This window comes from Anomaloglossus baeobatrachus, chromosome 7, assembly GCF_048569485.1.
Source record: "Anomaloglossus baeobatrachus isolate aAnoBae1 chromosome 7, aAnoBae1.hap1, whole genome shotgun sequence".
Classification (NCBI taxonomy): domain Eukaryota; kingdom Metazoa; phylum Chordata; class Amphibia; order Anura; family Aromobatidae; genus Anomaloglossus; species Anomaloglossus baeobatrachus.
In genome coordinates this window covers 44,707,914-44,780,002 of record NC_134359.1, presented here as the reverse complement: position 1 = coordinate 44,780,002, position 72,089 = coordinate 44,707,914, and positions in this window count along the sequence as shown.

The window sequence follows — 72,089 nt, the reverse complement described above, 5'->3', positions numbered from 1 at the left end:
ACTCGCACTGACAGTCGGCTTGTTTATTAGATGTCCTACCTCCCACACAATAAGCACCAACTAGCCGGTGAATGACCCCCCGCCGGGCCGCATTTGGTGGAAAGAAAATCCTCACTGCTTTATTGGATCCCGGGGGACTTGAAGAACAGAACAAGATATTGAGAAAAATAATCATGCTTTAACAAGGTAATGATGGAAGGTTAAGACTTCAAGGCTCAGTGATGTGTTGTAAATTATCACAGCGTCCTATTTCATCAATGATTGGGAAAATAGAACGGTGCCCTATAGCTGATTTCATTTTCAGGTCGTCTATAAGATTTTCTATCATTTTTTATTTTATATTGTTTGTTTATATTTGTGTTATTTTGAATTTACTTTGATTTTATATTGACCAATATTTCCGCTATAACAGTATTATTATTATTGCACTTAAAATAAAATAAGTCGTCATCCGTCTTTAATTTTCTTTTTTTCAGGTCAAAGGGTGCAGAAATGTTTGTGATACCCTGCTATAGACTTTTCATGCTTTATTTTTCACAACCGTTTGGCTAATGAGTACCAACGTGGTAGAACACAGACTCTGCCGCCATCTACATGCCATGGTCTTATGAACATATCCGTATTTACATAGAACTGATAATACAATTAAATGATGGAGGAATACAAATGTTTTGGTCTTAAAAATTTTGAATGAATCCAAACCCCCCCCCCAAAAAAAAGTATTATTATGAAGATATTCTTGCATAGAACCGGAAATGTACCATTTGGGAAAAGCATTGGATATCTTGTGGGTTCATATTACACATTTTTGAGTATATAGCTTATACAAGTTAGCATTTAATTTATGTTCACTTTATTTATTTTTTTTAAATGACAGCGAATGCAAAAAAAATATTTTTTACTTTAATCGATTCCTTTTATATTATTGTACTATTGCTCCGATTACAAAAATAACCAATAAGTATGTATGTATGTATATATATATATATATATATATATATATATATACACATATATGTGTATATATATATATATATATATATATATATACACACACACATATATATATATATATATATATATATATATATATATATATATATATATATATATATATAGTGGGTACGGAAAGTATTCAAGTATTCACACCCCTTTAAATTTTTCATTCTTTGCTTCATTACAGCCATTTGGTAAATTCAGAAAAGTTCATTTTTTTCTCATTAATGTACACTCTGCACCCCATCTTGTCAGAAAAAAAACAAATGTAGAAAATTTTGCAAATTTATTAAACAAGAAAAACTGAAATAACACATGGTCATAAGTATTCAGACCCTTTGCTCAGACACTCATATTTAAATCACATGCTCTCCATTTCCTTGTGATCCTCCTTGAGATGGTTCTACTCCTTCATTGGAGTCCAGCTGTATTTAATTAAATGATAGGACTTGATTTGGAAAGGTGCACACCTGTCTATATAAGACCTCACAGCTCACAGTGCATGTCAGACCAAATGCGAATTATGAGGTCAAAAGAACTGCCCAAGGAGCTCAGAGAGGAATTGTGGCAAGACATAGATCTGGCCAAGGTTACAAAAAGAATTTCTGCAGTACTCAAGGTTCCTAAGAGCACAGTGGCCTCCATAATCCTTAAATAGAAGAAGTTTGGGACCACCAGAACTCTTCCTAGACCTGGCTATCCAGCTAAACTGAGCAATCATGGGAGTCTTGGTGAGAGAGGTAAAGAAGAACCCCAAGATCACTGTGGTTGAGCTCCAGAGATGCAGTAGGGAGATGGGAGAAAGTTCCACAAAGTCAACTATCACTGCAGCCCTTCACCAGTCGGGCCTTTATGGCATAGTGGCCCGACGGAAGCCTTTCCTCAGTGCAAGACATATGAAAGCCCGCAAAGAGTTTGCAAAAAAACACATGAAGGACTCCCAGACTATGAGAAATTTTTATTTGGATTATTATGTGCATTCGATATCTGTTTTTCAGGCAGATTTCTGACAAACGTGAAGCAGTTAAGAGAAGGAAGATGTGAGTTCTTTTTTATTCTGCTCTATACACTTGAAATAATAGAGCAAAGACTTTGCTGCAAAAAATGTCGGTAAAGACGCCAATGAAGTCTCTCCAGGAAAAAGAGAACATACAATTTCCTTAAGTGGCTTCGCTTAGAAAAACTTGGCGGCATCGAAGACAGAACAAGGGTGTCATGTGTACATACCATAGGGGAGTTATTTTGCAAGAGTTCTTTTTGTTTCCTGAAGCAGTTTTGAAGTGTTCATGAGGCCTCCTTCACACATTCGTGTCTCCAGTATGTGTGACGTCAGTTTTCACAAGTAACGGAGACACGGACTTGTGTTGACCTATTAAAATCAATGGGCTTGATCACACATCCGTGTTTTCATATGGACCGTGTGTCCTTGTGGAGCACACACGTGTCCGGGTGCTCCACACAGCGACATGTCCCTTTTTCGCCTAAAGCACAAGTGGCAGACGGACCGCACACTGATGTGATCCGTGACATCAGTATGAGACGTACTGGAGAAAACATCTGTCCCTTAAAAAGAGAAAAAAAAATATATACTTACCTGTCTCCAGCTCTGCTGTTGCTTCCAGGTCCTGCTCATTATGCTCATCAACATTCACTGCCCTGACTGTGGACCAGGAAGTAACAGCAGCGCTGGACACGGGTAAGTATACAAGTTCATGCTGTCCGTATCTTATCCGGATGTCACATGGATAGCACTGCCCATTTTTGATTTTTAGACCTGAAGCAGAAGACAAACACTAGAAACACTGAACATATAATCAACAAGTTGATTTGAAAGACAAATAAATAAGAAGAGTATTTTAAGTCTCCAAACGATTTTTTTCAGGCACCTTTGGTAGCAAACATGCTCCAAAATACTCCTCAAAAAACATGAACATGGTCTACTAAACTTTGATAAAAAAAAAAAAAACAGCTCTTGTTATCTAAGCTTGGCTCTGAACTGTCACTATATGGAGATGAACCCCAAGAATTGTGAAGATGGAAAATATGTTAAAGGGTTTGTGCCAAGATTGTTTTCTGTGTGCTGTGCTTGGCTAACTCCTCTAATACCAATGAGTATGAAAGAAGTAAAGGATGGCACATGTCTGACCTCTACTCCAGTCACACGTGAGTACCCCGTTCTCGGAAATCAGTGGGGTTGAACCCAGAGCAATTTGGAACATGTAATTTCCGATCTTGTTGCAAACTTGTTAAAGGAGTCGTCCATAATTAGAAAAGCACTTTCGCCTGTGCCAATGATTTTTACATGGGGAGAGAGTTGATGCCAATGACGTTACTTCTACACCTACCTGCTGGGAAGTGCGCACGGTTGGCAGTTATCATGCATCTGCTTTAGTAGTGTAGCGCCCTTGAGCCATCAGGAGCTACAATATACTGCATCCTGTCAAAGATGCAGGGCCTACCCCCGGGAACCCAGAAGACTAGTGTCGGTAACACTAAAATATTCATACAATCCCTGTCCCCCCCCCCAAAAAAAAAACTGGTGACGGGCTAGGGTTGGATCCAATGGATGGCCACTTGGGGGTGGCACCGATCCAATCCACTAGATCACAAGCAGGGAGGAGGGGTCAGACAGTCTGTAAGTGGAAGTGAAAGGAGACGGATGTAACAGTTCTGACGGGAGAGTGTAGCAGTGACCTGTCAGGCTCAGGCGTGTGGTTGCTGAAGGAGTATGGTGGAATACGCTTGGAACAATAGTACCGGCGGGGGGCAGAGGTCAGGAAAATGCTCCAGGCAGACCTGATAAAATCTGCACGGTGAGGGGACCATCGAGGACCTCACCGACCTAAAAGTTCGGGGCACAGTAACGACGGGAGAACCTAGGAATGAGACAGAGATCTGGCCCAACATGGTTCAAGTTATCTGTCGTACGGACTAAGAGACAACCAGGAGGGGACCCCAAGACAGTCCAAGCCCTGGGGACCCACCAACCAGAGACAGGTGCAGGGGAAGAAATGCACCAGGTCACTACACTGGCACTGGAACTAAGGGGACCAGTGGTGAGGACCAGCCTCCATCGGGTTGCGAGCAACAACAACACTGTGAGTAAAATAACCAGTTACACTGCAATCCGTTGTGTAGCCTACTTTCTTTCCATGCCCCGTATTATCAACAAATACCAACATCTTTCCCCTGGGGCTGGCCCTACTTGCGGAGGGCCCAACATCCAGGCTGCCACTAACATCAGCCCCAGCAGCGAGAGACTGTGCAGCGGCGGCTCCATCTAAATAGCCACAACCCGCAAGTGGCGTCACGAGAAAAACTTTATTATCATTCCCATATACATAACCCCTCTTAAGCGACCCCCAGGGTCACGGAACCGGGCAACGGCCACCCAGTGAACTGTCCCAGTAAATATACTGCCCGGGACCGAGTACCCCAAAGCCCTGGGGTGCGTCAGTAGCACAGGTGCGCAATACTTGCTGATGGTGCACGTGTCCAGCAGATAAGTGTAAACGCAATATCATCTGCGCTGCTCACCTCTCGTTGTGAAAGTGATAACGACCGGATTTTTGGCACCCCCCCTATACATTTTCTCAGGTTGGAACTTGGGCTATACATGCCTACTAAACAGATATTTTTGCCTCTGGATATTACCGGGTCTCTTAGTATCTTCCTATACTTTCTCAATGCTGATGGAGCCCCCACCTTTGTTTTCCAACAAATCACCCATAATTGCTATTTAGTTCCGTAACGGTTCGTCAGTAAAATAACAGAGCAATTCCCCGAGACAATTACAGCCAATAATCACTTTTTGTTTGCTGTCAACAAAATTGTAATAGATTTGTAATAAGTTACCCTCATTAAAGACAGTTTAAAAATAGTGCGACGTACAATGATAAGTAAAAACAGCACATTTGGAAATAATGGAACAGCAATTTTCAATGAATTTGAAATCAAGATGGCTTTGCCTTAATAAACCTTTCTACATTGAAAGATCCTAAATTTACACTTTGCTCATTGTGCCGACTATCAAAAAACATTTCCCCTCCAAATTACTAAGCCTATATAGAGGTAGAACACCTCAGAGTGGTGAGAGTCAATCTGAGGCATGCCCAGAATATACAGTATATCACGAAAGTGAGTACACCCCTCTCATTTTTATAAATATTTTATTATATCTTTTCATGTGACAACACTAAAGTTCTGACCCTGAGATACAATGTACAGTGTCAGTGTGCAGCTTGTTTAACAGTGTAAATTTGGTGCCCTCTAAATAACTCAGCACACAGCCATTAATGTCTAAACCACTGGCAGCAAAATTGAGTACACCCCTAAGTAAAAATGGCCAAATACTGCCCAAAGTGTCAATATTTTGTGTAGCCTCCATTATTATCCAGCACTGCCTTAACTCTTTTGGACATGGAGGTCACTAAATCTTCACAGGAGCCAGTAGAATCCTCTTCCGTCCTCCATGACGACATCACGGAGCTGGTGGATGTTAGAGACCTTGCGCTCCTCCATCTTCTGTTTGAGGAGGCCCCACAGATGCTCCATAGGGTTTAGGTCTAGAAACGCTTGGCCAGTCCAGCAGCTTTACCCTCAGTTTCTTTAGCAAGACAGTGGTCATCTTGGAGGAGTTTGGAGTTGTTGAAATGGGTGAATATGAAGGGAGGGATCATGATCTGCTTCAGTATGTCACAGTACATGTTGGCATTCATGGTTCCCTCAATAAACTGTAGCTCCCCACGGCCGGCAGCACTCATGGAGCCCCAAACCATGACACTCCCACCACCATGCCTCATTGAGGGCAAGACACACTTGTTTTTTTCCTACTCATCGGGTTACCACCACACATACACTTGACACCATGTGAACCAAATAAGTTTATTTTGGTGTCAGCAGACCACAGGACTTGGTTCCAGTAATCCATGTCCTTAGTCTGCTTGTCTTCAGCAAACTATTTGCGGGCTTTCTTGTGCATCATCTTTAGAAGAGGCTTCCTTCTGGGACGACAGCCATTCAGACCAATGGGATACAGTGTGCGGTCCATGGTCTGAGCACTGACAGGCTGACCCCCCCACCCCTGTAACATGTGCAGCAATGCTGGCAGTACTCATACATTTATTTTGACAAGACAACCTCTGGATATGATGCTGAGCACGTGCACTCAACGTCTTTGGTCCCCCATGGTAAGGCCTATTCTGAGTGAATCCTGTCTTGTTAAACCGCTATATGGTCTTGGCTACCGTGCTGCAACTCAGTTTCAGGGTGGTGGTAATCTTCTTATAGCCTATACCATTTTTATGTAGAGCAACAATTCTTCATTTCAGATCCTCAGTGAATCTTTGCCATGAGGAGCCATGCTGAACTTCCATTGACCATTATAAGAGTGTGAGAGAGATAACACCAAATGTAACACACCTGCTCCCCATTCACACCTGAAACCTTGTAACACTAATGAGTCCCATGACACCGAAGAGAGAAAATGGCTAATTGGGCACAATTTGGTCATTTTTACTTAGAGGTGTACTTATGTTTATTGCCAGTGATTTAGACATTAATGGCCGTGTGTTAAGTTATTTAGAATGCACCAAATTTACACTGTTATACAAGCTGCGCACTGACACTGTACATTATATCACAGGGTCAGATCTTCAGAGTTGTCCCATGAAAAGATATGATAAAATATTTACAAAAATGTGAGGGGTGTACTCACTTTTGTGATATACTGTATCTGGTCCCCCTAAAGGTCTCCATACACATTAGACTAATGTCAGCCAAACTCCCCGATATCTAGTCTAATGTGTATGGGGCCCTCACCAGATGAATGTCATGAGAGATAAGGATCCAGCATGTCCAACTTTAGATGAGGATGTGGAGTGCCCTTGTAGCTGAGCGTTCCTCTGTATGGGAAAGTCATCCTACCTGAACGATCAGTTGAACCATTGTTCGGGTTACAGCTTTCTAAGGCCTGCTTCAGACATCAGTGATTCTGGGACGTATGTGCTCTTTTTTTATACGTACCAGAATCACGGACATACGCAGACCCATTATAATCAATGGGTCTGTGCACACATCAATGATTTTTCACGGAACATGTCTCCGTGCAGCGTACACACGTGTCCGTGATTTCCGCATGGAGACAAGTCAGTTTTTTTCTGGCATCACTGATGTCCCACGGACCACACTATGGTGTGATCTGTGAAACACATACAAGAAAAAACCAGCCAGAGACGACCCGGAAGTAGCTGCAGAGAGCGGTGGGCGGACGCTACAGAGCCGAGGAGTTGAGCACCATGGAGAGCAGGAATGTGACAGGTGAGTAATGTCCATGTGAAATCACGGAGTACGGATCACGTATCATGGATAGCACATGGACAACCACCGTGTGCCGTGAATCAGTACTCGTAACCAGTGATGAGCGGGCACTACCATGCTCAGGTGCTCGGTACTCGTAACTAGTAATGAGCGAACACTACCATGCTTGGGCCCAGTACTTGTAATTAGTAATGAGCTAGTACTACCATGCTCGGGTGCTCTGCACTCGTAACTAGTGATGAGTGGGCACTACCATGACCATGTTCGGATGCTCAGTACTAGTAACTAGTGATGAGCGGGCACTACCATGCTCGGGAGCTTGGTACTCGGAACTAGTGATGAGCGAGCACTACCATGCTCAGGTGCTCAGTACTCGTAACTAGTGATGAGCGGGCACTACCATGCTCTGGTGCTCAGTACTCGTAACTAGTGATGAGTGAGCACTACCATGCTCGGGTGCTCAGTACTCGTAACTAGTGATGAGTGAGCACTACCATGCTCCGGTGCTCAGTACTCGTAACTAGTGATGAGCGGGCACTACCATGCTCCGGTGCTCAGTACTCGTAACTAGTGATGAGCGGGCACTACCATGCTCTGGTGCTCAGTACTCGTAACTAGTGATGAGCGGGCACTACCATGCTCTGGTGCTCAGTACTGGTAACTAGTGATGAGTGAGCACTACCATGCTCTGGTGCTCAGTACTCGTAACTAGTGATGAGCGGGCACTACCATGCTCTGGTGCTCAGTACTGGTAACTAGTGATGAGTGAGCACTACCATGCTCGGGTGCTCAGTACTCGTAACTAGTGATGAGTGAGCACTACCATGCTCCGGTGCTCAGTACTCGTAACTAGTGATGAGCGAGCACTACCATGCTATGCTCGGGAGCTCGGTACTCGTAACTAGTGATGAGTGAGCACTACCATGCTCGAGTGCTCTGTACTCGTAACTAGTGATGAGCGGGTACTACCATGCTCGTGTGTTCAGTACTCGTAACAAGCAGTTGGATGTTTGGGACGGGTGCAACTCGGGTACGGAGTATAATGGAAGTCACTGTGAAACTCAAGCATTTTTCCTGAAGATTTCCTGAAAAAATGGTCAAGTCTCAATTCACCTCCATTACATTTGGGTACTACAGATAGCCACAATGAAATCGAGTGTAATGTGCTGGTTCCTAGGCACATGCCAGTACTAAGTTATTCCACCTTAATGCAATTTTTTAAATCAAAAAGGCATATAGAGTGACTTTAACCCTAACCCTAAGAAAATAAAGTTTATTGTGTTCATAAAAATAGAACTTTTTGTCTTCTTTCTTTTAAAAGAGTAGAATAGCCAATTCATTAAAGGGATTGTCGAGACTTGGGGTTTAAAGGGTGCTTTACACGCTGCGACATCGCTACCTATATATCGTAGGGGTCACGTCGTTAGTGACGCACATCCGGCGCCGGTAGCGACATCGCAGCGTGTGACACCTAGGAGTGACGATCATCGAGCATAGAAACGTGAAAAATCGTTGCTCGTTGACACGTCGTTCATATCCTTAATATCGCTGCTGCCACAGGTACGATGTCGTGTGTCGTTCCTGCGGCAGCACACATCGCTATGTGTGACACCGCAGGAACGAAGAACATCTCCTTACCTGCGTCCGCCGGCAATACGGAAGGAAGGAGGTGGGCGGGATGTTACGTCCCGCTCATATCCGCCCCTCCACTTCTATTGGCCGGCCGCTTAGTGACGCCGCGGTGACGTCGCTATGATGCCGAACGCACCTCCCCCTTGAGGGAGCGATTGTTCGGCGGTCACAGCGACGTCGCTGACAAGGTATGTGCATGTGATGCTGCTGCTGTAGCGATAATGTTCGCTATGGCAGCGATCACCAAATGTCGCACATACGACGGGGGCGGGTGATATCGCGCTCGACATTGCTAGCAATCGCTAGCGATGTCGCAGCGTGTAAAGCACCTTTAAGTCTCCAGTCATTCTATGTGACTTCAAACTTGTAAATGCTTACAGCGCACATGGTGCATGCTGTCAGGATTTTCCAGTGCCTGAACTGAGAACGGGTGGTCATGTGACCACAATTATGCAATTTGCATACTTTAAGGAACATTCCGACTACACTTGTTCGAAATCATTCAATTCACTTGTGTGTAAATCACATGCTAGCGGTCACTCACCCACCCACTCCCGCCACTCGAGAACCCTGCGCACTGTGAGGAGTCTCAAGTTTGCAGTCACATAGAGTGACTGCAGATTTAAGCACTAAGATTGGACAACCTTCTACAGTCCCACCTAGTCCCCAGCGATACGTGTTTTCTTAGAGCTGCTTGAAACTGCCATGAAAATGTCAAAAAGTCTTATCATTTTTGCTGAACCCAACAGAGTGAAGGTTTGATCATTTCTCCCCCATACAATTTTGGATGGCCTGAATTAATGCGTCGGTAAACGAGCACCGGTCAGCCTGTATATGGCCCGTGTAAATTACTAATTATACTAAACGCATCTTTATCTAGAAATTAGTGTAAAGATTTATATGTATATTTTTGATTGACTGAATTATTTTTAATTAAGTTAATTTAGTTAATGCCTTGATAAAATTCTGAACTTTTAGGTCAATTTTATGTAGAATTCCATAAAACTCTTAAAGGTTCACAAACTTTCTAGTGCCACTGTTAGCTGCTGGTGTGATTTATGTTTAGTGGCTATTAATTAGTAGACTTGGCCCCATCAAAAAAAACTGTCACATCGTACACATAGCGTACACTGGCTGCTAAATATAGAACCGAAAGATGCTGCATTAATTACCATCATTAACTCATTGTGAAGGTTCTAATTCCAGGACTCTGTTATGGACAAAATTTACGGAAATCAATGGTAAAATGCCTTTATTAAAGGAAAATCCCACTAAATATATATATATATATATATATATATATATATATATATATATATATATATATATATATACAGTGCCTACAAGTAGTATTCAACCCCCTGCAGATTTAGCAGGTTTGATAAGATGCAAATAAGTTAGAGCCTGCAAACTTCAAACAAAAGCAGGATTTATTAACAGATGCATAAATCTTACAAACCAACAAGTTATGTTGCTCAGTTAAATTTTAATAAATTTTCAACATAAAAGTGTGGGTCAATTATTATTCAACCCCTAGGTTTAATATTTTGTGGAATAACCCTTGTTTGCAATTACAGCTAATAATCGTCTTTTATAAGACCTGATCAGGCCGGCACAGGTCTCTGGAGTTATCTTGGCCCACTCCTCCATGCAGATCTTCTCCAAGTTATCTAGGTTCTTTGGGTGTCTCATGTGGACTTTAATCTTGAGCTCCTTCCACAAGTTTTCAATTGGGTTAAGGTCAGGAGACTGACTAGGCCACTGCAACACCTTGATTTTTTCCCTCTTGAACCAGGCCTTGGTTTTCTTGGCTGTGTGCTTTGGGTCATTGTCTTGTTGGAAGATGAAATGACGACCCATCTTAAGATCCTTGATGGAGGAGCGGAGGTTCTTGGCCAAAATCTCCAGGTAGGCCATGCTATCCATCTTCCCATGGATGCGGACCAGATGGCCAGGCCCCTTGGCTGAGAAACAGCCCCACAGCATGATGCTGCCACCACCATGCTTGACTGTAGGGATGGTATTCTTGGGGTCGTATGCAGTGCCATCCAGTCTCCAAACGTCACGTGTGTGGTTGGCACCAAAGATCTTGATCTTGGGCTCATCAGACCAGAGAACCTTGAACCAGTCTGTCTCAGAGTCCTCCAAGTGATCATGAGCAAACTGTAGACGAGCCTTGACATGACGCTTTGAAAGTAAAGGTACATTACGGGCTTGTCTGGAACGGAGACCATTGCGGTGGAGTACGTTACTTATGGTATTGACTGAAACCAATGTCCCCACTGCCATGAGATCTTCCCGGAGCTCCTTCCTTGTTGTCCTTGGGTTAGCCTTGACTCTTCGGACAAGCCTGGCCTCGGCACGGGTGGAAACTTTCAAAGGCTGTCCAGGCCGTGGAAGGCTAACAGTAGTTCCATAAGCCTTCCACTTCCGGATGATGCTCCCAACAGTGGAGACAGGTAGGCCCAACTCCTTGGAAAGGGTTTTGTACCCCTTGCCAGCCTTGTGACCCTCCACGATCTTGTCTCTGATGGCCTTGGAATGCTCCTTTGTTTTTCCCATGTTGACCAAGTATGAGTGCTGTTCACAAGTTTGGGGTGGGTCTTAATTAGTCAGAAAAGGCTGGAAAAAGAGATAATTAATCCAAACATGTGAAGCTCATTGTTCTTTGTGCCTGAAATACTTCTTAATACTTTAGGGGAACCAAACAGAATTCTTGTGGTTTGAGGGGTTGAATAATAAATGACCCTCTGAATAAACTTTTCACAATTTAAAAAAAAAAAATAAAAAAAGAAATAACATTCTTTTTTGCTGCAGTGCATTTCACACTTCCAGGCTGATCTACAGTCCAAATGTCACAATGCCAAGTTAATTCCGAATGTGTAAACCTGGTAAATCTGCAGGGGGTTGAATACTACTTGTAGGCACTGTGTATATATATATATATATATATATATATATATATATACTAGCTGTACTACCCGGCTTCGCCCGGGTTAATAACTGCTGTTAACAAAATAGAATGTATTAACAAAAATGTATTCTGCACACAAAATCCACAAAACAAATAGATAGAAATGTAATTATGTCTGTCTCCCCGTCTGTATATATCTCTGTCTCTCTCTTTGTCTGTCTGTCTCTTTCCCTGTCTGTCTCTGACTGTCTTTCTCTTTCTCCATCTGTCTCAATCTCTTTCCCTGTCTGTCTATCTGTCACTTTGCATGTCTGTCTCTTTCCCTTTCTGTCTGTTTCCCTGTGTCTGTCTCTGTCTCTTTGTCTGTGTCTGTCTCTTAACCTGTCTCTCTCTTTCCCTCTCTTTCCCTGTCTGTCTCTTTCCCTGTCAGTCTGTCTCTTTGTCTGTGTCTGTCTCTTTGTGTCTGTCTCTTACCTTGTCTATGTCTATTTCTTACCCTGTCTGTGTCTGCCTCTTTTCCTGTCTGTGTCTGTCTCTTTGTGTCTGTCTCTTACCCTGTCTATGTCTATTTCTTTTCCTGTCTGTGTCTGCCTCTTTCCCTGTCTATGTCTGTCTCTTTCCCTGGCTGCATTATGACACGCCAACATTCCATATAAGGGCGTGGCTGCGCATTCTTCTGAAGTTCTGGCTGCACTGTGGCTCCCAGCTCCATTCGCTTTAATGGAGGCAGGTTTTTTGGCGAATAACTGTAAAGAGTGTGGTTAAAATTTCCCCTCAAAACATAGCCTATGACGCTCTCGGGGTTCAGAAGTGTGAGTGTGCAAAAGTTTGTGGCTGTAGCTGCAACGGTACGGATGCCAATCCCGGACACACACACACACACACACACACACACACACACACACACATTCAGCTTTATATATTAGATATCTATCTATCTATCTATATATATATATATATATTTACTGAAAAAAAATGCTAATTGGCAAGGGTCACTTTTTTTGAGGGTCTTTATTCTTATTTGTTCTTAATAAAGCAAGCCTTGGTACTTGATAAATCAGCCACAATACATTATAGACTCCCATCAGTTCACCTTTCATACAGTGGATATAAAAACTCTGCACACCATTGCTTAAATGCGAGGATTTGTTATGGAAAAAAAAGGAAAAAAAGAGGAATATTTAGAATTTCTTCCACCTTTAGTGTCTATATTCTGCACAATTCAATTGAAAAATAAACTGGTGGGAAAAGCAAAATTAAAGAAGCAAAGTAAAATAATGTGGTTGTATAACTCTGCACACTCTTAACCCTTTTATGACTGATGACGTACTGATGCGGTCATGTCGCGGTAATCACCGCCGGCTGTTGCGGTGAGCTGGCAGTGATCCCTGCATATATCTGCTGATTTGAACAGCAGACATGTGGGGCTAACAGGTACGGGTGGATCATGGGAAGCCAATGGTTGCCATGTGATGACCACTGTCGCTATCGTGACGAATTTCCTGTGAGAGCCGACAAAGCGCCGTCACTCACAGGAACGCTGCATTTCTGCTGATCACAGCTGTGCAGCTCTGACCAGCAGAAATGAATTAGTGATCAGACAGTGGATTCATAAAGTCCCCTAAGAGGACTAGTAAAATAAATTAAAGAAATGTAAAAAATGTTTTTAAAAATATGAAAAAATTAAACAAACCCTAAAAGTTCAATCCACCCGCATTCACCCCATTGAAAATAAAACAGTTAAAAAAAATTAAAAATATACACATACAGTCAGGGCCAGAAATATTTGGACAGTGACACAAGTTTTGTTATTTTAGCTGTTTACAAAAACATGTTCAGAAATACAATTATATATATATAATATGGGCTGAAAGTGCACACTCCCAGCTGCAATATGAGAGTTTTCACATCCAAATCGGAGAAAGGGTTTAGGAATCATAGCTCTGTAATGCATAGCCTCCTCTTTTTCAAGGGACCAAAAGTAATTGGACAAGGGACTCTAAGGGCTGCAATTAACTCTGAAGGCGTCTCCCTCGTTAACCTGTAATCAATGAAGTAGTTAAAAGGTCTGGGGTTGATTACAGGTGTGTGGTTTTGCATTTGGAAGCTGTTGCTGTGACCAGACAACATGCGGTCTAAGGAACTCTCAATTGAGCTGAAGCAGAACATCCTGAGGCTGAAAAAAAAGAAAAAAATCCATCAGAGAGATAGCAGACATGCTTGGAGTAGCAAAATCAACAGTCGGGTACATTCTGAGAAAAAAGGAATTGACTGGTGAGCTTGGGAACTCAAAAAGGCCTGGGCGTCCACGGATGACAACAGTGGTGGATGATCGCCGCATACTTTTTTTGGTGAAGAAGAACCCGTTCACAACATCAACTGAAGTCCAGAACACTCTCAGTGAAGTAGGTGTATCTGTCTCTAAGTCAACAGTAAAGAGAAGACTCCATGAAAGTAAATACAAAGGGTTCACATCTAGATGCAAACCATTCATCAATTCCAAAAATAGACAGGCCAGAGTTAAATTTGCTGAAAAACACCTCATGAAGCCAGCTCAGTTCTGGAAAAGTATTCTATGGACAGATGAGACAAAGATCAAACTGTACCAGAATGATGGGAAGAAAAAAGTTTGGAGAAGAAAGGGAACGGCACATGATCCAAGGCACACCACATCCTCTGTAAAACATGGTGGAGGCAACGTGATGGCATGGGCATGCATGGCATTCAATGGCACTGGGTCACTTGTGTTTATTGATGACATAACAGCAGACAAGAGTAGCCGGATGAATTCTGAAGTGTACCGGGATATACTTTCAGCCCAGATTCAGCCAAATGCCGCAAAGTTGATCGGACGGCGCTTCATAGTACAGATGGACAATGACCCCAAGCATACAGCCAAAGCTACCCAGGAGTTCATGAGTGCAAAAAAGTGGAACATTCTGCAATGGCCAAGTCAATCACCAGATCTTAACCCAATTGAGCATGCATTTCACTTGCTCAAATCCAGACTTAAGACGGAAAGACCCACAAACAAGCAAGACCTGAAGGCTGCGGCTGTAAAGGCCTGGCAAAGCATTAAGAAGGAGGAAACCCAGCGTTTGGTGATGTCCATGGGTTCCAGACTTAAGGCAGTGATTGCCTCCAAAGGATTCGCAACAAAATATTGAAAATAAAAATATTTTGTTTGGGTTTGGTTTATTTGTCCAATTACTTTTGACCTCCTAAAATGTGGAGTGTTTGTAAAGAAATGTGTACAATTCCTACAATTTCTATCAGATATTTTTGTTCAAACCTTCAAATTAAACGTTACAATCTGCACTTGAATTCTGTTGTAGAGATTTCATTTCAAATCCAATGTGGTGGCATGCAGAGCCCAACTCGCGAAAATTGTGTCACTGTCCAAATATTTCTGGACCTAACTGTATTTTATATCTCCGAGTTCATAAATGCCCGATCTATCAAAATATAAAATCAATTAATCTGATTAGTAGATGGTGTGGCAAGCAAAAAATTCCAAATGCCAAAATTATGTTTTTTGGTCACCACAAATTTTTTTTCATATGCAATAACAGGTGATCAAAACATAGCATCTGCACAGAAATGGAATAACTAAAAAATCCAGCTCAAGAAGCAAAAAATAAGCCGCTACTGGGCCCAAGATCCTGAAAAAGGAGAACGCTACTCGTCTCAGAAAATGGTGACAAAAGCGCTACTCTTTTTTTGGACAAACTTCAGAATTTTCTTTAACCCCTTAAATAAAAGTAAAAGTATACATGTTTAGTATCTACAAACTCATACCAACCTGAGGCATTATATTGACATGTCATTTTAACCAAATAGTGAACACGGTGAATCCCCAAAAACAATCGTGCAATTGCATTTTTTTGCCATTTCACCGCACTTAGAATTTTTAGTTTTACAGCACACTATATGGTAAAACTAATCGTTTCATTCAAAAGTACGACTTGTCCCGCAAAAAATAAACCTTTATATGGCAAGATTGACAGAAAATAATAAGGTTATGGCTCTTGGAATGAGAGGAGCAAAAAATGAAAGCGAAAAATGGAAAGTCACGCCATATAGTGTGCTGGAAGATGGGGAAAAAATTAAATTGTGGTGAATTTGCAAAAAAAGTGCAGTGTCCGCAATTGTTTTTTGAGTTTTTCTATGTTTATATATGTATAGTTTTTCTTTTAATTGGTGAAACTAATTCAGAAGTGTGTAAAAAAGCCAAGTCTAAGGGAAAAGCTTTTCTCCTTGCGGAGACTGACACACTAATTCAGCATGCCAGTAGTGAAGAGACTTTAAGCCGTAATGCTCCTCTAAGAAATATGCAAATTGTCTTTAAAAATTGTCTCTAAAGAAAACTCAAAACATTTTGCTTTTGTCGCCATTTTCTGATACTAGTAACGTTTTCATTTTTCAGCATCTGGTGCCGTGTGATGGCTTATTTTTTGCATATTGAGCTGATGTTTTTACTAATACTATTTTTGAGTAGATGCAAAAAGTTTTAATCGCCTGTTATTGCATTTTATTCTACTGTTGTGGCGGCCAAAAAACATAGTTCTGTTTTTTTCATTTTTTTTTTTTCCTTTACTCTGTTTACCAATCGGATTAATTTATTTATTATATTTTGATAGAACAGATATTTCTGAATGCAATGATACCAACTGTGTATTGTTTTATTTTATTTTCAACTTGCTGTAGTACCCAGCGTTGCCCTGGATAGTAACTAATTGTCTCTCTGTGTCTCCCACTCTCTCTCCCTGTCTCCCTCTTTGTCTCTGTCTGCCTCTCTGTGTGTCTCTGTGTCTGTCTGTGTGTGTCTCTCGGTCTCTGTGTGTCTCTGTGTCTGTCTGTGTGTGTCTCTCAGTCTCTGTGTGTCTCTGTGTCTCTCTGTCTCTGTGTGTCTCTGTCTCTGTGTTTGTGTGTCTGTGTCTCTGTGTGTTTCTCTGTCTCTTTATGTGGGTCTCTATATCGTATTCCCTCACACATAAGCTTCTTATACTAATAATGGCCTTCGTTGCCTATAGCAACCAATCACAGCTTCTATTAATGACCTGTAGCTCCCAGATCTATTGAGGTTATTGTAAGAAGGTTTTTTTGACGAATAACTGTAAAGCGCGTGGGTTAAATGTTCCCCTCAAAACATAGTCTACGACGTTCCCTGACTCAAATGAGACATCTGTGCAAAATTTTGTGATTGTAAATGCGACGGTGCGTATTCCTTTAGCGGACATACACACATACATACACTCAGATTTATATATTAAACTAGCTGTAGTTCCCGGCATTGTACGGGATAGTAACTGTCTCTCTGTCTCTCTCCCAGTCTCTGTCTCTATCTGTCTGTCTCTTTGTGTCTGTCTCAGTCTCTTTGGCCTCTTTCCCTGTCTGTCTCTCTGTTTGTTTCTCTGTCTCTATCCATGTCTGTCTCTGTCTTTATCCACGTTTGTCTCTGTCTGTCTGTGTCTACCACTCTGTCTGTCTGTGTCTATCTTCCTGTCTCTCTGTCTTTGTCTGTGTCTGTTTTTCTCTATCTCTGTGTCTGTCTGTCTAATTCCAGGTCTGTTTCATTCCAGGTCTGTCTCTTTCACCGTCTGTCTCTTTCCCCGTCTGTCTCTGTCTCTTTCCCCATCTGTCTCTTTCCCCGTCTGCCTCTGTCTCTTTCCTTAGCTGTCTCTCTCTCTCTGTGTCTCTTTCCCCGTCTGTCTGTCTCTTTCCTTGTCTGTCTCTATCCATCTCCCCACCGACATCATATGACCTTACACATAAGCTTCTTATACTTTGACTGTCCTTTGTTCCTATAGCAACCAATCAGAGCTGTTATTAATGACCTGTAGCTCCCAGCTCCATTCACTTTAATGTAAGCAGGTTGTTTGACGAGTAACTGTAAAGTGCGGGGTTAAATATTCCCCTCAAAATATAGTCTATGACGTTCCCTGACTCAAATGGGGTGTCTGTGCAAAAGTTTGTGATTGTAAATGCAACGGTGCGGATTCCTTTAATGGACATACATACACACATACATATACTCAGCTTTATATATTAGATTTATTTTTTACTAGCTGTAGTACCTGGGCATTGCCCGGGATAGTAACTGTCTCTCTGTCTCTCTCCCAGTCTCAGTCTGTCTCTTTCCATCAGTCTGTCTCTTTCCATCAGTTTGTCTCTTTCCCAGTCTGTCTCTTTCCCAGTCTGTCTCTTTCCCGCTCTGTCTCTTTCCCGCTCTGTCTCTTTCCAGGGCTGTCTCTTTCCAGGGCTGTCTCTCTCCAGGTCTGTCTCTTTCCCCGTCTGTCTGTTTCCCGCTTTGTCTCTTTCCCTGTCTGTCTCTTTCCCGCTCTTTCTCTTTCCAGATCTGTCTCTTTCCAGATCTGTCTCTTTCCCCGTCTGTCTCTTTCCCCGTCTGTCTCTTTCCCCGTCTGACTCTTTCCCGCTCTGTCTCTTTCCCGCTCTGTCTCTTTCCCGCTCTGTCTCTTTCCCGCTCTGTCTCTTTCCCGCTCTGTCTCTTTCCAGGTCTGTCTCTTTCCCCGTCTGTCTCTTTCCCCGTCTGTCTCTTTCCCCGTCTGTCTCTTTCTCCGTCTGTCTCTTTCCCCGTCTGTCTCTGTCTGTGTCTCTGTCTGTCTGTCTTTTTCTGTCTCTCTCTATCCGTCTCACCACTGACATCTTTGTACCTCACACATAAGCTTGTTATACTAACAGTTTATTTTGTTCCTATAGCAACCACTGACAGTTGCTATTTATAGCGTGCAGATCCCAGCTCCTTTCAGTTTAATGGCTGCAGGATTTTTGTAGAGTAACTGGAAAGCACGGGGTTACATTTTCCCGGCCAAACATAGTCTATGATGTTCCCTGAGTCACATGGAGTGTCTGTGCAAAATTTCGTGATTGTACATGTGACGGTGCGGATTCCTTTAGCGAACATACATACACACATACACACATACACTGAGCTTTATATATTAGACTAGAAGGTGGCCCGATTCTACGCATCGGGTATTCTAGAATTTACGTATTGTGTAGTTAATGTATGATTTTTGTTATATATATCTATATATATATATAGATGTTGTCGTGTGTAGTTACCAAGTGTTTGTGTAGGAGCTGTACATGTTCTGGGTGTTGTCTGGGTGTGGCGGGGGGTGAGAGCGGTGTTGTGTGTGTGTTGCGTGTGTTGCGTTGTTTGTGGAGCGCTGTGTGTCTGTAGCGTTGTGTGTGTATGTGTTGCACGGTTTGTGTGGGTGTGGTGTGTTTTGGGGGGAGGTATGTTTTGTGCAATGTGTGTGTTGCATGATATGTGCGTATATTTATGTATGGCGCGGTGTTTGTGTGTTGGGTGTTGTGTGTGTGCAGCGTTGTCTGTGTGTGTGGGTGTCTGTGTAGGGCGGTGTTTGTGGTTCCCAGTGTGTGTGTGGTGTGTTGTGTGTGTTGGGGGAGGTGTGCACCTCCCATCGTGCTCCATCCGCCATGCTGCGCACCCCCCATCGTGCTCCATCCGCCATGCTGCGCACTCCCAAACGTGCTCCATCCGCCATGCTGCGCACTCCCAAACATGCTCCATCCGCCATGCTGCGCACTCCCAAACGTGGTCCATCTGCCATGCTGCGCACTCCCAAACGTGCTCCATCCGCCATGCTGCGCACTCCCAAACGTGCTCCATCCCCCATGCTGCGCACTCCCAAACGTGCTCCATCCGCCATGCTGCGCACTCCCAAACATGCTCCATCCGCCATGCTGCGCACTCCCAAACGTGGTCCATCCGCCATGCTGCGCACTCCCAAACGTGCTCCATCCCCCATGCTGCGCACTCCTCATCGTGCTCCATCCCCCATGCTGCGCACCCCCCATCGTGCACCATCCCCCATGCTGCACCAGCATCAGCCTCTCTGCCCTCAGCATCAGCCTCTCTCCTCCCAGCATCAGCCTCTCTCCTCCCAGCATCAGCCTCTCTCCTCCCAGCCTCAGCCTCTCTCCTCCCAGCCTCAGCCTCCCCCAGCATCAGCCTCCGTCTCCCAGCCTTCCCCAGGATCAGCCTCTCTCCGCCCAGCCTCCATCCTCCCAGCCTTCCCCAGCATCAGCTTTCCCCTCCCAGCCTCCCTCAGCATCAGCCTTCCCCAGCATCAGCCTCTCTCCTCCCAGCATCAGCCTCTCTCCTTCCAGCCTCCCCCAGCATCAGCCTCTCTCCTTCCAGCCTCCCTCAGCATCAGCCTCCCCTTCCCAGCCTTCCCCAGGATCAGCCTCTCTCCTCCCAGCCTCCTTCCTCCCAGCCTCCCCCTCCCAGCCTCCCTCAGCATCAGCCTTCCCCTCCCAGTCTCCCCCAGCATCAGCCTCCCCAAGCATCAGCCTCCACCAGCATCAGCCTCTCTCCTTCCAGCCTCCCCCAGCATCAGCCTCCCCAAGCATCAGCCTCCCTCGTCCCAGCCTCCCCCAGCATCAGCCTCCCCCAGCATCAGCCTCCCCCAGCATCAGCCTCCCCCTCCCAGCCTCCCCCAGCATCAGCCTCTCTCCTCCCAGCATCAGCCTCTCTCATCCCAGCATCAGCCTCTCTCCTCCCAGCATCAGCCTCTCCTCTCTGTCCCCAGCATCAGCCTCTCTCCTCCCAGCGTTCCCCAGCATCAGCCTCTCTCCTCCCAGCCTCCCCCAGCATCAGCCTCCCCCAGCATCAGCCTCTCTTCTTCCAGCCTCCCCCAGCATCAGCCTCTCTCCTTCCAGCCTCCCCCAGCATCAGCCTCCCTCTCCCAGCCTTCCCCAGGATCAGCCTCTCTCCTCCCAGCCTCCGTCCTCCCAGCCTTCCCCAGCATCAGCTTTCCCCTCCCAGCCTCCCTCAGCATCAGCCTTCCCCAGCATCAGCCTCTCTCCTCCCAGCCTCAGCCTCTCTCCTTCCAGCCTCCCGCAGCATCAGCCTCTCTCCTTCCAGCCTCCCTCAGCATCAGCCTCTCTCTCCCAGCCTTCCCCATGATCAGCCTCTCTCCTCCCAGCCTCCTTCCTCCCAGCCTTCCCCAGCATCAGCTTTCCCCTCCCAGCCTCCCTCAGCATCAGCCTCTCTCCTCCCAGCCTCAGCCTCTCTCCTTCCAGCCTCCCCCAGCATCAGCCTCTCTCTTTCCAGCCTCCCTCAGCATCAGCCTCCCCCAGGATCAGCCTCTCTCCTCCCAGCCTCCTTCCTCCCAGCCTCCTCCTCCCAGCCTCCTTCAGCATCAGCCTTCCCCTCCCAGTCTCCCCCAGCATCAGCCTCCCCCTCCCAGCCTTCCCCAAGATCAGCCTCTCTGTTCCTAGCCTCCTCCAGCACGCCGTGCTCCTCTGCCGACACTCACACACACGATCGCATACACTCACACACACCCGATCCCGACACTCACACACACCCGATCCCGACACTCACACACACCCGATCGCATACACTCACACACACAGACACTGACGATATCGCACATACGCGCTCACATTCACAACATCCGGAGATACCACATGCTTCTGGCCATGTGATCCTCCGTCAGGTCCTGGAAGGTCACAACAGCACAGTATCGAGGCCGAGAAGCAAGCGATATCGCCGGATGCTGTGAGTATGTGGATGCGATGTGTGTGTGAGGTGTGTGTGAGGTGTTTGTGAGAGTGAGTGTGATCTGATGTGTGTGTATGTGTGTGCTGTTATGTGCGTGCGTGTGGATCTTCCGCCGCTGCAGGACCTTGATGTGCTGGTAACTATGCTAGGATGGTTACCAGCGCATCACGTCCCCCACTCGCACGGGAGCCCACACCAGCATACGGCGGCAAGGCCAGCAATGCGAGGGTAAGTGTCGGCTGGGTTGGCGGCGTACGCTGATGTGGGCTCCCGTGGGGGGGGGCGGTGGGGGGGTTGTACAGTACTCACCTGGGAGCCGTGACCGTGTCAGTTCGGGGAATGCGCGGGGGGGGGCAGAGCTAACGTCCATTGCGTGAGGGGGGCGGGGCGTGGCGTGGCCGAGTTGCCAATGCCTGCAGGGTGCCGGGGCAAGAGGCCAATCTGTGGGGGGGGCGGAGCCTGGGCGAGCGGCTGGCCATTCCGTGTGGGGGCGCAGCCTGGGCGAGCGGCCAATCGGTGTGGGGGGGCGGGGCCATGGCGAGCCCAGCGGCCAATCAGCTTTGTGTCACCGTAAGGACACAATGTCACCGGAAGGACACAATTTTGAAGCATGACAGACAGACAGACAGACAGACAGAATAAGGCAATTATATATATAGATTGTATGTACTAGTCCTCTTAGTCCTCTTAGGGGGTCGTCTGATCGCTTCTGCTATACAGAGCAGTGCATCAACAGAAATCATCATCTCCTATGAACACAGCCTAAGTGAAATGCCATTTTCTATATTTTTAGCTTTCTTGTCCACACATCTACAATATCTTAGAGAGAATTTTGTCTTTGTACAAAAATAGGAATTCATTTACATAGTAGGGTATAATAGTCAGTGCTATATGGCGTAAATAAAGTGAGGAATTCACTACACGATATATTTTGTTTGTATAATTGATTATTTAAGAGTGATATTCGTTATTTTGTATATGTAATTTATTGAGCTTTATTTGAAGCGGACAGTTTATACCCTCCTTTTAAGATGCATTTTACAAATATATTAGTTTCTTGATTGGAATCTGCATCCGTAGAACAGGCGAGGTGTGCCCTGGTAAATTCTCCAATTGGCAAATATCTTGTCACATGTGTGGGTTGCAACTATCTGCATGTAGAACGGAGTTGCCACTAGTTGATTTTTGATGATAGGGATGTGTTTATGATACCGTCAATACCATTGCCTTTGAGAACAATGTCAAGAAATGAGGTGGTATTAGTGTTCCTGTCTACTTTAAAACTTAGATTCATATTGTTGTTAAGGTAATCCTCAAATAATTTTTAGTTATCAGTAGAGGAGATACCAGACTGATCCTACCAAATAAGTAATAGATCGTCTATGTATCTCCCATACCATTTTATAGAGAAAGGGAAAGGATTATTGATGGTATGAATATATCTCCTCTCCCACTACCACATATATATTGGCCAGGGAAGGTAAAGACTTAGTGGCTATGGGACATCTGCACCACCTGTAGAAAAAATGAACCATCAAAACTGAAAAAATTGTTTTTAAACAAAAAATTAATAGCCACAATCCTAAATCACACTAAATCAGAAGACTATTCCTGAGACATATAAAGATGATATGATAGAGCTTCCAAAAATAAATTATGAGGTAATGATAAATGAAAAGTAGGGATTGAAGATGAGTGGACCTGTGGATGTTCGGGTTCCCCAGGTTCAGCCAAACTTTATTTAACTTGACTCCGGATCCTGAACCCCACAAAAGTCAATGGAAACAGGAACCTCTGTGCTATAACATGGGTGTAAAATGGTCATATCAAGGGCTGGGGGGCTACAAATGAAAGCAAAATGAGAGAAATTGCCCTGCAAAAAATATGGATAGGGATTAACAAAATAAAAAAAAGACATGAGCTTCTGCCTATTTTTGATAACCAGTGCAGGTAAAGCAGAAAGCTGGGAGCTGCAGCTTTCAGCTATCAGCATTACCTTGGTTTGTTATCAAATAAAGGGGATCCCACTCCGTTTTTTTAAGTTATTTAAATAAATAATTTTAAAAAATGGCATGGGCTCCACCGTATTTTTGCTAACCAGCCAAAGTAAAACAAACAACTTTGGGCTGGAATTATTAGGCTGGGAAGGTCCATGGTTTTTTGACCCCTTCCAGCCTGAAAATAGCAGCCCACAGCCTCCCCAGAAGTGGCATATCCATTAGGTGCAGCAATTCTGTTGCTTTACTCAGCTCTTCCCGATAAGTCCTAGGTCATGAGTCTTCCAGCAGTAAAATGACTCCAAACATACTTCAAGAAGCCCCCAGAAATGGATGGAAATAAAGTGCTGGAGAGTTCAGAAGTGGCAGCAATGAATACGGATCTAAATCCCATTGACACCTGTGGAGAGATCTGAAAATGCTGTTGGGAGAAGACACCTTCAAATATGAGAGACCTGGAGCAGTGTATAAAAGAGTCAAATTCCGGTTGAGAGGAGTAAGAAGCTTGTGGATGGTTATATGAAGCAATTGATTGCAGTAATTTTTTACATACGGTGTGCAACTAAATATTAGGTTGAGGGTGCCAACAATTTTGTCCAAACCATGAAACCGTGTCTAATTTGCCCTTTTTTTTTGTGTTGTTCAAATACAAACAAAGGAAATAAACATGTGTTTAACAAAATGTGTAATTACAATAATGTTCTGGGAAAAATGCTTCGCTTTCTGTAATAATTTCAAGGGTGACAACACTTTTGGCCATGACTGTATATTGATATATTTTTAAGGGAACTTGTCACCAGTTTTTTAGTGTGAGCGCATACCACCACCCTACTCTGCGCCCTTGCTGCATTCTAAAAAGTTGTATATTATGTCCTGACCCCCCTGCATATCCCCCCAAAAAGCTGTTCAATAGCTCCCTGTTAGGGCCAGGTGGACGGGCAGACCCAGGAGGTGGATCCACTGGGCTGAACACCTCACCGAGGGCAAGGTGCCCGGTAGCCGGGGCACTAGCAGGACAGTCCGTTTAGAGGAGTGGAGTAAAGAAGTCCCTGGGACCACGGGGTCTCTGATGGTAGTCCGGGTGACGGAGCTCAGGTTCGGAGGCCGAGATGTCGTCAGGCAGAGTCCGGAACCAATGGAGCGAGAAGACGGGTCACCACAGGGATCGGAGATGGCAGGAGCTGACGGGATGGCAGGCCGTCACCGTTCGGGGTTCGGGTATCGTCAGGACCGGTTGGCGAGGCAGGATCGGCTCTACGAGAGAGATAGGTGAGTATATCACAGACACAAGGAGACCTGACTCCTAGCTTAGAAAACACGAAGAACAGGCCCCGCCCACTTGGAAAGGATCCCCCTATATACCCAGTACCTGATCCTTCAATATCCTGTTGGAGGACACTGGCCCTTTAAGAAAGGGTCAATGACCGCGCGCGCGCCCTAATGCGCATGCGCGAGGTCCGGGTGCCAGAAGCCAGGGCAGGGAGCGGTGAACAGGAGGCAGGGGAGCCGGCCTGGAGCAGAGCTGCCGACGGGCGCCGGGAGCGGGGACCGAGCCGCCTGGGGAGCGCAGGTGATGGGGGCTGGAGGCTGTGGAGCGCGGGACGCCTGATAGAGGAGCCGGGGAGCGAGGCAGGGAAGCCGGGGAGCGTGGCAGGTGAGCCGGGGAGCGAGGCAGGGGAGCCGGGAAGCAAGGCAGGGGACCCGGGGAGCGTGACAGTACCCCCCCCCCACGCCCCCCTCCCCGCAACCGGGACAGGAAGGCACGTATCAGAAGAGTACCCACATTCTCCCGGGGTTCCCAGGACCTATCCTCAGGACCATATCCTGCCCAGTCCACCAGGAAGAACTGTCGGCCTCGTACGGTTTTCATGGCCACGATATCCCTTACCGCATAGATGTCATCATCAGCAATAGGAGGAGGAGCAGAACTGGCAGCAGCGGAGAAGGGACCAAGGACAACCGGCTTGAGCAGGGAGACGTGGAAGGAGTTGGGTATTCTCATCGTGGCCGGGAGCTGCAGCTTGTAGGAGACCTCATTTATTTTGCTGATGACCTTAAACGGCCCGATGTAGCGAGGACCCAGCTTGTATGATGGTAGCTTCAATCGGACGTACTTGGAAGCAAGCCAGACCAGATCTCCTGGAGAGAAACACGGGGGATCCAGACGCCTCTTGTCTGCGTGTCTCTTCATCCGCAGGGAAGCACGTCCAAGGGACGTCTTGACAGAGTCCCAAATTGTAGAAAAGTCACGGACTACAGCATCAGCAGCAGGAACATCCGAGGAAGAGGATACAGGTAATGGGACGGAAGGCTGAAGACCGTAAACGACATGGAAGGGAGAGCTGGAGGAGGACTCACTGACGTTGTGGTTATGGGAGAATTCAGCCCAAGGAAGAAGCGTGGACCAGTCGTCGTGATAGGCGTTAACGTAGTAGTGACGTAAGAAGGAGGTCAAGATCTGATTGACTCGTTCCACTTGGCCATTCGACTGAGGATGGTAGGCTGAAGAAAAGTCCAGAGTCACTCCCAGATGTTTGCAGAGAGCCCTCCAGAAGCGGGAGGTAAACTGAGTTCCTCTGTCGGACACAATGTGTGATGGAAAGCCATGCAACTGGAAGATGTGCTGTATGTAAGCGTCAGCGAGTTCCTGGGCAGAGGGCAGTCCAGCCATAGGGACGAAATGAGCCATTTTGGAGAACCGATCCACCACGACCCATATGACTGTGTGTCCGGAGGACAGGGGCAAGTCTGTAATAAAGTCCATCGCAATGTGTTGCCATGGAATGGAGGGTATAGGCAGAGGCAGAAGACGACCATATGGCAGGTGTTTGGGCGTCTTGTTCCTGGCACAAGAGGAGCAGGCTGAGACAAAAGAAGCGACGTCCGTGCGAAGGGATGGCCACCAGTAGTGATGTACAATTGTACTCCATGTTTTCTTCTGACCAGCATGGCCGGCTATTTTCGAGGCATGGCCCCAGTGCAACACTTTTTTCCTGTCAGTCTCAGAGACATAGGTCTTCCCAGGTGGTATCTGGGCCAGGGTGACAGGAGCCACCGGAATGATCTTACTAGGACAGATGATGGGCTGGGATGTCTCCTCCTCCTGCTCCATAGGCATGAATGACCTGGACAAGGCATCTGCTCTTACATTCTTGTCCGCGGGTCGAAAATGGAGCTGAAAATCGAACCTGGCAAAGAACAAGGACCACCTGGCCTGCCGTGGGTTCAGTCGCTGAGCGGACCGCAGGTATTCCAGGTTCTTGTGGTCCGTGTAAATGATCACGGGGTACACTGCTCCCTCCAGAAGGTAGCGCCATTCCTCCAGAGCCAGTTTGACTGCCAATAGCTCTCGGTCACCGATGGTGTAGTTGCGTTCAGGCGCTGAGAAGCTCTTGGAGAAGAAACCGCAAGTAACCATCTTCCCGGAGGAGGACTTCTGCATGAGCACTGCTCCGGCTCCCGAGGAGGAGGCATCCACCTCCAAGGTAAACTGTCGGTTTAACTCAGGACGGTGGAGCACAGGGGAAGAAGCAAATGCCTGTTTCAGGGAGCCAAACGCGGCGTCGGCCGCAGGTGACCAGTCCTTTGGATTAGCCCCCTTCTTGGTCAAGGCGGAGAGAGGTGCAGTCAGAGCAGAGAAGTGAGGGATGAACTGACGATAATAGTTTGCGAATCCCAGAAAGCATTGAATTGCCTTCAGTCCGGAAGGAGGGGGCCAGTTGAGAATGGAAGAGACCTTCTCCGGGTCCATCTGCAGACCGGTATCGGAGATTACGTAACCCAAGAAGGGAAGAGAAGACTGCTCGAATACACACTTCTCGTACTTGGCGTACAGGCGATTCTCTCTCAGTCTTTGTAGTACCAGCTGCACGTTCTCTCTGTGGGTCTGGAGGTCCGGAGAGAAGACCAGGATATCGTCAAGATACACCACCACACAGACGTAGAGAAGGTCCCGGAACACGTCGTTCACCAATTCCTGAAACACTGCTGGTGCGTTACAGAGGCCGAAGGGCATCACACAGTATTCATAGTGCCCATCGCGAGTATTGAATGCGGTCTTCCATTCGTCCCCAGAGCGGATGCGGACCAGGTTGTAGGCACCCCGAAGATCCAACTTGGTAAACACACGAGCTCCTCTAAGCCGATCAAACAATTCGGGGATGAGCGGCAGGGGGTATTTATTTTTCACGGTGATTTGGTTCAATCCCCGGTAGTCAATGCATGGGCGTAGATCACCCTCTTTCTTCTTAACGAAGAAGAAGCCTGCTCCAGCAGGAGAGGAGGACCTCCAAATGAATCCCCTTGCCAGGTTCTCCATGATGTAGGCAGACATGGCCCTAGTTTCAGCAGGAGACAGCGGATATATCCGTCCTCGAGGTGGTGAAGTTCCCGGGAGTAGGTCGATGGCACAGTCATAAGGACGATGTGGCGAAAGTACCTCTGATTCCTTTTTATCAAAGACGTCCGCGAAGGACCAATAGGCCGAGGGCAGTCCCGGTAGGGACTCCGGAACCGGAGGTCGTCGGATGGGCTGTATAGTCTTCAGACAATTCTCGTGGCAAGAGGAGCCCCATCGGATGATTTCACCAGTACACCAGCTGACTGACGGTTCGTGTGTCCGTAACCAGGGGAGTCCCAGCAGGATTTGATGGGACATGTGTGGGAGGACGTAGAGAGCGATGTTCTCGGTGTGCAGGGCACCGATACGTAGTTCCACCGGCTTGGTGATCACGAGATGGTGTCAGAGAGGGGTCTCCCATCTACAGAGGCAATCACGAGGGGTTTGTCGAGTGGAGTAACAGGCACCTGGTACTTGTCCACCGTGGCCTGCTGGATGAAATTGCCTGCTGCCCCGGAATCGAGGTACGCCTCGGCCGTGAACCGCGTCTCTCCCGTTGTCACTTGAACAGTCCACGTAACCGGGTCTGAGAGAGTCCCAGCACCTAGGGTGGCCTCTCCTACCAACCCTAGGCTTTGGAGTTTCCCGGCCTCTCTGGACAGGAGCGTAGAAGGTGTGTGCCCTCTCCGCAGTTGAAGCAGAGGCCCTTGGCGAGCCGTTCTGCTCGGCGTTGTTCGGACTGCCGCAAACGGTCAATCTGCATGGGCTCGTGGACAGAGACACCAGACGACGCTGACTGAAGTACGGCGGGCTTATGCGGAGGAGAGGAATGCCGTATCGGACGTCTCTCATGGGACACCTCTTTGGATCGTTCCTGGAATCTGAGGTCCACGCGGGTGGCTAGTGCGATCAGGGCATCCAGGGTGGAAGGAACATCGCGGCCTGCCAGCTCGTCCTTAGTACGGCTGGAGAGTCCTTCCCAGAAGGCGGCGGTGAGGGCTTCATTGTTCCACCCCAATTCTGAGGCCAAAGTGCGGAAGCGGATGGCATACTGCCCTACCGTCGTAGTCCCCTGACATAGCCTGAGGAGTGATGAGGCGGATGCAGCGGCACGTCCAGGTTCGTCAAAGGTGTTTCTGAATGCCTGCAGGAAGTCCTGGATGTTGGTAGTCACAGGGTCCTCTTTTTCCCACAAGGGGTTCATCCAGGCCAGTGCCTCACCCTCTAGATGTGACATCACAAACGCCACCTTGGCTTGGTCGGAGGCAAACAAGTGCGGAAGCAGCTTGAAATGAAGGGAGCACTGGTTTAGGAATCCCCTGCAGGTCTTGGGATCTCCGGCGTACCGGGGTGGTGAAGCCAAACGAAGTCTGGAAGCATCCGAGGAGGCTGCCACGGGAGCTGTGGCCGTGGATTGTACCGTGGAAACCTGAGATGCCAAGGATGTGGCCGTCGCTTGTAGCGTGTTCAGGCGGGTATCCACAGAAGACATGAAGTTCAGCATGTGGGTCTGGGTCTCGCGCTGGCGTGTGAGTTCCTGCTGCAAGGCCGCTAGTGCTTCGGCGGGATCCATGGCCTGTTCTTACTGTTAGGGCCAGGTGGACGGGCAGACCCAGGAGGTGGATCCACTGGGCTGAACACCTCACCGAGGGCAAGGTGCCCGGTAGCCGGGGCACTAGCAGGACAGTCCGTTTAGAGGAGTGGAGTAAAGAAGTCCCTGGGACCACGGGGTCTCTGATGGTAGTCCGGGTGACGGAGCTCAGGTTCGGAGGCCGAGATGTCGTCAGGCAGAGTCCGGAACCAATGGAGCGAGAAGACGGGTCACCACAGGGATCGGAGATGGCAGGAGCTGACGGGATGGCAGGCCATCACCGTTCGGAGTTCGGGTATCGTCAGGACCGGTTGGCGAGGCAGGATCGGCTCTACGAGAGAGATAGGTGAGTATATCACAGACACAAGGAGACCTGACTCCTAGCTTAGAAAACACGAAGAACAGGCCCTGCCCACTTGGAAAGGATCCCCCTATATACCCAGTACCTGATCCTTCAATATCCTGTTGGAGGACACTGGCCCTTTAAGAAAGGGTCAATGACCGCGCGCGCGCCCTAATGCGCATGCGCGAGGTCCGGGTGCCAGAAGCCAGGGCAGGGAGCGGTGAACAGGAGGCAGGGGAGCCGGCCTGGAGCAGAGCTGCCGACGGGCGCCGGGAGCGGGGACCGAGCCGCCTGGGGAGCGCAGGTGATGGGGGCTGGAGGCTGTGGAGCGCGGGACGCCTGATAGAGGAGCCGGGGAGCGAGGCAGGGAAGCCGGGGAGCGTGGCAGGTGAGCCGGGGAGCGAGGCAGGGGAGCCGGGAAGCAAGGCAGGGGACCCGGGGAGCGTGACACTCCCGCACTATTTGCAAATGCGACCGGTCCAAATTGTGTTAACTTTTTTCTTAGTGGATGGAAACAAACATTGGCTGAATACTCTACACAACTCTTTTTTTTTGCACTAAACTCAATTTTCAACAATCGATGGATCTAAAATGTATAACTTCCCACCTCCTCTCCATAAACTGCACATTTCATCAAAGGCAAGAGACTGCAAGACCCATTTATTACAGGTATCCTTAGAAAATGACAGTTTTGCAGCATTAAAAACTCAAAGCAAAACAATAAAAAACACTTGACTGATTCACTCATAGCCTGACACGGATATTAATGAAAGAAGATGATTTATGACAACAATGGCTAGCAAGATATGGAACTTTCTTTGCAGTATATCAAGGCCAATTCTTTGCCTGTGAACACTGGAAATAGCAAAGGTACGCTGCTAGGGCAACTTTATATACTAGTAACATGTTCTGTCTGTGTCTCTAGTGAGGTTAATAAAAAAAAACCCTAGATATGTGTATATACACACATTACAGACCAAAAGTTTGGACACACTTTCTCATTCAAAGAGTTTTCTTTATTTTCAGGACTCTGAAAATTGTAGATTCCCATTGAAGGCATCAAAACTATGAATTAAAACATGTGGAATGAAATACTTAGAAAAGTGTGAAACAACTGAAAATATGTCTAATATTCTAGGTTCTTCAAAGTAGCCACCTTTTGCTTTGATTACTGCTTTGCACACTCTTGGCATTCTCTTGATGAGCTTCAAGAGGTAGTCACCGGAAATGGTTTTCCATCAGTCTTGAAGGAGTTCCCAGAGATGCTTAGCACTTGTTGGCCCTTTTGCCTTCACTCTGCGGTCTGGCTCATCCCAAACCATGTCGAATGGGTTCAGGTCTGGTGACTGTGGAGGCCAGGTCATCTGGCGTAGCATCCCATCACTCTCCTTCTTCGTCACATAGCCCTTACACAGCCTGGAGGTGTTTGGGGGTCATTGTCCTGTTGAAAAATAAATGATGGTCCAACTAAACGCAAACTGGATGGAATAGCATGCCGCTGCAAGATGCTGTGGTAGCCATGCTGGTTCTGTATGCCTTCAATTTTGAATAAATCCCCAACAGTGTCACCAGCAAAGCACCCCCACACCATCACACCTCCTCCTCCATGCTTCACGGTGGGAACCAGCCATGTAGAGTCCATCTGTTCACCTTTTCTACAAAGACACAGTGGTTGGATCCAAATGATGAGTCCAAAGTTGGACTCCTCAGACCAAAGCACAGATTTCCACTGGTCTAATGTCCATTCCTTGTGTTCTTTAGCCCAAACAAGTCTCTTCTGCTTGTTGCCTGTCCTTAGCAGTGGTTTCCTAGCAGCTATTTTACCATGAAGACTGCTGCACAAAGTCTCCTCTTCACAGTTGTGCCAGAGATGAGAAGGTGTGACCAAACCTTTGGTCTGTACTGTGTATATATATATATATATATATATATATATATATATATATATATATATATATATATATTACATAAATTATGAGCCCTCTATTTCCATATAAAAATATGAAATATATATATATATATATATACCATTTCTCAAAACTGAAATTGCAACACCCAAAAGGGACGTTTGTTAAATTATGGCAATCACGGGATGCACAGCCATGTTACTGATCTGCACATGATGGAAAAATCAAAATAAAGTCTTCCAGAACATTATGATTATATTTAGTATGGAGTATAAGCGCCACATACAGAAATTCCGGCACTAACAGCCTTTGCTGCTATCAATGAGGTTATTACTGGGCATCAGAGGAATGTTCTGCTGCACTGAATGCTCTTGGACTAATCATCAAGATCCGCTGCTGGCAGCTTCCTTTGCAATTGCCAACCAATGACATCCCAGAAATGCATGATAGGAGACAAGTCCAGAGACGCTGCAGGTCAAGGTTAGCATGTTTAGGACATGTACAAGCAACATGTGGCATTATCGTGTTGAAAAATTGTTCCTGGGACACTTTGAAGAAATGGCTGAACCACTGGTTTCCAACTATCATTGCATCCAAGATAAAAGCAGAAATCCTCGCTGAAGAAGATAGACCTCCATTCCAGCCTCCATTGCTCAATTCCAGCCTTCTGGTGTCATGGGTGTATTACGGGTGACAGACAGTCATGTGGTTTCTGGCTATAGAAGGGGACAGTGTTTGGCTGTGTAAAATGCCCCCTGACTTTCTATTGTTCCTGCTGTCAGTATTCATTGGTATAGGTAGCTTTCCTGCTGGATTGATCTCTCCTCCTTTTGGACCCAGCTGCTGATCATCAGTATTCTCTTGGTGCTTAACTACTCCCTTCTTCCCTGTACTTGTGCTGGTGATATTATTCAGTTTTCTCTAGTTCTGGTTGCAAGCAGGTGGCTTGCTCTCATTTGTAATATTGTTGCTGAAGCTTTGCTTAACTTCTACCTGGGTCATCTGTGGATAAGTAGTTTATGCTTTTTCCTTGTGTCTTCTCTAGTGTTTAGAGGGATTGACGAAGAGCTCAACCAACTCATTCCCTATTAGGGTACAGCACTATGGATACCTAGGGTCAGGTATCCGACTCGGCGCATAGGAGCGGAACCTATCTAGGGTGGTGAGGGACTCAAGGGACCAGTAGTAGGTTTTCTTGGGGGTCACAATCTCATCTTTCCCTAGATGCAGTGGTCTCCATCCCTTACCTTTTGCCGCTCTCTTGGTACATAGGGTCAGACATCTGGCTCGGCACATAGGTGCGGAATGTATCTAGGGTGGTGAGGGACCCCAGGGACCAGCTCTAGGTTTGGTCAGGTATCACCATCTCCTCCATCACTAGACGCACGGGTCCCCTTCCCTTTCGTCACTCGCTTGGTACCTAGGGTCATGTATCTGGCTCGGCGCATAGGTGTGGAATGTATCTAGGATGGTGCGGGACTCCAGGGACCAGCTCTAGGTTTGGTCAGGTATCACCATCTCCCCCTTCACTAGACGCAGGGGTCCCCTTCCCTTACCTTTCGCCACTCACTCAGTACCTAGGGTTAGGTATCCGGTTCGGCGCATAGGTGCGGAACCTATCTAGGGTGGTGAGGGACCCCAGGGACCAGCTCTAGGTTCGGTCAGGTATCACCATCTTCATATTCCCTAGAATCAGGGTTTCCTTCCCTTACCTTTCGCTACTCGCTCGGTACCTAGGGTTAGGTATCTGGCTCGGCGCATAGGTGCGAAACCTATCTAGGGTGGTGAGGGACCTCAGGGACCAGCAGTAGTTTGGTCAGGGGTCACCATGTCCCTATTCCCTAGACGCAGGGCTCCCCTTCCCTTCCCTTTCGCCATTCGCTTGATACTTCCCCCTATCTAGCGTGACATCCGGATCAACAAACCAGCTCTTCAGTCAACTCTTTTTTTTTAATTACCACTTTCTTTATATAAAAGTACTAAATTACTTTTTTGTCCTTTTTTAACACCTAATGTCGCGGGCGGAGGAGGGGACGCCGTGCTCCCCCACTGCTCGGGTCCGGCTGCCGCGGCTGCTGCGGCCTGCCGCTGCTCGGTGGCTCGAGCGATGGGCCGGATCCCGGGGACTCGAGCGGCGCTCCTCGCCCGTGAGTGAAAGGGGGTTTTTGGGTGTGGGGATTGTTTATTGTCCGTGACGCCACCCACGGTTGTGGTGATTTGTTGACACCACCGCTGCTCTGTATGGGGATCCCGGGAGGGATGGTATGGAGCAGCCAGTTGTTGTGTTGCCCCTCCGTGGGTAGGGGTTGGTGATTCCGGGGCCCAGTGATGAGGTGGGAGATGCAGGGCTTGGTGGGCGCAGGGACGCGGGGGCAGCGCTGTGCCTTGCGGCACTGTGGTACTCACTCAGCCTGAGACGATGACACAGTTCTCGGTAAAACACACGGCTGGAAAGACGGTTCCCATGGACGGCTGCACTTGCTTTCCCCAGTAGGTGACGGTGACGGTCCCTCTGTCCTGCACCTAAGTTGATAATGGTTACGATGAGTTCCCACCGGTAACCCGCTCCCCGGCTTGGATATGGGCCGGAGGAGCCCTACTTTGCCCGCAGGCGCTGGCCCTGAGAAACTGGTGCCCTGGCGGTGGCGGTGTCTCTCCGTTACGGTTGGACTGTTGCCTTCAATCGGGACTTGGTTGTTAGGAGACAGACGTCCCCTTCACTGACGGATTTGGCAAATTATGGCGACTCCTAGCCTTGCCGGGATCCGAAAGGCCCCTGCCCTGGTGCTGACTGTTCTTCGTATACTGCTCCAGACCGCCGGGCCACCACCCGTCCGCGGTCCTTCCAGCAACCTCCGAGCAGTCTCCCCTGCAGACTATCACCGCCGTCTGCTGACCTTGCTGTCACTGTCCGGGGAACACACCCTGACCAACTTCAGGCTCTCTTACTGTCACTTTTACTCCTTTTCTCAAGCTCCTCTACCACTTCCTTCTACTTCCTCCTCCTAACTCTATCTGCCTGGTTCTTCCCGCCTCCAGGGCTGTGTACTCCTCGGTGGGCGGAGCCAACCGCCTGGCCCACCCCCTGGTGTGAACATCAGCCCCTGGAGGAAGGCAACAAGGATTTTGGTAGCCTTGGTGTTCCTAACTGGGGTGTAGGGTGTGGTGGTGTGATGACCTGTGACCCCTGGCTTGCCCAGGGCGTCACATTCCCCCTTAGCAAAATGCAGACCGTCCGCGGGCTTCCCGTCCAACACCGGTTTTATTTTCTGAAAAATATGTAAAAAGGTAAACGGTAACATTACAACTCATGACAACATCCCACATCGGGAGGCACATTTCTTAAACGTTGCTAACGGTTTACGGTTACGGTCTCCGCTCTCTCCCACCCAAGCAACCTGACCCTGATGCTGCCCCTAAAACCCAGGCAGCACCCCTTGACCCAAGTCCAGCACCAGTTACCCGAGCGGGATCTGTCCTTCCCCTCCAGAGGGTAGCCACCGGTTCCTGTGGTGGCTGGGCCCCAGCCTGCTCTGCTGAGGGCCCTCCCTCCAACCTGCCTCTCCGGAGGCGGCAACTGCGGAAACGGTAACGGTAAAACAACTTATTTACATGCCACTTAACGTTTGTGGTTGCCCTGCAAGTTCACGGGCTTGTCCATGGAAAGTTCTCCATGCCAAACTTTTTAAACGGTCCCCACGGGGACAACGGTGCCGGCAACAGCCGGTTTTCTCAATCACGGTTAATCAGATGAAACTTCGGTAATCATTTTTGCTTATCATCTTTAAAACTTTCAAACACAACTCAGACAAACACCTTCCCCCCCCCTTTTAAAGGACGGTCTCCCTGTACCTAAGTGGGGGTCTACCTAGGTTGGGACGGGTGGACCTCCGGTGTCCGGTGTCAGTGTGGCTAGGCAGTGGGGCAGAGGGAACAATCGGTTCCTCCTCCCCGCTATCGTGTGGGGCAGGCGGAGGCATAGGGGAGCTGGGCACAGATTCATCCCTGGGCACTGGCACTGGTTCTGGCTCACGGTTGACCGCTTCCACCACTTCTTCATCCACAGGTTGTGGGAACAGTATCACTGGAAGAATCACCGCGCCGTTCTGTGTAGGCCAGTCTGCTGGGAAGTCTCCCATCGCAGTGGGATCACCGCTTTCGCCTTATCCGCTGGTAGGGGAACCGGTACTTCTGCCGCCGCTCTTAAGGCTGGTGGGCACCTTTTCAGATGGTCCCGGGAAACTGTGGCCAAAGTGCCTCCTTGATCACGGCCGATTTGGTAGGCCTTCCCGTCTTCCCATCCTGTGGGCTTGTATGACGTACGGGTTCTGTTCCCATTGATCATCCAGCTTGTGGGTTCTCCTCTTCCGCTTCAGTATGACATCTCCGGGCTGAAAAGGGCCAGCAGACGCCTTTTGATTAAAGTGCTGCTCCTGCAGTTCTCGACTCCGACTTAAGTTCTTCTCGACATATTCTTGAATCTGCTGGTATTGTGCTCTACGCCGAGTTTCCAATTCAGCTGTCGAAGGGAGTGCTTCTGGGGCTTCCAACCCCATTTCCAGGTCCACCGGCAGGCGGCCGGGGCGAGCCCTCATCAGATATGCTGGGGTGCACTTTGTTGAGCTGGACGGGATATTGTTGTACATATCGACCAAGTCGGGTAGCTTTTCCGGCCACAGGTTCCGCTCTTCCAGCGGTAACGTCTTGAGGACTCCCAGGACCAAGTGGTTCATCTTCTCACACATGCCGTTGGTCTGGGCATGGTAAGGGGTGGTCCGGATCTTCTTACAGCCGTACAACTGGCAGAACTCGTGGAACACCTCCGCTTCAAAAGCCGGGCCTTGGTCAGTAAGCACCTTTTCTGGATATCCATGTGGTCGGCAGAAATAAGCCTGGAACGCTCGAGCGGCAGTTCGACCAGTTAGGTCCTTGACGGGGACAACCACCATGAATCTTGAATAGTGGTCGACGATGGTCAACGCGTAGGCGTACCCACTTCGGCTGGGGGTGAGCTTGACATGGTCTAGGGCGACCAGTTCCAGCGGCTGATGTGTGATGATTGGGTGTAGGGGCGCCCTCTGGCTGGTCTCGTCCTTCCTCCTCAGCGTGCAAGGACCACACTCCCGGCACCAGGCTTCTACCGACTCCCGCATCCCACTCCAGTAGAACCGCTCTCTCAACAGCATCTCCAGCTTTTTCCACCGAAGTGCCCGGCACCATCATGGTATGCCCGCAAAACATTAGCTACATCAGCTTGGGGAATAACCAACTGGCAGATTTTCTCATGAGTCTTCGGGTTGATCAGCTCACGGTACAGCTTCCCTTGATGTAGATACAGCCGTTTCCGTTCTTTCCACAAGCGCTGGGCTTCAGCTGGGGCGGCAGGGTCCATTCCAACAGCACCTTGTTCCACCAGGGTCTTGACGAGGCGGACAGCCGGCGCCTGGTTTTGAGCTTCCTGCCACTCTTGACTGGGCCGTGGGTCCAAGTCCACCCGTTGTTGGTGTACCTGTACCTTCTCAGTTGATGGCTGGTGAAATGCAGGCAACTCGATCTCCTCGAGGTCGTCATCCTCGCACCCTTCCTCTGACAAATGGGGCATTCGGGAGAGTGCATCAGCATTAATGTTGACACGACCAGCACGGTACTTGATGGTGAAGTCCTAGTTGGCTAGCCGGGCCACCCACTGCTGCTCTAACGCGCCCAACTTGGCCGTGTCCAGGTGAGTCAACCGATTGTTGTCTGTGAAAGCGGTGAATTTTGCTGCAGCCAAGTAGTGGCGGAACCTCTCTGTGATAGCCCATACAAATGCCAGGAGCTCGAGCTTGAAGGAGCTGTAGTTCTCAGGGTTCCTTTCAGTTGGCCGAAGCTTCCGGCTAGCATAAGCAATCACTTTCTCCTTCCCATCCTGGACCTGGGACAGGACTGCTCCTAGTCCCACATTACTGGCGTCTGTGTAGAGGATGAACGGGCAGCCATAGTCAGGATACGCTAGGACCTCTTCTCCGGTCAAGGCCGCTTTCAGCTGGCAGAAGGATTCCTCATGCTTTTCTTCCCACACCAGTGGGGCTCCGATGGGTCTAGCACCTTTGGTCTGTCCCACGAGGAGATCTTGCATGGGGGCAGCAATCTTCGTGTACCCTTTGATAAAGCGTCGGTAGTACCCCACCAGACCCAGAAACTGCCTTACTTCCCTCACGGTGGTTGGTCTCGGCCAGCCCTGGATGGCAGTGATCTTCTCAGGGTCGGGGGCGACACCTTCTGCACTTACCACGTGCCCCAGGTACTGCACTCTGGGTTTCAGCAGGTGACACTTAGAGGGCTTCAACTTCATCCCGTATTTGGCAAGGGACGCGAACACCTCGGCCAGGTGCTCCAGATGGGCTTCATACGTCTGGGAGTAAACAATCACATCATCCAAGTACAATAGGACGGTCTCAAAGTTTAGGTGTCCCAGACAGCACTCCATCAGCCGTTGGAAGGTTCCTGGGGCATTGCACAGCCCGAACGGCATACTATTGAATTCACAGAGCCCCATCGGGGTGGTGAAGGCGGTTTTCTCCCGGTCTTCCGGGGCCACGGCCACTTGCCAGTACCCACTGGTGAGGTCAAGGGTAGAGAAGTAATTTGCAGTTCTCAGTGGGGCCAAAGACTCTTCAATATGGGGCAGTGGGTAGGCATCTTTATGGGTTATCTGATTAATCTTCCGGTAGTCCACACACATCCGCATGGTACCATCCTTCTTCTTGACCAGTACCAACGGAGCGGCCCAGGGACTACAGCTGTCCCGAATAACCCCTGCCTCCTTCATATTCCTCAACATATCTTTGGCACACTGGTAATGTGCAGGGGGAATAGGCCTGTACCTCTCTTTGATAGGGGGGTGTTCACCGGTGGGGATATAGTGTTGGACCCCTTTGATCTGCCCAAAGTCTAGTGGATGTTTGCTGAAAGCCTGTTCATACTCCCGCACCACCCTGTATACCCCTGCTTTATGATGTGTAGGGGTATCATCTGTGCCCACGTGTAGCTGTTGGTGCCACTCATTTACCTCCCCTTGAGGCGGGGAAGTGCTGGTAGTAGGTGGAGAGACTGAGGGACTGGCTTCATGGATGGTGTGGGGATCCAGGGTGAGCAGCTTGGCAATGGTGGCATACCGGGGAAGCCTGACTTCTTCCTCCCCACAGTTCAGCACCCTCACGGGCACTCTCCCCTTCTTCATGTCTACCACCCCTCGGGCGGCCATTACAGTGGGCCAGTGCTCGGAGGGTATGGGTTCCATCATGGCAGGGTAGTCACGCCCCTGAGGCCCTACTGCTGCCCTACACCAAATCATCATCTCACTCCTAGGGGGCACAATCAACGGAGCCACATCCATCACTCTCACTCCACCAATCTCTCCTCCTGTGGAGTTTACATGCTGGCGGTACATCAAGGCTCGGATCTCACGCTGCACAGCTCTCTGTCGGCTCCCTGCCGCCGTGGCGGCCAGCTGTTGCAGTAGGGCCAACACATCACCCATACAGTGCTCCATCACATTGGTTCCTAGCACTATCTTCGGGTTATGATCACTGGGTTCATTCATGATCACAATCATACCCTAGTGTTGCAGTTCAGCTTACCCTACTGTCATAGCCACCTGTTTATACCCCACTTGGGTCAATGGGAGTCCATTGGCAGCAATTAGCGTTATACTAGTATCTGGGGGTGCCAGCTCGTCTATCCCCCAATACCGCTGGTACAATGTGTATGGTATGGTGGTTACCTGTGATCCAGTATCCAAGAGAGCCATCACCGGTATGCCGTCCACAGCCACGGGGATGATAGGCCGGGCCCCGATATACCGGTCCCGCCAGTCCGAGGGGCCACGGGGTTCTACTCCTGAGGGTTGGCCCGGGGCCCCAGGGGTTGCTCATTTAACGGGCACTGTCGGATGTAATGCCCAGGCTTACGGCACTTGTAGCAGGTTGGAGGTCTGCTCCGCGGGTTGCTATTACTTCTCCGCTGCATCCAGGGAACATCCTCAGGGCTGTCGGCAAGCTGTATTTGTGCTGAAGGCTGAGATCTGGTCAAAGGTTGGAGTGCAGCAAGAATCTTGGCGAGGTCTCCGTCCATGCGACGGACCTGGGCTGCCAGTTCCTCCATAGTGCTGCTTGGGGCGGTAGGTATTGGAGAGGTTGGTAGGGCAGGGGCCACCACAACGGGGGCCGTCTCAATGGGCCACGGGGCTGGCTCCAGGACTTCTGAGGCTGGGGGCTGTAGTGCTTTAATGGCCCGTTCCTTTAACACAGCAAAGTCCACATCAGGGTGTTCCAGGGCCCACAGCCGGAGTTGTTTGCGATCTTCAGGGGATCTCATCCCCTGCACAAATTGCTCTACTAACATCTTGTTGCTGTCCGCCTCATTGATAGGATTCACCCGCTTTAGCGTGCGGAGGGCAGTTTGAAGACGTAGAGCATAGTCCCGAATGCTATCCACAGCCCGTTGCCGGCACTGGTAAAACTGCATCCTCAGCTCAGCTTCAGTCCGGGTCTCAAAGGCAGTCTGTAGCTTCTCAAAGATGGTGGCTACAGAGAGCCGGTCTCCCTCGGCCCAGGTCTCCGCCTCCTGCTCAGCCGCACCGGTTAACTGGCCCAGCACTACCGCTGCGCGTTGCTTATCGGTCAGGGGGTACAGCTCTAGCAACGGGTTAAGCTTTTTCCGGAAGACCTGTAAAGCATCAGGTTTCCCGTCATACTGCGGTAGCCAGGTAGCTCCGGGCGCATAGGGCAAGGAGAACGGCATCACCTGAGCGAGCGCAGGGGCCGCGGCACCTCCCGCCAGCGCGGCCGGAACCTGGGCAGGCCCATTCCCATCCGCGGGTTCCGCTGCAGCTGCGACCGCCACTCATCCAGCGGCTCCGTCGGGCGCAGACATCTTGTTTCCGTCCCCCTTAGCTTCTTTCCGGCCCCTCCTCTATTGGGGCGGGGTTTTGGCCTTCACGCCTCTGCTACTCGAGAAGACGCTCGAGCGGGAACTTTTCACGCCAAAGATGGCGACTTCTGAAATTTTTCAGCCGGATACCTCCGGCGGTCACAAGGCGCACCTCTACCCAACGGCAGAGCGGTAAGATCCTGTTCGTGACGCCAAGTTGTCACGGGCGGAGGAGGGGACACCGCGCTCCCCCACTGCTCGGGTCCGGCTGCCGCGGCAGCCTGCCGCTGCTCGGTGGCTCGAGCGATGGGCCGGATCCTGGGGACTTGAGCGGCGCTCCTCGCCCGTGAGTGAAAGGGGTTTTTTGGGTGTGGGGGTTGTTTATTGTCCGTGACGCCACCCACGGTTGTGGTGATTTGTTGACACCACCGCTGCTCTGTATGGGGATCCCGGGAGGGATGGTATGGAGCAGCCAGTTGTTGTGTTGCCCCTCCGTGGGTAGGGGTTGGTGATCCCGGGGCCCAGTGATGAGGTGGGAGATGCAGGGCTTGGTGGGCGCAGGGACGCGGGGGCAGCGCTGTGCCTTGCGGCACTGTGGTACTCACTCAGCCTGAGACGATGATACAGTTCTCGGTAAAACACACGGCTGGAAAGACGGTTCCCACGGACGACTGCACTTGCTTTCCCCAGTAGGTGACGGTGACGGTCCCTCTGTCCTGCACCTAAGTTGATAATGGTTGCGATGGGTTCCCACCGGTAACCCGCTCCCCGGCTTGGATATGGGCCAGAGGAGCCCTACTTTACCCGCAGGCGCTGGCCCTGAGAAACTGGTGCCCTGGCGGTGGCGGTGTCTCTCCGTTACGGTTGGACTGTTGCCTTCAATCGGGACTTGGTTGTTAGGAGACAGACGTCCCCTTCACTGACGGATTTGGCAAATTATGGCGACTCCTAGCCTTGCCGGGATCCGAAAAGCCCCTGCCCTGGTGCTGACTGTTCTTCGTATACTGCTCCAGACCGCCGGGCCACCACTCGTCCGCGGTCCTTCCAGCAACCTCCGAGCAGTCTCCCCTGCAGACTATCACCACCGTCTGCTGACCTTGCTGTCACTGTCCGGGGCACACACCCGGACCAACTTCAGGCTCTCTTACTGTCACTTTTACTCCTTTTCTCAAGCTCCTCTACCACTTCCTTCTACTTCCTCCTCCTAACTCTATCTGCCTGGTTCTTCCCGCCTCCAGGGCCGTGTACTCCTCGGTGGGCGGAGCCAACCGCCTGGCCCACCCCCTGGTGTGAACATCAGCCCCTGGAGGAAGGCAACAAGGATTTTGGTAGCCTTGGTGTTCCTAACTGGGGTGTAGGGTGTGGTGGTGTTGTGACCTGTGACCCCTGGCTTGCCCAGGGCGTCACACTAATATATGTCAAAACAACAGTAATGTGATCTCAGTCCTCAGCTATTTATTCTATCAACTTTGTGCATTTTGGCCATGGTTGTTACAAATCTAATATATAAAGCTGTGTGTGTGTGTATATCCGGGATTGGCATCTGCACCGTCGCAGCTACAGCCACAAAATTTTGCACACTCAAACGTCTGGACCCCGAGAGCGTCATAGGCTATGTTTTGAGGGGAAATTTTAACCCATTGCTTTACAGTTATTCACCAAAAAACCTGCCTCCATTAAAGCGAATGGAGCTAGGAGCCACAGTGCAGCCAGAACTTCAGAAGAATGCGCAGCCACGCCCTTATATGGAATGTTGGCGTGTCACAATGCAGCCAAGGAAAGAGACAGACACAGACAGGGAAAGAGGCAGACACAGACAGGGTAAGAGACAGACACAAAGAGACAGACACAGACAAAGAGACAGACTGACAGGGAAAGAGACAGGGAAAGAGAGGGAAAGAGAGAGACAGGTTAAGAGACAGACACAGACAGGTAAAGAGACAGACACAGACAAAGAGACAGAGACAGACACAGGGAAACAGACAGACAGGGAAAGAGAGGGAAAGAGACAGACCGGGTAAGAGACAGACAAAGACAGGTAAAGAGACAAAGAGACAGACAGGGAAAGAGACATAGGGAAAGAGGGAAAGAGACAGACAGGGAAAGAGAGGGACAGAGACAGACAGAGACAGACAGGGAAAGTGACAGAGATAGATAGAGAGACAGGGAAAGAGATAGACAGACAGGGAAAGAGATTGAGACAGACGGAGAAAGAGACAGAGACAGTCAGAGACAGACAGGGAAAGAGACAGACAGACAAAGAGATAGAGAGAGAGAGAGACAGGGAGATATATACAGAGGAGGAGACAGACTGAGAATGGGAGAGAAACAGACAGTTACTATCCCGGGCAGCGGATATTGTGTGCAGAATACATTTTTGTTAATACATTCTATTTTAACAACAGTTATTAACCCTGGCGAAGCCGGGTAGTACAGCTAGTTGTGCATATAATTGCTACATGATGGCAGGTTGATATTTGGCTACATTTTCAATTAAGATACATTATTATTATTATTAGAATGTGAGACAAAACTATTATTACATTTTTTAAAAGACTAAAAATATCATTTCATTCCGTACAGTCCAAATAGATAGACAAAAAAACCCTCTTTGTTGTTGCCTTTTCCATAAAAGACACATTACTATCTCACAATGTTTATTATTGAGATTTTTAGGATGGCACATAGCCTTAATTATAAACATGTATACTGTCAGGACAGACAGCCATTTTTATGAAGCAAGCTGTGAATTCAGCCCCCAGCAACCAAACTAACGCATACATGGTCTCTTGGCTACCTACACTTATGCCCATCTGTCACTATGTGTCTGAGACTGTTCACAAGTTGGTTGGACTTTTTCTCTATGGCAGAAATGCCAAGTAATGATACAATATGTCAGCTGCATAATACCATTCTGTGTAATGTCTCTCATTTGTGACAGTTATGATCATTGTGACCACATGCCTCCGTACACTTGCTCTCACTTGTTAGCACCTGAGCCTTTTGGAAGAGGAGAATAAAAAAAAAATAAAAAAATCTGGATATAAAAAGGAAATAGATGGGATGTATCAGTTAATTCCGGCAGCAACAAAGGCAAATCACATTCGCAGAAAGCTGTGGCAATCTCATAGTGAGCAAAAATGTAAAGGCAATAGGCGTAAAGAAATAAAGTGCGATGATGTGAAAAAGATTGAAAGGTTTCCACGAAAGCTCGAGATACAAGTCACGGGGATTCTATTTACTTCCTTACAAACAATATTTAAATAGGAGCGTAATATAAAGAGACGGCAGTGCTCATTCCCTAACATCCACTGTCTCACATAGTGTAGATTGCTGATAAAACACTGACTGTGCTGAAACAGCAAAACCACAGCCCAATAAGTGATACATCGCTAGAATCAGGTACACTAATGCTGCTTTCAGATTACACAGCAAAAACCTGGTGACAGATTTCCTTTAGGGCTCTAGGTTGGACATTGACTTGAAGTGTAACTGTTTATAGGTGGCACTAGAGAGATGGCTTACTTTCTTCCTTCCTCGCTTCCTTCCTACCTACCTTCCTTTCTTCCTCCCTCCTTTCCTCACGGTCTCCCTTCTTTTTCTTCTTCCTTCCCTTCTTACTTTCTTCCTCCCTCCCATCCTTATTTCTTCTTTTTTCCTCCCTCTCTTCCTTCTTCTTTCCCTTCCCTCCTTACTCCCTCACTTCCTTCCTTAGTCCCTCCCTTTTTTTCCTACCTTCTTTTCTTCCTCCCTCCCTTCCTTACTCTCTCCCTTCCTTATCCTCTTCCTTACTTCCTCCTTTCCTTCTTTCCTTTCTCCCTTTCTCTTTTCCTCCCTTCTTTTCTTCCTTCCTTAATTCCTCTCTTCCTTCTTTCCTCCCTCTCTTCCTTCCTTTTTTCTCTCCCTTCCCTCCCTACTCCATTACTTCCTTCCTTAGTCCCTCCCTTCCTTCCTTTCTTCCTCCCTCCCTCTCTCCCCTCCATCTCCTCTTCCCTCCTCCCTCCCTTTCTCTCTTTTTCCTTCTCTTCCTTCTTTCTTTCCTATGTCCCTCCCTTTTTTCTTCCTTTCTTTCTTCCTTCCTCCCTTCCTTCCTTCCTTTGTCCCTCCCTTCCTTCCTCCCTCTTCTTCCCTTTCTTACTCCCTCACTTCCTTCCTTTCTACCTCCCTTCCTTATTTCCTTCCTCCCTTTCTTCCTCCCTTTCTTCCTTCCTTTTTTCCTTCTTTCCTTTTTACCTCCCTTCATTTTTTCTTTCCTTCCTTCCTTCCTTCTTTTCTTCCTTCCTGATGGAGGAGAGCTAAATTACTTACATACACTTGTATTAAGCAAGAAGAAGACAAGCAGATCTCCACTATGCAGGAATGGTCACACTAATCCCACAAAGAACTAAACATTGTATTTCTGTGGGGTTACAGCTCATTGACAAGGAGTAAAAGCCCCGTTACACGCAGCGTCGTATGTAACGATATATCGCCGGGGTCACGGATTCCGTGACGCACATCCGGCATCGTTAGCGACGTTGTTGCATGTGTCACGCACGAACGTCCGTTAACAATGGAAAATACTCACCAAATCGTCCATCGTTGACACGTCGTTCCTTTTTAAAAAATCGTTGATTGTTGAGGACGCAGGTTGTTCGTCGTTCCCGAGGCAGCACACATCGCTAGATGTGATACCTCGGGAATGACGAACTGCAGCTTACCTGCGGCCGCCGGCAATGAGGAAGGAGGAGGTGGGCGGGATGTTACGTCCCGCTCATCTCCGCCCCTTCGTTCCTATTGGGTGGCTGCTTAGTGACGCCGCTGTGACGCCGCACGAACCGCCCCCTTAGAAAGGAAGTGGTTCGCTGGCAACAGCGACGTCACTAGGCAGGTAAGTCCCGTGTGATGGCTGCGAATGATATTGTGCGCCACGGGCAACGATTTGCCCATGACACACAAACGACGGGGGCGGGTACTTTCACCAGCGATATCGCTGCGTGTAACACCCCCTTAAGACCCCGGTAGGGAACTTCCTAGATATTCCCTGTTACAAAGTTTGGACATATCTGCACTGCTCATGGCATGAAGCAATATCTCCAAAAACTCTGCTTGGATACCAGGATCTTCTCTTTTTATAACTTAATTTTTTATCACTATATACTTCATCTTAATTTGCATACATCGGTCTTCGTTAGCCGCGCAGCAGTGCAGCATATAGGAAATTATTCTTGTCGCTGTATATGTGCACAGAACACCCACATACTTGGTTATCCTTTTAGGCCCGTCCATATGATACGTTTATTGTGTGATCCATTATACAATGTGGTTAGGTTCCCTCCTAACAGTTATGTGCTTTGACAAGCTGTAATTATAACAGATGGCTTATTACAATAGGGCACTTTAGACATCAGAATCCTCACATGAATCTCCTTCATCGTGTTCATCCACGTAACCAAGCTTGCAAGGGCTGTCTGAAAATCACACCTACTGTTTTAATTACCAAAATGATTGTAGTTTTCTCATGCTCATTTACAGAAGAGGGATTTTTTTTTGTTGCTGTGTTTTTATTCTTCATTAAACAATTCAGACTTTTAATTAGAAGTAATCAAACTACACAACTAGTAGAATAGAGTGATTTCCAAAACTTTGCTGCTAGATTTTCAAGGAGTTATGTTAATATATGCTGAGCATGACTTACTGCATTTTGTTTTATATATATATACATGGTGCATTTTGTTTTTTTATATATATATATATATATATATATATATATATATATATATATATATATACACACACACAAGGTGTCATGCGAAAGTATTCGGCTCCCTTGATTTTTCAACCTTTTCCCAAATTTCAGTCTTCAGACATAAAGATAAAAATGTTAATGTTTGGGATCATTGTCTTGTTGGAATACAAATCTCGACAAACCACGATGCTGTCACCACCATGTTTGACAGTGGGGATGGTGTGTTCAGGGTGATGAGACGTGTTGCTTTTACGCCAAACATATCGTTTGGCATTGTGCCCAAATAGTTCGATTTTGGTTTCATCTGACCAGAGCACCTTCTTTCACATGTTTGGTGTGTCTCCCACGTGGCTTGTGGCAAACTTTAAACAACACTTTTTATGGATATCTTTGAGAAATGGCTTTCTTCTTGCCACTCTTCCATAAAGGCCAGATTTGTGCAGTGTACGACTGATTGTTGTCCTATGGACAGACTCTCTAACCTCAGATCTCTGCAGTTCATCCAGAGTGATCATGGGTCTCTTGGCTGCATCTCTGATCAGTCTTCTCCTTTGAGATGAAATTTTTGAAGGACAGCCGAGGAATCTCAATTGGTTTAGAAAATAAAGCTGCTAGCATGGCCGAGCCGATCACCGGACCTGAATCAAATAGAAAATTTATTGAAGAAACTACAGCTCAGAAGGAGCCTAAGAGACCCTCAGGATTTGAAGAGTGTTTGTGTGGGAGAATGGACCAAATCACACCTGAGCAATGCAGGAGATTAGTTTCTCCATTCAGGAAGCATCTTGAAGCTTTCATCACCAACAAAGGCTTTTGTACAAAGTATTTGATTTCAATAAATGTGTTAAATACTTTTTCACTGTGTTATTTCTTATTATAAGGCTAAAGGGCACTTTACACGCTGCGATATCGATATCGCTAGCGAGCGTACCTGCCCCCGTCGGTTGTGCATCACGGGCAAATCGCTGCCTGTGGCGCAAAACATCGCTCGGACCCATCACATGGACTTCCCTTCCCTGCGACGTCGCTGTGGCCGGCGTACCGCCTCCTTTCTAAGAGGGCGGTTCGTGCGGCGTCACAGTGACGTCACACGGCAACCGTCCAATAGAATCGGAGGAGCGGAGATGAGCGGGCGGAACATCCCACCCACATCCTTCCTCATTGCTGGTGGACGCAGGTAAGGAGATGTTCGTTGTTCCTGCGGTGTCACACATAGCGATGTGTGCTGCGGCAGGAACGACGAACAACCAGCGGCATGCACCACCAACGATATTATGAAAAGGAGCAACGTGTCAACGATCAATGATTTTTGACGTTTTTGCGATCATTGATCGTTGCTCCTAGCTGTCACACGCTGCGATGTCGCTAACGACGCCGGATGTGCGTCACAAACACAGTGACCCCGACGATATATCAGCAGCGATGTCGCAGCGTGTAAAGCACCCTTAACGTCACATGTCCTGTTGTCATCCGTAAGAATGGATCCGTTGGTAAACTGATTTCTGACCAACCTGTTTTTTTCAATATTGGAGTCTATGGACAACAGATCCTTTAATGGCTTGCCATTGTACTTGCATTTGTAATGGATCCGTTGTTTTCTTAATGTATCCGTTACAAATGGACGATAAATAGTAATCCGTTAATGGGTCCATTGTCCATAGACTCCACATGTTAAAAATGGATCCGGCCGAAATCCGTTATTTAACAACGCACAAAAAAAGTTAACTTTTTTGCATACGAACCTCTAACGGATCCGTGATAATGGATGATTACAGGACATGTGAATCCAGCCTTACACATAATTTATGGACATATTTGGTTTGATTTCTTTCCCTGTGTGGATTGGATGGGTTGTTACTAACATCTGGTGAGAAATTCATGTCAATAACACCTCGAGAAATATATTTACTTAGAAAATTGGGGAAGTGTTCAATACTTATTTCACTCTCTGTATATTTGTTATACAGATTTTCAGGAACTAAGGGATTAAAGGAAATCTGTCTCTTGGTTTTTGCTACCTCATCTGAGAGCAGCATAATGGAGGATAAGAGACCCTGATTTCAGTGATGTGTCATTTAGTTTACTGGGTGCATCAGTTGTGACACAGAAATGTAGCAGAGCTCAGAAAGCTCCCCCCTCCCACATCACAGCTCTCTGTGCACATTGTCTATTGACAGTAAACTGCTAATCACTGCTGGGGGTGTGGTTGTACTAGGACTAATGTGAGCTGTGGTTCAAGCAGTGATAATCTCCTGGTGATAAAACACTCATGTTATGTAAACAACAGCACATAGCCTAGTAAGTGACACATCTCTGAAATCTGTGTTTCAGCCGCTACCTCATGCTGTCCTCACATTACAAAGCAAAAACCTGCTGACAGATTCCTTTTAAAGTCATATTCCATCTCTATTATTATTATTATTATTATTATTATTATTTTTAATACATTCAGGACTGCCCATACTCCAGTCCTTAAATGTCCAGGTGGTCCCACATCTATTCTGCAATAATGTTCTAAAACACCACTGCATTGTAGTGCAGCTACACTCAAACATGTAGCTGCGGAAACGGGAATATGGCTGTCACAGATACTTGGATGACATTGGTGCAGACTGATGTTTTACACGCACCCATAGACTTGTATGGGTGCATGCCGTCCAATTTGCGCTGCCAATTACAGCATGCAGTAATTTTTTTTCTAATGCCAAAAAATGTGCTGGTTAACATTGCCCCATAGTATAAGACTGGGCCAAATGACTACAGCTGGTCCCGAGCCCCCCCCCCAAAACCCCCCCCCCCAGACCCTTATACGTGTATGTCGATGGGAAAATAAAAGAGTTTCTGCTGTTGGATTAAGGCGAGGAAAGAACAAAAGTGCAAACTTAAGAGATGCCTGGTCCTTATGGGGCTAAAACAATATATAAGAAATAAGGAAAAGGAAGGTAAAAAAAAACCCCAAAATGTAATAAAGTGATCCATCCATCAGTCCCATTACACAGTGCGAGAATGCGTGAAGTGGGGTTGTTACAGGACACGATTAGTGAGACGCAGTGTAGCAGGAGCAAAACTGTTTCCTTGACAACAGACGGCACATTAATTGGTTCATGTGACCCCCTTTTTTTTAAAAAAAATTAAGCATTATTAACTTTTTATAGACATAACGTGTTTTCTCAGTATAGACACTGATGCACGTTGCTAGGATACACAATCAATGTCTGATCAGTGATGATCCAACCAGAGTGAAAATCAGTTGGTAGACTGGAGCCCTTACTACTTAATTCTTGCTGTTAACAGAGTTCGGCCCCCAAAAATCAAGCACCGATGTCCTAATCATTTACCATTAATGTCTCTACTGATGTCATGTGCTGTTTGGCTTTGCACACACCTGCGGGGACGGTATTGTGGGACTCTGTTCACGCTACAGAGTCTGACAAGCAACCTGAGGCTTTTGGATTGTTCAGCCAGAGTCGGGCGTCAGCTGGTTCTGGTTCACTGGTCTTCAGCTCTGCAGGAGTTAATTTCTAGTCTGGTGAGTGTGGCGCCCCTGTGGTTTTAGGCGCCACAGGGTACTGCACCTCACTTAAGGTGCAGTATTCAACTTGGATACGGAGGAGGTCGTCGCCGGTAACAACCACAACAAACACATAACATGGGGGTTCTGTTACTGGGACCGGGCTAGGGTAGGTGCTGGGGTAGCCATCACGAGGTATGGGACCTCATGCCCAGTAGTCAGGAACCCGGGAGGTGGGGCACCCACAGGGGGAAGTTAGGAGCCATCCGACACACAATAAGCAGTCTGCACCAGACAGTGTCCACGTGAGGTCGCACTTTGGAGGAGCAGCAGGCAACGAATAGTTTGGGGCCCATGGTCTGGAGCGGAAGGCTCGACCCGGGTTCTTAGGAAAAGAAGGGGAATCCCAGGGTTTGCGAGGAGTGCAGCAGGCACCTGTGACCCGTTCCAAGGCCCAGGAGCTGGGGTTGAGGGAGACCATCAAAAGGAAACTAACAGAAGGGACCGCCAGTCACGACCTCCGAAGTATCCAGGATCGACTGGAGCCCATCACAGCGAGGATCGTCACTTTCCAATGGCTGAATGTGTGAGTAGTGAGTAAAGAGACCTTTGGTCTGCACCGCTTGTGTTGTCCCGTTACTGCCGGTGCCCACGCCATCGCGCCCCCAATGCTATCAGCGTCTGAGGGACTATCACCACCATCAATCTCCCTGGGGCACAGCTCTGTCTGTGAAGAGCTGAACCATCTGGGCTGCGTAGTCATCCGCACCAGCAGAGAAGTCCCACAGTGGCGGCTAATAATTGTCCGCACACCACAGGTGCTATCACGAACAACTACCCTTATCATCCCCATCCATTGTATTGACACCCGGGGTCACGGAACCGGGCAAGGCCACTGCAGCGTCCAAGGAGAAGCACTGCGGCCCGGTGACGAGTACCCCCGACCCCGTGGATGCGTCATGAGAAGGACCTAAGAGCTTAGGTTGCTAATTGCCATGTGCAGCTGTCTCCTCCCTATTTAAAGCACGGCTTTCTTCCTGTATGTCACAATGATAGCTTCAGCATAAGCCCCAGTGATCCCGGTCTTGGTGGTAATCCTGTTTATGGTGATCTGTGTTGCGCTTCTGATTGGTGTGAGCGTTCCCCTGTTGTGCGTTACTTCTCCCCTCTTTTTTCATTGTTCCCTAGTACACAAGTTGCGGGCGGAGGAGGGGACGCTGTGCTCTCCCACTACTCGGGTCCGGCTGCCGCGGCCGCTGCTGCTCAGTGGCTCGAGCGATGGGCCGGATCCCGGGGACTCGAGCGGCGCTCCTCGCCCGTGAGTGAAAAGGGGATTGGTTTTGGGGATTTATTGTCCGTGACGCCACCCACGGTTGTGGTGATTGTGTGGACACCACCGCTGCTCTGTATGGGGATCCCGAGAATGGTGGTATGGAGCAGCTAGATGTTGGCCCTCCCCTCCGTGGGTAGGGGGGTTGGTGGTCCCGGGGCCCGATGATGGGGAGTTAGGATGGTTGACAGGCGAGTTATGAGGCCTGTTGAGGTGCAGGGATGCAGGGGCAGCGCTGTGCCGCACGGCACGGAGGTACTCACTCAGCCCAAGGATGATGACACAGTTCACGGTAAACAAGCGGCTGGTTGGACGGGTCCCTCGGATGGCTGCGGTGTTAATGTTCCCTGCAAGTTAGCGGTGACTGTCTCTTCCCTGCACCTAGATACAGTCGTTGGTAGCAATGGATTCCCACCGGTAACCCGCTCCCCAGCTCGGATATGAGCCGGAGGAGCCCCTCTTTTGCCCGCAGGCGCTGGCCCTGAGAAACTGGTGCCTTGGCGGTGGCGGTGTCTCTCCAATCTGGTTGGACGGTTGCCTTCAATCGGGAATTTGGCTGTTGGGAGACCCGGAGGTCCCCTTCACTGATGGATTTGGCAAATTGTACGGCGACTCCAAGCCTTGCCGGGATCCGAAAGGCCCCTGCCAATGGTGCTGGCTTCTCTTTGTGTACCGGTCCGGTACCGCCGGGCCACCACCCATCCACGGTCCTTACGGTAGACTCCAATAGGCCACTCCTGCAGACGGTCACTGCCGTCTGCCAACCTTGCTGTCTCAGTCCGGGGCACACACCCGGACCAACTTCAGGCTCTGTCACTCTACTTCACTTCAGCTCCTCTTACTTGCTCCTCTACCACTTCCCTCTCACTTCCTTCAACTCTCCAACTCATCTGCCTGGTTTTCCCGCCTCCAGGACTGTGAACTCCTCGGTGGGCGGAGCCAACCGCCTGCCCGCCCCCTGGTGTGGACATCAGCCCCTGGAGGAGGGCAACAAGGATTTGTGTTCTGACCTTGGTGTGCCTGCCGGGAATGTGGGGTGTTTGGTGGTGTCATGACCTGTGACCCCTGGCTTGCCCAGGGCGTCACACACATATTGTCTCTTCTGTGTGTTTTGAGTGCTGTGTGTATGAGTTTCCACTCTCCCTTGTTCGTGTCGTTTTGTGGGGTTTTATCATTGTGTTTTCCGGCCCGCCTAAAGGGTGTGGGAGATGGAGAGTAAGAGCAGGGTCCTGACAGGATTAAGGGTCACGCTGCTGTGCTCGAACCTGGCTACCATCAAGCCTACTTACAAGTTAAGGGACAGTGCAGGGTCTCAAGTCTGAGGGCCAATCTAAGGGCCCCTGTCCTGTCATTACATACCCAGTGACAACGGAGAAATTAGAATTAATGGCAAGATAAAAATTAGATCTAACCAGTGACAATAATTAGTAGTCCCCCAGTTTGTCCAGGAGTCTCCCAAAATAAGGGAGTTCTTCAGCACTTCTCGTAAAGCAATTCTCCTTTAAAGGTCTCTGCTGCATTTATGTTCACATTGACCCCATTGGGAACTGTATAAGTCTATATACAGTATATAGGAAACTTCCCCTATTAACTTGGGTTGCACGAAATTTGGAAGTTTTACTTTCATTCGAGGATGACTTGATGATTGCTGGGGGTCCAAGCGCTGGGACTCTCACCGATCTGAAGATTCATCTGCAGAGCCCCATGTGAATGTGATGTACATTGTGTTTATTCTTTATGGGACTGCCAATATAGCCAAGCTCCGTGCTTAGCCCCATTAAGAATAAATCGAGTAGATGTCTGCATGCTCGACATCTGACTGTCACATGGAGGTTTTTTACTAACTTCGCCCACTGTCATGGTGGAGTCAGGTCCAGTTCAGATTCCAGATTCTGACACTGCACCTGAGAGATTTTCTGGTGTCTGGGAACAATGCAGGAAGATTTGGGCATCAACTTGCTACATGCTGATTCATAGGTGGCCTAGCAAGAGTTAATCTCCTCTAGTCTGCTTGTTTGCTCTCTTTGATCACCTGTTGTAAGGGAGCCTATCACATCTGCTCCCCACCTATATATGCTGGCTAGGTCCTTCCTCCTATGCCAGCTATAGTTCTCCACCATCAGGAAAATCTCAGTTAGGGATAGCACAGGTCCTCCTAGCATGAGGGACAGCATAGGGACCCCTATCCCATGTTATCCAACAAGCTACATTGTGACACTGACTGGGCTCACCAGATTGGTGGAGATTCAAGTGTTAAGATCCCTGGCAATTGGGAGGTTCCTTGTGGATAGGGAATATCTTCCAAACTCAGTATAAACCATTTAAATGGTATGGCTGTGACAAGATAAGCACTGCTTTGTTGCTGTTTGTATGTCAGCATCCATGGTGAGACTAATATGTGTGGGGGTATCCTGGAGGAGAAAAGGATCAGAAATTTTCAATTTTTTGCCATGTTTCCAAAGTAGGCCTTCTGCATGCATCTATTACATCACGAGAGTCCTTGGCCTCCACCGGCTTCCATAAGATCATTTCAGATATCATTTCAATTTGATGAGAAATAGCAACCAACCAACATTTGAATCTCCATCTTCAATAAATTAGTTCACAGATGTGAGGACACGAGGAGGCTGACAACTAACCATGTTGGCACGTGGAATCAGTGTGTTCTTCAAATTCTTTGTGATATCCATGCTTGGACATTAGGATATATTTGAAAAGCAACAATTTGCCAGAAAACAACATTGAGTCTACACTTTGGCTAAATTCAGACCTTTCCCTAAATATACTTGAAAATTAGATTGCACTGATTGAGAACGATGAAGCTTCACAACTGGCACTGCTGGATCAAAGGGTGTACATAAACCCTTAAGGCCCTATACATATTAGACTAATAGTGGCCGTACCCAACAATATTAACGGATTCGGTCTACAGACTAATGTGTGGGCACATGTGGGGGCACTAGCCAACTGATGTTCAAGGAAGATATTGATTACATTGTTTTCCCCACGACAACCTCTTTCTCATAGATACACAGGAGCCGTTGTTTGACCGAGGGATGGCTGACATTGCTATTGGCCAAGGAATGTGTATGTCATGGCATGGATTAGGGACGGTCCAGCGTGAGGCCAAATACACAACTAAACAGGAGGTAACACCACAACAAACAAGGGCTACACTTTAACAATAGTGAGCCCTAGCACTAGTGAGAGGCAAGATGGACACCGCCTCCACTTACCTGCCGCTGTATCCTACACTCCTAGCCAATCCCTATACAGGTTCCTCACCTGTCGCCGAGCAGGAACCTGAAGCCCTAAAAAGACCCTGCAATAGTTCCCTGGCTAGGGAATGGGCAGGTGAAGGACGCTAGCCCCACCGCTGCACTAGACTAACACAATGGGGAAGGAGATCAGACAGGGGGAAAACACTACAACAGACTGCTCCAGTCAGAACCAAGACTGCAGCCACCACAGCAACAACAAGAGAGGGTTTCCTTAGCTCATTCCTCCTCCAAGACAGCATCCAAATGAATAAAAAAAACCCAAAAAACAGCACCCTCTGCAGATAGCAGAGGGCATATAAAGGGACTGGGAGTGGTCCCACCTGGAAACACCTGAGCTGGTAATTAGCTTACTAGCTGGCAAGGAATACTGACATTAACCCTACAACTGCCAAATGAGAGGAAATTTTGCATTGCTCCAAACAAGTCCTGACTTCGGTCCTACAGAATAGTGTACCGCCCCGCGGGCTCAGCTGCGACTGCCGAGCTGCTCGGATCCGTGCTCGTATGGTGAGTGGCTCGAGCTCCTCACGGACCCGGGGGGTCACGTCGCTCTGCAAGGGGGTTGTAGCTACACGCAGGGACTTCAGTGAGGGAAGTTCCACGGCCAGGGCCGCGGTGGTTTGGAAGGGATGTAAGTTCGTGATGCCACCCACGGGTTGTGGTGAATAGATGGACACCACCGCTGCCGTTAACTAGGCCTTCCGGGGACAGTGTTGCGCAGCTTGGTGTTGACCCCTCCGTGGGCAGGGGAGTAATGGTCCCGGGGGTCCGAGGGAGGTGCTGAGGCGAGGGGACAGGTGCGTGCTGAATGCTGGTGCGGTGCGGCGCGGTGCGCGGCCTGAAGGCACTGGTGTACTCACTATGACACAATACACTGGAGTCTCTGGTAAACCAAATGGGATGATGAACGGGGCCCGCAGCCGGCTGCAGCTTCTCCCTTATCAGGTTGGTGGTTTCCGCCTTTCTCCTGCACCTCTTTGTATGAATGTTTGACTCCTATGCCTAAGCAACGGTAGTCCACTCCCCGACTTGATGGGTGTCGGAAGAGCCCTGTTTGCCCGCAGACGCTGGCCCCTTGGGTCTTTATGCCTTGGCTGTGGCTTTACCATGTATGGTTGGGCTGTTGTCTTCTAACGGGTCTTGTGTGGGAAAGGTCCTTAAGTCCAGTCCTCAATCAGTTGATTTGACTTGGCCCTGTCGGTTCGGGGCTTCGTACTGGGTCTGAGTACCCCTCCTGGTGCTCCGGTTTCTAATCAGATCCCCGGTTCGGTACCGGCGGGCCACCGCCCGACCCCGGTCCCTACGGTTCCACCGGCTGTAATTTCAGCTCCTGCAGGTGGCCACCACCGTCTGCCTCCTTGCCAGAGGTGACTGGGCTCCAACCCAGACACCTGAGTAGACTATTGGCAGGCCTGGTCACAGGTCTGCCCTTGAACTCGACCTCACTCCGCTGTCAAGACTAGACTACTTTCTGCTCTAGAACTAGAACTTGTGTCTTTTTCCCGCCTCCAGGCCTGTGAACTCCTTGGTGGGTGGAGCCAACTGCTTGGCTCCGCCCCCCTGGTGTGGACATCAAGCCTGGAGGGTGGTGACAAGGTTTTTTAAGTTTGGCTGCTGTCACCTTTTCAGGGAGGGGGTGTGTGTGCATGGTACTACCTGGGACGACCTGACTAGTCCAGGGTGTTACAATAGCAGTGAGGGTTTTTGTATTCATTTTTGAGCAAATTCTGGGCAAAAATTTGTTGAAGTTTGAACATACCTTAACCATAAGAAGTTCTAAAGTAAAGTTTTTAGAAGGAAACGTGTTACTATTTTCATTATAAGGGTATGCACATTTTGTTTTTAAAACAGAGGGGCACACGCCGAGTTTTACCAGACGAAGATGCTTAAGTAAAACACTGGCAGTCGTTTTTGTGATGCGGCTTTTCCAATGGTTTTGCCATTGTTCTTACAACGGCTCAACTGCCGTCATCTTTTACTCTATACTTCAAAATATGGCTTCTACTTGAATGCCTCCCAAAAAATTAGTATATCATTTTTTTAACCACTACCCAGTCTCAAAATACTTAAGTTGTTAAAACATGTAAAATAAGAAGGAATGAATGCACAGCAATGTTGTTTTGTGTTGCCAGAACTGTGGTCCTGACTAGACTGAATTTTTTGTGATGGTTGCGCATACCTCTACCTCAAGTGGCACCTGACCCCCAGGTGCTTGTCCTGGCGACAGGAAAGTCCCATATCTCGTGATGGCCCCCCCCCACCCCCCGTCTGCCCAAGCCAACTCCCCGTGAGAAGGCACCTAACTGTATGTAAGATGAAATGTGACAACACTAATGGTTAACCCCCTCCTCACCTGAGATGGGTACCGCACCTTAACTGAGGCGCACTACCCTGTGGTTACTGTCGCGGGCGGGGAGGCGGGCGCTGCGCTCACCACGCTCGGGTCCGGCGCTGCTGCCTGCTGCTTGCTGCTCGGTGGCTCGAGCGGTGGGCCGGATCCGGGGACTCGAGCGGCGCTCCTCGCCCGTGAGTGAAAGGGGATAGTTTTTGGGGTTTGGGAAGTCGGTCCGTGACGCCACCCACGGTTTGTGGTGAGGTTGGAACACCACCGCTGCTCTGGACGGGGATCCGCCGAGATGTTTTCTCTCCCCTCCGTGGGTAGGGGGTCCCAGGGCCCGGTGAAGTTACTGGAATGTGGATGGCAGCGTTTGGTGGGGTGCAGGGTCACGGGGGCAGCGTGGTGCCAGACGGCACGGTGGTACTCACTCAGCCAATAATGTATACGGAGTCTCTGGTAAAACAAACGGCTGGATGGACGGGTCCCACAGCCGGCTGCAGTGGTCACTCCCGGTAGGTTGGCGGTGGCTGCCTTTCCCTCCACCTGTAGTGTGTTTTCGGCCCCGATGGCTTCCCTCCGGTAACCCGCTCCCCAGCTTGGATAGGCGTCGGAGGAGCTCCTTTTGCCTGCAGGCTCTGGCCCTGGGAATTGTAGCCTTGGCGGTGACTGTATTTCCCTTCACGGTTTGGACGGTTGCCTTCAATCGGGTCTTTGCTGCTGGGAAACCCCGGAGGTTCCCGTCGCTAACGGATTTGACCGGTTTAACGGCGACTCCAAGCCTGGTCGGGGTCCGTAGGTCCTGCCGAATGGTGCTGGCTTCTCTTTGCTCCCCGGTTCGGTACCGGCGGGCCACCGCCCGACCCCGGTTCTATGGTTCCGCGTCAATCGTCCTATCCTGCAGACGGCCACCACCGTCTGCCAACCTTGCTGTATGTGCCCAGGCCACGTACCCGGACACGGTCAGACTGCTCCTCACTTGCCACTTACTCCTTCACTCTCCCTAACTGCACTGCTCCCTTTTCCCACCTCCAGGACTGTGAACTCCTCAGTGGGTGGGGCCAACCGCCTGGCTCCACCCCACCTGGTGTGGACATCAGCCCCTGGAGGGAGGCAACAAGGATTTGTGTGTGACTGATGTGCCTAACCGGGGTGTGGGGTGTGTTGTTGCAGTACCTGTGACGACCTGGCTTGTCCAGGGCGCCACACTACCAGAGCCTCAGGGGTGCCACAGAGGCATCAGGTCACCTGCCCTACTGGTGCACTGTTGCTGCAGTGGTGGTTGGCACATGGGGCTGCACCTTTTAACTCCTTAACCCCAGGGTGATATTCTGTTTCTCCATTTGTTTTTTTTTTGCTCCTCTTCTTCCGAGAGCCGTAACCTTTTTATTTTTCCGTCAATCTCGCCATAAAAGGGCTTTTTTTTTTGTGAGACAAGTTGTAATTTTAAATGAAACTATACGTTTTACCATATAGTGTACTGGAAAGCAGCAAAAAAATCTCAAGTGCAAAAAAACCAAAAAAAAGTGTGATTGCACAATAGTTTTTGGGATATTTTATTCACCGTGTTCACTATATGGAAAAACTAATGCGTGAGTGTGATGCCTCAGGTCAGTATGAGTTTCTAGACACCAAACATGTATAGGTTTGCTTTTATCTAAGGGGTTAAAAAAAATTCACAAGTGTGAAATAAGGCGCAGTTTTTGCGCAATTTTCCAAAACCTGTAGCGTTCTCATTTTTCACAATCCATGGCTCAGTGATGGCTTATTATGTGCCATGAGCTGATGTTTTTAACGGAACCATTTTTGTGCAGATGCTATGTTTTGATCACCTGTTATTGCATTTTTCTCAAAATTTGTGGCAGACAAAAAACTTAATTTTGGCGTCTGGAATTTTTTCGGTTATGCCGTTTACCACTCAGATTAATTGTTTTTATATTTTGATAGATTGGGCGTTTCTGAACACGTGGCAATACCAAATATGTGTGTATTTTTTATTGTTTTAACACTTTAATTTTCAATGGACTGAACGGGGGTTGATTTGAACTTTTAGGTTTTTTTATTTTTTTTAAAAAATTTTAAAACTTTTTTTATTTCATTAGGTTCCCTAGGGTACTGTAAGTATCAGCAGTCTGATCGCTCTTCCATTTCTCCAGATCACAGCTACACAGGTGAGATCGGGAGAAAAGCAGCTCTCCTATTACAAATATCAGTCTGCCGATAGTGAGAGAAAGTGACTCATAATAGCTACAGGAGTCAACACATGACCCTGTGCTACCATAGCAACCATCGGCAAAAATTTATATACCTGAACATGAGGTTCTTGGTTTAACATTCTGATCAGACTGTATGAAGCCCACTGCCACTTCCCGGCGAACCTCTGAGTGGGTCCTTAACTTATATGAAGCCTTAACCTCTTCACAACACATGACGTACTGGGTACATCATGGATCGTGACACTATAATCCCCGCAGGCTGCCGTGGGCAGTCCGCGGCGATCTGCGCACATATCAGCTGATTTCAACAGCTGACATGTGTGCCTGCCAGGCGCGAGTGGAAACGCGTTCCACCCACGCCTATTAACCTCTTACATCTCGCTATCAAAATCTGACAGCAAGATGTAACAGCGCGCCGTGGTAAGCATTAACTTACCCAGTGCCATCGGAAGCCAAGTGACGTGATCACGCGGCAGCCCGCGGGGATTATAGTGACACGATCCATGATGTACCTTGTACGTCATGTGTTGTGAAGAGGTTAAAGAGGGCTTTACATGCAGTGACATCGCTAACGAGATGTCATTGGGGTCACAGAATTCGTGACGCACATCCGGCCTTGTTAGCGACGTCGTTGCTTGTGACACGTACGAACGACCCAAAATACTCACCTTATCGTTGATCGTTGACATGTCGTTGTAATCCCGATTATCGTTGTTGCTTTTGCACCCAGGTTGTTTGTCGTTCCTGAGGCAAAACACATCGCTACGTGTGACACCCCGGGAACGACGAACAACAGCGTACCTGCGTCCTCCAGCAACGAGTTGAGTGTGTCCTTCCTTCGGCTGCTCTCCGCCCCTCCGCTTCTATTGGCCGCCTGCCGTGTAACGTCGCTGTGACGCCGCATGAACCGCCCCCTTAGAAAGGAGGCGGTTCGCCGGCCACAGCGACGTTGCAGAGAAGGTAAATCCGTGTGACGGGGCCTAATGATATTGTGCACCACGGGCAGCGATTTGCCTGTGACGCATAACCGTTGGGGGCGGGTGCGATCGGCAGCGACATCGCTAGTGATGTCGCTGTGTGTAAAGCCCTCTTTAGGCTTCATATAAGTTATGGACCCACTCAGAGGTTCACCGTGACGTGGCAGTGGGCTTCATACAGTCTGATCAGAATGTTAAACCAAGAACCTCATGTTCAGGTATATAAATTTTTGCCTAGCGACTTTAGATGAAAGTATGATTTTTGGATGTGCGGTTCATGTCTAATTCTCCATTTATGTTAAAAAAAAAGAACCAGACAAAAAGATGGAGCAAACAAAACAATGAATTTGTGCCCAAAAAGTTTTATTAAAGGCATAGGAAACCCCCAGGTGCGAGTGAGGCCTACATGTCATTCATATAGCCAGCGATTTTAGGGGGTATGTATTGGGGCAGAACGATAACTTGTAGACTTGCTGGCCAAGACTGAGATGTGCTGGCCCCAGAGTCTGGGCTGCACCAGTCCCTGGCGAGTGCGTCGGGCAGTGCACGGTCTTATTAGCATGCAGCTCAGTGCACCGCACGTAGCTACCTCTCAGCGCCACAATCTGTCACAGCTCAGCCAGAGGACGCTGCTGCCTCAGACGCTGCTCCTCAAATGAGACGGATAATTAGCTGCCCCGTACGGATGCCGCACTCTTCTCACCCCTGATTGCTATCACCTCCTTGCTCCTGGCAGTTTTGACACCTCATAATCAGCCTGCTGCTTTTCTCTTTCTTTCCCTCTTTTCTCTATTTTTTTTCCTTTTCAGGGTCTATTCGTATTTCCCTTCGTCTAAGTATTTTTCATATAGATCAGTAAAAATAATTCCATGTGGAAAGATTCTCCATTACTCGCTGTAACTCCGAAAACTGAGATTCTAGCACATGTCCCTCACCTCGGCTGAGATAGGATTACTCTACATTTCCCATTCGATTTAAGAACATTTCTATGTAAAAAAAAATAAAACCCTATGAGAAATACGAGTACTTGAAATTCATATTTCTCTAATATTTGTACAAATTATATAGCCGCATGATAAGTCAAACCAAAAGTTGACTCTTCCACTTTATGCTATAGTCGCTAGTTTTTGTTGACTGGTTGTTATTTATATTTTAATCTTTTCGCCTTCTCACGATTGTGCAGGTTATGTTATGTGCAGACTGTGACTGTGCCCAAGTAGGTATGGGCCCGGCAGAGGCCAAGGTCAGGATTCACCCATGTTGAAAGATGGCTCCTTGTACACTTTGTAAAAATGGCTGTACCGCTGGCTCCACAATCAAATCAATGAGACGCTGAGCTGTTAGTGTACCTGGAAAGGAGACTAGAGGGGTCTTGCTATGTAATTTGCCGCACCGCCTTGTGAGAAGCCGGGCCTGCTACCTCAGAGGATGTTCAGGTCACGGTGGCTCTGATGGCTCCAGCAAATCCCTAGGTTAGGTGGCAAATTATAAAGAGAAAAATAACAGAGATAGGAGACTGAGTTGTGGTGATATCTGCCAGGTATAAGGCCGCTGAAGGAAGACAGACACCAAGGATTCTGTGAAAACGTAAATGTGGAACTTTAGTTAAATCTTGTAATCAATCTTTAGTCAATCAAAGTTGTTTTTCCATTTCCAATAGACAGTCATTTCATAGCAATAAATAAAGAGATCTCTTACACAGTGGACTAGTTCAAGCGTTTTTCCTATCCCGGCCTTGGGAAGATGGATGTCACTATCAATTGGATTAACTGCGTTTTTCAGTATTCTGTTGTTGCAGAAACGGGGCGCTCTGAATAGGGTGATAATTACACTCCCTGCATATCTCAATGGAGGTCTCTCTTTTTTTCTGCTGCATCACAGCAACTCAACCGCATCTGACCGGTTTTTCTTTTTAACTGCCTCCTCAAGCTCCGCCCCCAACAGCCACTTCCTTGCTTTCAAATCAATTGCAATACCAAAGCAAGGCAGTAGAGGGCAGCGCAACGCTAAATAATTTACCTCCTCCCAAGGTGCGGAATAGGTGTCACAAATGTAATCACATTGGTAGTGGCTTTTCTGGTCACTACAGCTACAGCACATTATGCTACCCCACACCATAATCCCAGGAGTAGGACAGGAATGACTTTCTCTTGCGAAGGCCTCTGTTGTGCTCCACGTCAGGCTACACAGGTGGTTCAGAGTGCTCCTATGTGATCATCTGCCTGAGTTCATATAATGCTCACCAAGGCACACACCAGTGTTTTGGTATTAAGACTTTTAGTTTTCCTGTCTCCGGTCTGACTGTGGCCACCAGTGTGTTTTCTCCAGTGCTTCTGTTACCTGCTTCTCAGTCTCCTGCCTGCTGGTGGCCTCCAGTGCTTCTGCTATTTCTTTCCATGCCTCCAGTGCTTATGCTACCTGCTTCCCACATCCAGTGCTTCCACTACCTGCTTCTTGGTCTCCTGTCTGCCTGCAGTCTCCAGTGCTTCTGCTACCTGCTTCCCAGCCTCCATCACTTCTGCCACCTGCTTCCCAGCCTTCAGTGATTCTGCTAACTGCTTCTTGGTCTCCTGCCTGTGGCCTCCAGTGCTTCTTCTACTTGCATCTCAATCTCCTGCCTGTTTGTGGCCTTCAGTCCTTCTGCTACCTGCTTCCCAGCCTCCAGTACTTCTGCTACCTGATTCCCAGCCTCCAGTGCTTCTGCTACCTGCTTCCCAGCCTACAGTGCTTCTGCTACCTGCTTCTTGGTCTCCTGCCTATAGCCTCCAGTGCTTCTCAGTCTCCTCCTGCGGACTCCAGTGCTTCTACTACCTGCTTCCTGGTCTCCAGTGCTTCTGCTACCTGCTTCCTGGCCTCCAGTGCTTCTGCTACCTGCTTCCTGGTCTCCTGCCTGCAGCCTCCAGTTCTTCTACTACCTGCTTTCTGACTTGCAGGGCTTCTACTACCTACTCCCAGTCTCCATTGCTTCTGCTACCTGCTTCCTGCGTATCTCACCTTCCTGCTGTACCAATGCCCATGGCCCATTTTTCCACCCAAACTAAGGGCTTGGAGAATCCACCTCACCAGGTTAGCCAAAACAGATAGACCTTGATTCTATCCTCCATTGCCATCTTACTATGTACCATGATAGCCTTTAGGAGCAGTGGTGTGTGTGTATGTGTGTGTATCTGTGTGTGTGTGTGTGTGTGTGTGTGTCAACAAAGAGGACTTCCTAAAGAAACGTCATACCAATCCTACTCCTGAGATTATGATTTGGGGTAGCCTGATGTACGGTAGCCGTACCCCTTTAGTTTACATTCCAGGTACAATAACAGCTCAGTGTTACATTTATTTGGTTGTTGAACCAGTGGTATGGCCAAAGTGTCCCAGGAGCCATTTTTCATCAGACAATGCCAGGCACAAGATGTTCATGCTACTATGAACAGTCTGCGTGGCCTAAATATACAAACGTGGCCTGCAGCATCTCCAGACTTCTCTCACATCTGGGACGTCATTAGTCAGCAATTGCACAGGGAGCTGCCAGCAGCGGATCTTGATGATTTACCTAAGTGCATTCCGTGTGGCAGATGATTTCTCTGATAATCATTAAAGATGTTGTCCACTACTTGGTCAACCCTTTCTCATTTCCCATGTGCTCCCCATAAAAATAAAAAATGTTATACTCACCTCTGGTGCCTGCATGGTTACAGCGATGTCAGAACCCGGGGTCCATATGACATTGTTATGATACGCGAAGCCTGCGTCCAATCAGTGGCAGCTTCCTTCTTCCCGTTTTCATACGGTTAAGTAATTAATATGAAGTGAGCGCTGCAGGTGCCACTCACTTCCTATTAATTACTTAACCGTACAAAGACAGGGAAAAGGAAGCCGGCGCTGATTGGACGCGAGGCTCGCTTCTCATAACAATTTCAGGTGGATCCCGGGAAAGCAAGTTCCGACATCGCTGGAACTGTGCAGGTACCGGAGGTGAGTATAAGCTTTTTTATTTTTATAGAGGCGAACATGGGGAATGAGAAGGGTTTATTCAAGTAGTGAACAACCCCTTTGATAACCTCATTGATAGCAGTGAAGTCAAGTAAGAGTGGAAAGACTCCATATGCTCATACTCCATATGGAATAAACTGAAATGTTGTAAAAATATTGTTTCAATTTTTTCATCATTTGCAGTTCATTCACTTCTCTATCCATTCTGGGATTTCCACAAATCTACAATGTTTCTTATGTGCTGTTCCAATTTCATTGTAGAGGATTGTACAATTAGTCCTGGACAAACTATTTAAAGAAAACAAATATATCATTACTCCACTTAAAGGGGTTTGCAAACAAAATTATTATGGTGTAAATGTCCTGATAGTGGGGAGTATCATCTCTGTTTTATATTTAGAAGGCAAAACAATCACTGATCTTCAGGAGACCAGCCAGAGAAAACACTGCCAGCAGACAGCAAAGGCGCTCAACACAGTGAAATCCTAGGTGCATTGCCCCCTAAGAAGTACGGTATGCAAATAAAAAAAGTCCATGGAGCCTCTGTTCGGAGTCTCAACATGGAAAATGGCCAGATATCCGTACGAAAATGGACGCACAATGTGTCCCTGGCATCTCCTACTAGTTTCTCTTAACCGCTTTACAATGCATAATGGTCACCAGTCCCACAAATGTTTGATAGATAGGAGCACATGGAAAGGGTTTCTCTGCTTAGGAGACCATATCAATTACCTGGAGAACCATGTCAATTACCTGGAGAACCACGTCAATTACCTGGAGAACCATGTCAATTACCTGGAGAACCACATCAATTACCTGGAGAACCATGTCAATTACCTGAATAACCATGTCAATTACCTAGAAAACCAAGTCAATTACCTGGAGAACCATGTCAATTACCTGGAGAACCATGTCAATTACCTGGAAAACCACGTCAATTACCTGGAGAACCATGTCAATTACCTGGAGAACCACATCAATTACCTAGAGAACCATGTCAATTACCTGGAGAACCATGTCAATTACCTGGAGAACCATGTCAATTACCTGGAGAACCACATCAATTACCTAGAGAACCATGTCAATTACCTGGAGAACCACGTCAATTACCTGGAGAACCATGTCAATTACCTGGAGAACCACATCAATTACCTGGAGAACCATGTCAATTACCTGAATAACCATGTCAATTACCTGGAGAACCATGTCAATTACCTGGAGAACCACATCAATTACCTGGAGAACCACATCAATTACCTGGAGAACCATGTCAATTACCTGAATAACCATGTCAATTACCTGAATAACCATGTCAATTACCTGGAAAACCACGTCAATTACCTGGAGAACCATGTCAATTACCTGGAGAACCATGTCAGTTACCTGGAGAACCACGTCAATTACCTGGAGAACCATGTCAATTACCTGGAGAACCACATCAATTACCTGGAGAACCATGTCAATTACCTGAATAACCATGTCAATTACCTGGAGAACCATGTCAATTACCTGAATAACCATGTAAATTACCTGGAGAACCATGTCAATTACCTGGAGAACCACATCAATTACCTAGAGAACCATGTCAATTACCTGGAGAACCATGACAATTACCTGGAAAACCACGTCAATTACCTGAGAACTGCGTCAAGGAGCAGCTGATACTACATCCAAAATATCAGCAGATCTATAATGTTAATGTGTAAGATGAGATCATTAAGAACATTACTTTTAGTCTTATAATTTACGCTTTATAGAATTGGGCATCAGGCCAGATACATCCTTGGTCAGGCCAATGCCTAAGGTCAGCAGACAATAGGAGGCAGCGCTTACATTTTCTATCCATCTAAAGAAATATATAAAAAAATTGAGATTAACTGAGGTGAGATTGAATGTATTGTGCGCTGCACCATGCTGCTAGGTTAATTGGCTTCCTATGAAGTTGTCTCTAGCTTGTGTGCATGTGTGCTAGGAAAATGAGATTGTGATCCACACAGAGACTAAGGTGAGCGAATAAATCCTGCATACTGCGGGGGAGAATACGTCCGTGCTGTACAATGCATGATATGGAGATGAATTTGACAGTGAACTGTTTTATTCATTGTGATAACTCACTGGCTATACCTGCTGTCCTATGGTAAACCGCAGTTATACATCTGCAGCTCATTATCAATTGTGCCAAATGATGGGATCTGCAGCAACGACCAACTGAGCTTTCTATTAATCACCTAACCTATCTAGATTTACCAATGTTTAGCATTCATTTATGAATGATTTGTGAGAGAAGGGGTCATTGTAATCTGTATTGGATGCATTTTGTAGAGCAAATTGTTAGCAGTGATGAGTGAGCAGGTATTCAAAACGAACAGGTCGGATACTCGGACAGGTTTGACTCGAGTACCAAGTATAATGGAAGTCAATGTGTAACACCAGCATCTCTATAGAAACGCCGACTTACTCACCACCCCGGCCACGTTGCATTGTCCCCCGCACTTCCCTGGTCACCCACGTGTACTGCTGCCTCCTTCCCCTCCTGGGCCCTGTATATGCCACACAGGGATTCCAGGAGTGCACCTAAAACGCGCTCACACGCTGGCCTTCCTCTTAAGGGGCTGGGAGGCATTGTGTATTTAAGGCACCCTACCATTAGGGGAGGTGTCTCTGTAACACTCCTAGTTAGTTATTGTCTCAGTCTGCTAGCTAGCTAGTTGTCAGGTCCTATTATCCCTGTGTCCATCACCCTGTACCTGCCTTCCCATGCCTGTCTGTCCCTACCATGCCCACCATACCTGTCCATACCCACCTGCCTGTCTGCGCTGGCCTTCTCACCTGTCCCTGTCTGCATCTGTGTCTGTAACTGCATCCGTCACCTGTCCTGGAGGTCATTCCACCTTGCGGTGGGTGCTTAGTTACTTCCCTCCCACTAAAGTGTAAGCCTGGGTTCCCCTGTGGTCCAGTGGGTCCACTAATCCCGCTTGCTGCCCCTACACCGGCCATGAGCGTTACATAATAGGGAACTAAGAAGAGCTTCAAGAAAAATCCTCGAGTTTCCCATTGACTTCCATTATATTCAATACACGAGCTGAGCCCGTCCAAGCGCCTGACTTGCTTATTACGAGTACCAAGCACTCGAGCATGGTAGTGCTCGCTCATCACTAGTTACGAGTACCAAGCACTCGAGCATGGTAGTGCCCGCTCATCACTAGTTACGAGTACCAAGCACCCGAGCATGGTAGTGCTCGCTCATCACTAGTTACGAGTACCAAGCACCCGAGCATGGTAGTGCCCGCTCATCACTAGTTACGAGTACTGAGCACCCGAGCATGGTAGTGCCCACTCATCACTAGTTACGAGTACTGAGCACCCGAGCATGGTAGTGCTCGCTCATTTCTAATTATTAGATCTTCAAATTTAGGTTTCTGCTCATGGTGAAGTAGCATGCACTGGTCCGGCACCATAGCACATAAAACTGGAGCCACTCCATTTGCCATAGTAGTTTTACACCATTTCAGTGCTAGTAATAAAGGGGTTTTCCAAGTTCATGTTTTTGATAACATCAATATGGCAGCATGGTGAGTGTAGTTTTTCATCGCTGGGATCCATGGTTGAAATCCAACGAAGGACATCTGCAAGGAGTTTGTATGTTCTCCCCTTGTTTGCGTGGATTTCCTCCCGGTACATTTGTTTCCTCCCATACTCCAAAGGCATACTGATAGGTAATGTAGATTATGAGCCCCAGTGGGGACAGTGTTGGTAATGTCTGTAAAGGGCTGTGGAACCTAATGGTGCTATATCAGTGAGTAAAAAAAAATAAAATTAGGATAGGTCATCATTGTCTAATTGGTGCAGTCAGACTATTGTAACGACAGTGTTTGATTGATAGCCCAAAAAGATCACTATGCTTGGTTTGCTATTTTTCATGTATTGAAATGGTGTGCAGGTGAACAGAGCAGATGAGGCTGCAAGCTGCGGTTACTTCAAACAGCTGGTCATTGGCTTGCCAAAAGATGGACTCCCACCAAACATTGATGGCCTCTCCCAGACAAAAAGATTGGCCAATTAATATTCTGAATATGGAAACTCCTTTGAAAAGTTCTTTAGGAATAACTCATCGGCTTTCACAAAGTTAAAATAATAAACTCGGGTGTTACTTATAGGGTATCACAATTTTATTCTTGCTTCCTTGGCCTAGCAGCTAGTTCTGCCTGAGGTGGTAGTCAGTCAACACAATTCTTGGCACCTCGGGAACTTACTAGACTCTGAGATATTATGACATCTAGTAAGGGGTCATCAATAGGCTGTATGTTATGCCATTATGTGAGTCACGCTGTTGTGGAGGCCAAGTAAGCAGGAGGAGAGGTGCATAGGATGCCAAGCTGAGGGTATAGGGAACAGAAGTGGAGACCGGCTGCCATGGAGGACCAGACTAGACTCTGGACCAGGCTAGCACAAATTGAATTGCACATCTCTAGTTACTAGTCATCCCAATGTCCAGTGATGCGTCTCTGCCGCTGCGCCGGTCTTTGATGACTGACCGCAGTGGCGTCACTTTACAGTGTACAAGACTTTTCCAGGCAACAAAAACGAAGAGCAGCAGTCGAGACCTGGAGAGATGGACTAACACCTTTCATCAAGTCAATGAGAACCTCAGGTTGTATAAGGTACATACGCATCGCTGTCTATGAACGCTACCATTCCTGATGTTCCAGTGTTGGCCTCCCTAGTGGCCTCTGCAAGGACAGGATGCAAATATGTCACCAAGAAAGTCTGTGCATCATTCCGGTAAAAGAATTAGGACATCATTGAAGACATACTTGATGACATCCCTTTGCAATCATCTGACCACTGCAAAGAACTAAACATCATTGATGGGGAAACTACATGTGCATTCTCTCCTTATTGACATACATAGTTCCCATAGAGAGTTGTGGAATGAATGTTGGTTGATGGTCTAACTCCATGCCCAGACAGGTCAACATGAGGTCCTGTCCTCACACCCAACAGTCTCATACGAGGCTGCTGAGTTCAGATCCAGAGACCTGTAGTTGTTCCGGTTATTGCCATCTGTTCTTGGACTGTGCATCTCGGAAAGTGAAATTGGCATAACCCGGTAATTTTAGGTGGAAGCACATTCGTGGTCTGCTCTTCCGCAGTAAAGAGAATAAAACTCATTCTCTAGACTGTTGGGGTCCCAGCCAGTGTTGAACTGGGATTTCTTGGGTCAATCACTTAGCAAGTGATTGGCTTTAACTGTCAGTGATAGAAATTTGGTTCTCCAATGATGTCTGTAAACATTTGCAACCTATTATTGGATCAGAGCCTGGGCCAACTGGAGTAATGTTCTGGTCGTTGGGTTGACCAGGCTGACCATCAATCCTCACCTTGATCAGCGTTTTATGTTTTGACCTATCCTGTTACTCTTTGAGGGTCATGTCCCTATGCCATACATCCATATGTCATCCTTAGGGGGGTCACACAAGTATATAAGAAGCTGACTAAACTATATCATATACACAGAGCCAATATAATAAATCACAAATATATAAAGTGCTCTATCTTGTTTCCCTGAAGAAACTGTAGAAAACAACATATGTTCCATAGTATGAAGCTGTAAGATGTTACATAATTTCTTCAGGAATAAAAAACGCAGAAACTGAAAATATCGTAATAATAATAGACTAATAGACTAAAATCAATGACAAAATGGAGAGTCTTGGAATCTGTCACAGCGCTGTTTTCCTCTCTAATATAACAAGCAGTGACAGTATAATTATCTACAAGCAGCTGTCTGTGATTCCAGGGAGAGAATGGGGGTGCCACAGGCTGTGCGTAGCGCTACATCTAGACACTGACAAAATAATAAGCAGCTCAAGGTGCGGTGTCGCTGTCACTTCCAGCATTTTATTTCCTGCATTCCTTTTTGAAGAGCTAGAGAAGGAGACAAGAGGGTACAGAAAAGGATAAGAAACCTTTCTCTGGCTCTACAAATTGAGAAATCTCCTTCATTAACTTTTTTTTTCTTGTGGATCTATGGCACAATAATAATAATGTGCCCAATATATATTTTTATTATTATATTCACTGCTATGTTTTACTTTTTATATACTAATTATTTGTATTACCCATTTGCTTTTTAAATGCAAAGTTAAGCAATTTTCCATATAGTTTTCATCAAAAACAAAATGATCTGTTCTTTATCTAGCTGTGTGATCTGCAAAAATGTTACAAATGTATCAGAGATACTGTCCTTGGCTCTGATGACTCTCCCACCTCCCTTCTCTCAGTGTTAGAGATAGCAGCAGGAAGGGAGTATAGATCTGCAGAGGAGAATCAAGAACGTGGGAACGCACATGGAAAGGAAAGTATTCGAGCTGGGCTGATACATGCAGCACCCTGGATAAATATAGACCTCACACCCAACCTATATTTCTGTCAGAGAGGTGTCGTTAAAAGGGTGGTTCACTACTCAGCATTAGTGGCCACATTAATGGAAAGGAAACGCTACTCATCAACTACCCTGTTGCATACATACATAGTTACTTAGGTTAAAAAAAGACCTAGGTCCATCTAGCTCAACCTTCCGCCACCAGTTCTACATTTGGTCACTAAGTCACTTATAACCAACAATGTTGTGTGTACTGAGGAAATCATCCAGCCCTTTTTTAAAAGCTGTTATGTGATGCCCTGGCAAAATCAGCTAGTCACACATTAGGCCCCCGCATAACACCTTCCCTCACCTAGGTGACATTCAGCCAACCTGAAACCCTAGTCACCCCCCTCAGGGCAAGACAGGCACACCAGTGGGCGGGACCAGGTGGTTAGGGAATGCCCACCTATGGGTCTAGACAGCCCGGGGCGGGAAAACAAACAGATGAAGTAGTAGTTCAAGTTGAGAGGAGTGGGCTGGAGCTAGGTGTAGCTCTAGCAGAGGAGGAAGTTCAAGTTGAACGGTGCCAGGGTCGGAGCCCTGGTACCTTGGCTAGGTGGCAGACGGTGGTCTCAGTCAGCAGGAGACAGGAAGACGGCTCGGCAGATCTGAGGAGGACCGGAGAAGGGTTGGAGCCCACTGGTACCGACACCGGAGACCCGACCGGAAACCGTGCACAGATGGGGTACTCGGACCCTGAAGCCAGGACCGAAACCAGCGGCCTAGCTAATTATCCGATTGAGGGCAGGATTACAGGTCCTGTCCCAACCAAAGTCCCAAAAGCAGACAACCACAGAGAGGGATAGGGCAACCGCCAGGGCCCATAGATCCCACGGGTCAGCACCAGCGGGCACAGCTCCTTAGGCACACAGACAGCCGGGAGCAGACTCCCGTGTTCCATACCGGGAAGTCTAGAACACAACCACAATCAGTGCAGAGGAGAAGACGGCGACCATCAGCCCGAGTGGGGGACCAGAGTACAACCAGCCGCGACGGCCGGTCACCAGCACCTTGGTTTACCAAAAGACTCGTGTGATTCATTCAAGTGTGAGTAACCAAACATCCCCTGGTCCATCTGGACATGCAAGCCCCTGCCATCGCCATACCCTGCACAGAGACACTGGGCCCCGGGGCAACTATACCTACCCACGGAGGGGTTAACATCCGGATGCCATTACATCTCCCCTGGGTATCCCACAACAGCAGCGGTAGTGTCCCACTTCACCACACACCGTGGCTGGCGTCACATACATTTTACAATCAATCCCGTACAAATATGTACCCCTTTCATTCGGAGTGTTCGCGTGACCCCCGGGTCCGGGGAACCCCTCGAGCCGTACCGTAGGCCCCGGATCCGAGCAACGCCAGCTGCTGGCACGGGGGCAGCAGTTATAGTATCTGCCTTTACTACCTCTTGTGGTAGGGCATTCCACAGTCTGACTGCTCTAACTGGAAAGAACCCTTTCCTATTTAGCTGCCGGAATCGCTTTTCTTCCACTCGCAGTGTATGCCCCCTGGTCCTTAGTATTGTCTTTGGAAGGAATAAGTCATGTGCCAGTCCTTTATATTGACCACACATGTATTTATACATATAAATGAGATCTCCTCTGAGACGTCTTTTTTCTAAGCTAAACATATCTAACTTTTTCAACCTGTCATCATATGTGTGGCCTCCATTCCTTGTAGTAGCCGCCTTTGAAATGACTCTAACTTCTGAATGTCCTTTTTAAAATATGGGGCCCAAAACTGGATCCCATATTCCAGATGTGGCCTTACAAGTGATTTATAGAG